We start from the raw sequence: 72089 nt of genomic DNA, 5'->3' as shown, positions 1-72089 counted from the left end.
GAGCTTCGGTGTTCTACCATCTTCACGGAGTGGAAGGGAGGTATAATTTTTCGATTCTTAATCTTTGGGAAATGAAACAGGCTTATCTTCACCCATGTTTCACGACATCTGCACTGTGGCGCAATGAACTTGCCGTTATATTAGTCGCCTTTCTTAAAAGCCTTGAAAGCGGCAGAAGTCGCATAAGCCGAAAGTCAATCACTGCTCCTTGGCTTCTTGGATGCCGAGGAGCGGTGACTGCGGGACGACATCACCAGCACCTAACCAGGGCCCGACACCACCAGTATCAGGCGGCTCACCTCGCTGTTCAACTTATAGATGCTGATGAGGCTGCTACAAAGCAGTCTGTTCTTGCCCGTGGCGCTTTCCGTGCCCCAGGGTATGTCCGCTCTGCTTGAAGTGGACAACACGCCAGCTCGTCCACCAGCCGATCCACCGTATGTGCCAAACTACCCACATCTAGGGCGAATGACGTCGTCGCCTTTCATCGACTACGTCATCAACCACGGGATCCAAGTCTGACTTGGATGACAAGTCTGACTAGGATGTTCACATCAGATGGGCAGCGCAAACAGGACATGCCACCACCAGCATCAGGATGCTCAGCCCGCTGTTAACCTTCCAGGTTAGTTACCTTGGTCTGTCCAACAAATTTTGTAGCAGTAATGTTCTCGCGGTAATGTCAAATGGTGTCGGGCTATTAACCTCTGTCTCGATGCTATCGCCTTGAAAGGGATGTGCCAAATCTTGTTTCTGGTGACGTAGAGCTTAACCCCGTCCCTCTTGGAACACATATGATCTCGAGCCTATACTAACTGCAAGCAAACCACTTGAAGAACAGAAAAATCCGTTCGTAGGGGATATCGTATCTGGAAAAGGCGATTAGCTTGCTGTTCCGAACATTTCTACATCAGATACACACAGGTATATACAAAGCGAAAAAAAAAAAGAACAGCCCACCTGACGGTCAAATGCGTCAGAACATTGTGCTGGAGAATGTGTTTTTCGATAAAAAAGTAAGAGTTGATATACTCGCCCACGTCACAGAATAAAACATTGTTATCCAAATTTCACCACTGGGGCTCGTATGACTAAAAAAAAAGAAAGAATGAAAGGTAAGCTAGGCAAGCTCACCCTAACATCATTAGGTACCAGCCGCGAATAAGCATATGAGCATTGTTACTTGGTTATTCACATCATTTCGTAATGACGGTGCCATTAAAGTGATTGTTATCAGCAGCCCAACCCAATGCTGAGTAAAAGGAGAACTTCTGAAAAAAAAGCATAAATGAAAACAGTCGCACACCTACGCAAGCGGACTTTCTACATCACTGCATTTTAGGAATTGATGAGGTAATGGGTTCTTTCGAAGGATGCTTCCAAAATAGCCTCAAGTCAGACGTCCTTACACATGCTCTATTATCCTAACTGAGAATAAAAAGAGAGAACCGCAATAGTCCGAACCTAGCACCGGTCTGTAGGGTGCCTGAACATGACGAAGACGATGACTTTAAGCCTCGTCGTAGTTCTTGCTGTGAGCGCTAGTCATTTCACGGTGGAAGGAAGCTCAAGCATTTTGGAGGCCTCGGCTGTTACCAGTAGCAACGAAGCTGATGAACGAGCTTGGTCACCGTATGACGGAAATTGTAAGTAAAGCATTTCTAGGCTAATAATACATTACCCGCGAAGTCATATATTGATATAAATGAGTCAGAAGATTCATAGCAGGGGAAGAAACATCACGCTTGCATGTAAAATTGTGTTCCAATAAGTACTAAAAATGCGTGATAGATTTAAAGAAGAAAAAAAAAGAACTACTAAGAAAAAAGTACCAGGAATAGCTTGCTAGTAAGGGCTGTGTCGGTGACTAATTAGCACGCGATTTAGGAAATAGCGAGGCTAATAATTACGGGATTTGGTTGGTGTCATTATTTCAAAATTGGCAAAATGAGGGCGTCATATCTCCGCTTGAGGAACGAAGCAAGTAAGCTATATGGAGATAATAGATACGTGAACGTTCTAATCATTTCGACGAAAACTATCGCCTTCGCTGTAACGCTGCAGTGCTTCGATGCACTGAATGCGATGTTCGCAGCATTTAGTAAAGGCGCAAGGGGCTCGGAAGAATGGATATGCAACGTTTTTATGTACTCTAGAGTTTCTGTCAATGTCTTGTGCCGTTCACGCCTTTATTGTCGGCGGCAGCCGCTATAGAACCACGACTTGTTTCACCGCAGAGGTCTCAGGCATTGCCGGGGTGCAAAAGGGGAGTAATGTCACTGCAGCGTGGGTTCACGACAACGTCGCCGCCAGTTACACGCCACTTGCCCCCGGCACGACAATCGTCTTTCTTTAGGAGTAAACAGTCCCGGGAAGTGATCCAACGTCATGCAACTTCCGTAGAACTCTGTGGTTATAACAAAACCCAGTAAAGGAAAATCAAGGCGGCTGACTCGCTCCAATGGCGACCATTTCCATAGTGGCAATTCAAAACACCTGTTTAGGTGGCAATGCGCTCGGGGAAGCGAAAAAGGCCCCATGTCAATACTTGAAGCCTCGTAATGACCAAGCACCAGGCCGGGAGCGCGTTTATACCCTTTTTTCACCGTAAGGTAAACGGAGGCAGCTCTATTGTGGCTCCTAAAGCCACGGCTAATGCTGTGTACCAAGGCCGCTTGTGGTTTGACAAGGGGAAATCATAGACCACGCGTAGAAATTTCTATAAGGCCCCATTTTCAGATGCGCACCCTTTAAAGTGGCTGAGCACCAGGCAGAGGTACACCTCGGCCCATTAGAAACGTTAAGCAGAAAACATCGCCGATGGTTCTCCACTAAAGCAAGGCTGTCTTAGTTTTGAAGAACAGTGCATTAAGATATAGCGCATGTATGTACAATGTCTTTATTTAGAGATTACAGCGTGCCCGTAATTTTGGGCCCTTGCTTTATTGCGCATAATATTGGTTTCTTGACTGTAAAGTAAGTCGCGTACTTAATCGCTTCCAGGTTGACAATTCCTCTGATAAACACGTGATCGATATGTTCACCGAATCTCGATGTACATATCGCGTCGTCTAATGTCTGCCTTACTCCAGCACCAGTATTCCAACGAAGTAGTCGCGCACACCTCGTTTCTCGTTGTACTGAGGCATGATTAGCCCGCATTGGCTGTAGACGTCACTCTTTGGTATTTCCCTGAAGTGTGGCATAGGACAAGCTGGTTCAACTTGGCGACCTCTTTGTTGCGCAGCTATCTGGATCTTCTGAGGGTGTGCCATTTAAAAATAAGTAAAAAAATTAAATAAAGTATTCTGCAGTATCTGCTATATATGCGTCTGATTTGACTTGTTTCTCCACCTAGTGGGATTCCGCGGAAGAAATATGGCAAATGTCAATCAAATAGTAATAAAAAATCCGAGCCGAGAAGTTGCTTTCAAACGTAGTTATCAAGACTTACAAAATAAAAGTTGCTTTGCGTATATTTTTCACTCGAATAGACCAATTCTGTGCCTGTTTATATTACCTCGTACTTCACAATTTTTGTTTCTCACGTCACCTTTAACCGGCATCACTTCACAGTTCAGCTAGGAGGCGCCTAAATGGAGAAAAAAAAAAGAATCGCGATAGAACTCATCTCTCGATGACCCTCGACGATAATGCGAGTAGCATACAAGCTATGCAGCGAGACATCGTACTTCTGAAGTCACGTTTATTTAACATCTACAGTGCTCATTGTGAGACTTCCGTTGACTGGGCCGGTTATACGCGACGTATCCGCTCTCGTCCCACTAAGCTATCGCATTCGCTTGCCAAGGTCGCCAATGAGCATAGCAGCATGATGAGGACTGTATGACGCTGACGTTCTGACGACGATGGGATTGACGAAGGAAATTGCGGCGATTGAACGACAAAGATAGCATGACGGCAATGTGATGACAATTCTTAAATCGTGATGGTATAGCGATGAAATCGTGACGACGACCACCTGAGGGCAACAGTAATGACGACAAAGGAATTACGTCACTGACGGTGGTTACCAAGGTGTACAGCATGACGACGGTGGCATGAAAATAATATGACCATGACGGCGTTATGAGGACATAACAACGGGAGAATGACTAGTGTATCGAGACGATGGCGGGACGATGGCTCTATCACGAAGCCTGTATGACGACGGCATGAGAAGAGTCGGATGACGAAGGTGGAGTCAGGATGATAGCACGGCAATGACGGTCTGACAATGACGGTATGGGAACAGATGCATTATAGCGAATGTCGGACGACGACGCAGTTATGTCGGTAGCGTGACAACAGTGGCATAATGACTGTCGAATGACGACAGCTTGATTGAAGATAGTACGACGACAAAGGATTGACGTCGACGGAATGACGAAGGAGTTATGACGACAGCTGTGGGATGATGATGGTGTGACGGCGACGGCGCGACGAGAGTCGGATGACGAAGCTGGAGCGATGACGATGTGGAACTCTGCCATAGAATGACCACGATGGCATCACCAAGGTGGTGTGACAACGAATGCACGACGACTGTATGCACGACGATCGCGGGATGGCACGAGGCGAGTCGGATGACAAAGCTGGATGGACGATGATCGCGTAGCTATTGGCCAGGAGCACGGCCACAAGCACATAACTAGTGACCGAAGCTATTAGACAGCTTAGGCCACTGGGTTGGCGTAGAAGGCGTGACGTCGACGGCATGGCGATTCAGATCACGAAGCCAGGAATGACAACTATGGAATGAACACGACCGCATCGCAACCATGAGCACATTCCCAGTGCACGAAGCTGTTGGACAACTTGGTCCATTTGGTCTATTGTGTCCGCGTAAGAGGCGTCCGTCCGACAGACATACAGACGGACAGATATATAGCTGGATGGATAGATAGATAGATAATGTCAAAACGCTTGAAGTAGGCAAAAACTGCTATTTGCATAATTTATTGTGGGTATCACACCTGAGCCTTTAGCCTAAGATCAGTGTTAGCATACCAAGCACTCCCCCTCCCCCTCCCGTTCGCGTGCTAGCGCGACCAGTGTGACCCGTCAGCGTCGTATTTACATTGAATTCGGCATCCGTGAGTATACAGGGGATCCCGCTTGCTGCTTATCTATAGGAGGCTTCAGCTCATCATCGTTGGCCCTTCCAAGAGACCTGTGAAGGTGGCGTCGAGACACATGCCCCCGATAAACACCAAGAAGCCCTGGTTTGCACCTGACATTTCCGAAGACAATTTCGTCCAGTAGCTAAATAATATGCAGTATTGAAGAAATAATTGGTGATAAATGATTTTTGTTACTCATGGTTTATAAAAAAGCAAGTATATGTGCAAAGCTCGGATATAATGAAGCATATTTAAAGGGTCGATCACACCGAAAAGATCGTACCGGATATTGTGGTTCATTTACTAAGTTATGGGGTAGATTTCAAACAGCGGCAAAACAGACCCATGGACTTCAGACGGCCATGAGAATTTCTTTATACTGCATCGCTGTTCTTGTATGATTTGCTCCGACCAACATGCACCTGCGAAAGTAATTTTGGATAATCTAAGTTTTAATGAGTCCAGGCCTGGTCTGCTAATTGTGAGTCTAAGTCCGAGTGTGCCCGCGTGAGTAGAATATTAGTGAGAAATGTTGTATTTGAAATATAATACGAATGTGATAGTTACGTACAATAAGTATGGCAGAGCACAGCTTCGTGATAGTGCTGCACCAGTTTTTTTCAAATACCTGCACAGCACCCCCTCTCTGATCTGTATTGGCTTAATAGGGAATTTGAGGATTACTCACGCACGTATGTTAATAAAACGCACGTAATCAACAGCAGCAAACTGCTACGTTCGTGTAAAGTCACAGCTATGTCATGCGAGAACTGTGTATCTGTTTTGTTATAATTATGTTTCTATCTTGCCCTGTCATTTAGCAAACGGTACTGCAGGTGCACTTGGCCACCTACTTCAAATGGCGAGTCGGTAGATGTGAATTATCAAACACGATTGCAATTCAGGTAGTCGTTTTTCGAAGCATTTCTTTAAGTTTTATCGCAACGTTTTATAGTACCAGAATTCAAAGGAACTGGGTGATTACATTATAGGTTTCCATATTTTCTTCTTTTCGCCTAGTTTGCGGACGACACGAAGTGTACAAGAGATGCGTCGGCACTGGTTGCCAGGAGGCTACGTGCTGGAGGCCATGGGTGGGTCCTTACTGTAACAAAGACTGCAACAGGGGCTGCTTCTGCAAGGAAGGATTCTACAGGAACTGGGAGAGCCAATGCGTTCCCATGAGGAAATGCAGCAAAACGAGGTACCTCGGGTGCCCGCAGGGCGAACACCCATGGAGACCATACCCGGGGCCCAATACCCGCCATGGAATTCGATCCGACCAAAATGAAATTAATTGTTGTTGCAGTACTAATGGAGAATGCTGTGCATGTTGTTGCTGCGGTTTTAAGTTCACTAAAATGGCTAATAAACAACTGTGCTAATTTCCTCTCAAGATCTGTCACATCAGAATTACTGTTGTTGGTTTTAGCCTGTATTTCAGAAAAGTATAAGTTCTACTAGTTTAGATGAAGGACACAAAATGCGGTCGTTTTGCCAGGGGTGAGGTACTCACATACGACAAAAAGTATACCATTACCGGAAATGAAATGAAAGAAGACACATGAACAGCCTATTCTACAATACCAAACTTATAAAGAATACACCGCAAAGTGGTCGATAGCAGATAACCACATCCAACTAAACATTGCCAGCATTAGTTCGTTCTCAAGTATTTCAGTGGCACAAGAAAAAAAAGAACGAGTACGGGCCCATGGCGGTGTGGGCATTTGTTAGTTATTACAGTTAGCACGAATTAAGTCGTAGGCTCGGTTTGAGCGGTGAATTAAATTTTATGCGTAAGTGTCAAATGACCCATTCAGCGAAACGCAGCTCCACTAACGTGAAACCAGGGAAGGTGCGAAGCATGCAGTGATGCACCACTAATGGGCTCATACTGCCTTAAGCAATGGCTCATATCCCCGTAAGCGCGACCTCCCCATTACGACGACAGAAGAGAAGTGAAATTCTACGCTGGAATGATGAGCGGCAACGCAGACAGCTTTGGAAGGTGACGACGAACGCCGGAGCAGTGGCGCGAGCGCGTGCTGAGCGCGAGCACGAACCGCTAGCTTCAACGCAGCCAGCTGTGGAAAGACGGCGATGACGACGAAGAACGCGGGAGCAGTGGCACGAGCGCGTGCCGAACGTGAGCACGAGCCTCTTGCTTACCGTTACTACGACGATGACGGCGACATAAGGTGCTTCTAACCTAATAAAAGTTGAGTGTTCGCGAATAACATCCACACGCATACATAAACGCGGGCAAACATCCGCACAAGCTTGCGCGGAAACATTCAATTCGTCTGATTAACACAACTGTATTGTCTCGCGTGTCTACACTGATGGCGAGCAGAATGGGCTTTCTGTCGCTTCGGTGTTAATGGAGTCCAGCTAGTCTAAAATTACCCGACATGTACAGGACGTTGCTTCCTGTATCCCTGTTTAAAGCAAGAATCGCGTGACTTTTTACTCATTGTTGGAGGCTGTCCTAGAACGTAGCCACAACTGTAAATATTTCAACAACGCACCGCACGAGAGCGCGGCGAGCATGCTGAAATATTTATTTTGCCACTTGTTTACTATTTTCCTATCCTTTGAAGGTGTAGTCTTTGGCTGAGTCTAGTGAAGTCACCCGATAGCTTCGGTAGACAGACAAGCATTTGAGAAAGCATGTAAGCAAGTAAAAAGTATACACATGTCAGTACTTACTGAACACTTCACCTCATTTAGAAGAGATTTACATGAGACCAGGACCTTTTACCGAAAACCGATGGGGCACGATGACGATCTGGAATAAGGCGATGGCGATAGCAGGTCGTATACACAAAAGAAAAAAGAAATTAACAGAAACCGCCTAAATCTATTATCCAAGTAATCAAATCTGACCACGCGGAATAATCTGTGAAAACTTGTTTTCGGAACCCATCTTGGTACCCCAGAAGCTATCGCGTTGATCAGCTGAGATCGAGATCGCGGGTGTGATTCCGTGCACGCCGGCTTGTGTAGCGTGCATTGTGTATTGTGCATTGGGTGCACGTAAACGAACCACATTTGGTTAAAATTATTCGTGAGCCCGATACAAATGGTAATTCTCCTTTAAATTTAACCACGAGTGGAGATATTGTATCGGCCACTGATGATAACAATAATGACGATCACGTTCATTGACATTTCCTTTGAAACTGTGCGGCATCTAATTGTCAACTGGCCGGCTTTGTTATTCAAGTATTATATACAGCTCTTGCATATATTATATGTATACAGGTTGCCTATTCCACATTTACATTCCCTCTGCATTAAATTATCTATGTCTATATTGTACCTTTACCTATGCCGGTAACAATGACAAGTTAATTCTTCCCTTTTGAATTTTTTTCACCAATAATACGAACGTCTCTTGCTAATCTCCGCTGATAAGTGATGCTCTCATCCGTATTAAATCCCTGTGCTTCTGGAAGGTGAACTTTGCCTACAGTTTTTGCTGGGTGAATATCTTCGCTTTCAATGACAACGTGCTGACCCGTCTCTGTTCTTTCGCTGCAGGAGACACATATGCCTCATTGTTTGCCCAATATTTGCCATGGTATGTTGCCGTCAGGCAGCCAGTCGGAGCTTCACGTACGAAGGCCTTGTATTTTAAGTAATCGAATAGATTTTCTTTCCTGATTTTATTATTGCCACATAATAAATATGCGTGGACTTTCGGTTTGCATCTTTTGCATCCATTGAGCTGTATCTATTTCACCCACTTTCTTTTTAACACGAAAGTGTTTTATGCCGAGGGGCCACAATAAGCTTCCTGTAACGGATGTGACCTCGGCGCGAACGCTTGAAATATGCTCTCTGGATGTATGGGTGGATGGATGCTATGGGCATCCCCCTTGAAAGGGGGTGGTGGGTTGCGCCACCAATGTCTTGTTCTTATTTTTCCTAATGCCCTAATAATTTTTGAGAAAACGCACAAATACAAAGAATTCCCAACATCTAACTATTCAAACTACTACTAGGAACTCTGTCGTTTGTGGTCTGCTTAGTTTTCTGCCATCGAACCTCCAATCGCATCTTACTAATGTCTATTGCGGGCATGTTTAATTTCCTTCAGCTATCTCTGAACCGAAGGGCTACAATGAGGCTTGAGGAGTCTAACTGACATCTTCACATTCTAATAAAACATGGTCTATCGTTTCCCTAGCTCTACCGCCGCAAACACTTTACCGCAGCAAGCTTCGAAAAGTAAGGAGCTTCAATTTGAGTTATGATAATTTGCTTCTTTCCTGATTTCGTTTTTTTCCTTTGAGGTAGTTAGTAATAGCAGGTATTTTTTTTCCACTGCCCCCACTTAAGAGTGATTTCGCACTTGTGTGGAAAAGAACTTCCTTCATCGAAGAGGTCGCGTTGTTCTATTTGGTAAGATCGCTGCGAAGTTTAACGTGGCTTTGCAACCAAACACGGAGCTGTCAAGATGTCCGCGTAGCTCGGGCTTCGCCGAACTTTAGCCGATTTTATTTTTTCATTTACGCAGTATTAACTCTCCATTTCATGTAGACAACGGGAAACGGCATGCAACGTTCAAGGAATATGTCGGCACCGATTCTAAAGAGGGCATCTGTTTGAAGGCTATGATCGGTTCTAAAAGCTACGAAACAGCAGGAGCGGGTGCTAGTCCGCGGAAGGTTACTACACGAACCCCAGGACCAAATGCTTCAGCTGAAAAATGCGCATTAAGCAGCTGCAGCCTTACGATCAAGGATACTATCCTCGTGAGGAAAGCCCGTGGCGGCCACAGATGTCGCCTTGCTATCCATGCTCGAGTGGCGTGCATTTTTGGCAGCACAAATAAAAAAAGTGTGTTTACGGGCGTGAGGCCATCGGGAGTTCAAGAGGAATAATCAGTAAAAATGAGGATGACTTTCGTTATTTGTGTGTTTGAGTGTACATTTTCAAAATATGGGCACCTCTAAGTGTCCCATGCACCTTTCCACTTCATGCCAAAAGGAATTCAAATGGTCCTTTTACCCTTGTGAAGATCGGACGCTGGGAGGGGTCTCCATTTGCTTGTGCACACCAAGGCGCAAGCTTTACGGAACACCCCGAGTTCCCCGAGATACCATTCTAGATGTGCAAGGACCATCCTTTTCCCCACCTTTACGATGCAGCTTGCTAGAGCGATAGAGTGGTACGCCGAAAAGTCCGACGGAGAATTTCCCGGCTTTATTAATGGTACCCGCCGACTTAACTTCCATTGCCGGGGAACTGTACCTCTTTGCCATGAGTTGTTAAAGCTGTTCACAAGCGCTCTTGTTGCCTTTTGTCTGAGGTGTCCCACGTCAGAATAGGTGACTCCGTCAGGGCGTGGAGAGGATGATCGTTTAGAAACTTCCAGGGCAGCTTCGAGTTCTTCCATGGTAAAGGACACGTTCATTTCCGGTACCCGAGCCGCTGGCAGGTCACCTACATCAACATTGGTGTTGACGGGCTCACCAGCAACTCTCGCACAGAATAGCTCTGCCGCACCAAGCTCTGTTTGGCCAAGATCGAGGGCCAAAGCTGCAAATGGGTGTCATTGTGGGGATGAACTAAGATCACGTACTGTCCTCCAGATATGCGAAAGCGGCTTCTGAGGGTCCAGTGACTCACAGAATGCCTTTCATCTCTCTCTCTCTTTAGTTTGTCTATGCGATGTTGAACTTTCTTCTGAATACGACGTGCGCCTCTCAGATCATAAATTCATTTCGTGAGTCTGTAGCGTCGTTATGCACACCGTCGAATCGCACGAAGTCTCAAGTTCAATGTCAAAATCTGTTCGGTTTGATGGCAGCGATGATGAACACTTGGCAGCTTTGAGTGCTTCTGCGATGGTGTCGTCGATGTCGCCGGCGAAATCTTCCCCACACGCTTCTTCCATAAGCGACATAAACATACTCCAGTCAGTGCTCTTCAAGACACCTGGTTCCACGTTTTCTAAAGTTATCGTCACAAATCCAGATTGTCTTCCATCGGGATACACCCCAGCTGCAAGGCCTTCATTCCCCTTGTGGTGCCAGAAGCAATCTCAGGTGCGCCTAAGTGTTCCAGGAGTAAAGAAGAAGGCAAATTACCAAAAATCGCTCTGAAATAGATGGCGCTGCTATTGTTGAATGACGCCTACGGGGAGCGAATACACATCTATACCGATGGTTCGGTCTCATGTGCCAGCTATTCAGGTGCCGTTGTCATTCCGACTACGAAAACCACAATCAATATCAAACTGTCACACGTGACAACATCAACGGCGGCAGAGCTTGCTGCCCTGCGTGCTGCTGTAAAATACCTCCTGCAAGAGACACCTCAAAAATGGGTCATCTTTCCGACTCCAAGGCAGCACTTCAGAGTCTGCATTTTGCACTTCATCACAGGACTCATGAGCAGCTGGTACATGAGATAAGAGAAGACCACCGTCAAGCTATCGCTTAAGGGCTTGAAACTATATTTCAATGGTTACCTGGACATACCAGCATTGCTGGTAATGACCTCGCCGACGAAGCAACCCGGTCTGATCATCTGGAAGGCAGACCAGTCCCAATCCCCTTATCTCGGACCGACGCTGCAGGAAAGCTTCATATCGTGGCTAAAGCTATGACACAAAAATATTGGTCTTCGCTCAACTTCCCGAAGTGTCATCTTCACAAAATTGACCCTTCCTTGAAACTACAAGTGCCATCAAACATTTCCCGCTCTGAGGCGACAGTATTGGGCCGCCTCTGGCTCGGGGTGGTATTTACAAAGGCCTAGTCGTTCCGCATTGGAAAGGGGGATACGTCCATGGTCAACCCTTGTGGAACCAGAGAAACGGTTGAACACGTCTCTTCTCTTTGTCCCCAGTACGACGTCAAGCGTAAAACTCTCCGGAGGGCATTGAACCGGCTCGACGATAGACCATTTTCTGAAATGAAGATCCTTGGACCAAGGCCGTATGCCGTCGATGGCACAGAAAGCCACAAAAGCGTTGTTACGATACCTCAAATCGACAGGTGTTGGCGACCGTCTGTAGACTTGGTGCGAAGCTTCAAATGTGCGCGAAACTGTGCTCTATCTCCTTTCTCTCTCTTTTCATCCCTAGACCCCCTTCCCCCAGTGCAGGGTCGCAAACCGGACGTGCGTCTGGTTAACCGTCCTGGCTTTCCTCTTTTATATTTCTCTCTCTCTCTTTCTTCGAGTTCCCCAGCTGACGTCTCCGCAAGTTTGATCGTTCCTTGAAGCTGCCAATTCCGTCGCGCTTTTCCCGCCGTAATGCAACGTTACTGTAACGCCTCTGGTTATGGGTAGCGTTTACGAATACCGACTGATTCCCTATTTAAATATCAGACGCACCCTTGTGTGACTCGCAAAAGCGGCAATCGAAGATGTATTATGTTTTGGTGATAGTTCAACAGTCGAAGGGTTCGTGGTGTGTTAGGCCGGCTAGACCATGCACCATTTTCGGAGGCAAAGGTTTACGGACGATGGTCCCACGCACCGCCGGCTTACAAGTCGACACGGGCAGCATTACTACAATTTATGAAATCAACCAGCCTCAGTGACAAGTTCAGGTGTGATGGTCAGCTACACTTATCTAGATGTAGAGCCTTGGAGTTACTGGCAACACTTTATGATGATAAAGATCAAACTCTATCATGGCGCATACTAAGGGATGCGGATAGGCCAAGAATCCGGCGGCAGTTGGAACTTATTCACCCTGCTAATGTTTCCCTCTTTTTCCTCTCTTTCGTTTCTCCCTTAATCGCCATTGCACTGCGCAGGATAGCAAACCGGAAGTACGTCTGGTTCACCTGCCCAGCTTGCCTTCCTGTCTTTCTGCTCATTTTCGCCTCACCATTATTTACTGAATACAAGTTGAACCACATGAAAGGAGCAAATTGTTCAATTTGATACACTTCTTCGTGCTAGAGAAGGAAGGAAGGAAGAAACTTTATTTAAGGCCAGCACTAAAGATGAGCGCTTGCTCCGCTGAGGCCCACTGATGACGCGCCGAGTCCGTGCGAAGCCAAGCACTTCAGGAAGGAGGGGGAGGGTAAGAGAAATAAGGAGAGCTAATGGCACTGTCACATGAGTACAGGATGTGTTCTGTATTTGCCGTTATCTCCGGACAGTTTGGGCAGTGAGCTGTGCTACGCCATCCGAAGTTGCAGAGCATGAGTGGGGTGAAGAAAGTGTTAGTCTGAACTTTGCGAAGGTTATGTGCTTGTTACGTGTTTAGTGAAGGGTCAGGGCGGGGTAAAATTGTGCGGTTGTCCTTGATGTTCTTGTAGTGTTCAGCTATTTGTTTTTTGTACATGGCGGCGTCTTCCACTGTCGTTCGATTTGGCCATTGAATCTAGGGCGCCCGGAGGTTAATTTCGCGTTAGAGAAGGTTTATAACATTGTTTTATTTTTGCTTGCATTATTTAGGTCTTTGATTATAATTTTATTCATTGAAAAGATCGCGCAGGAAAGTATCTGTATATTCTAGGACCTTTTTTAGAAAGGGAGTAAACTTTCATTAGTGAGCAAGCAATGTGTTTTTTTGCCTTGGTCGGCAGTGGCCTCATTCCAGGAAATCGTGAACCATGGTTTGGTCGCGGGCTCGGGTGACAAATGCTAGCTTGTAGTTTACTGCAAAAAGAAGTCCCAGTTGTCGAGCTGGGTTCATTACAGAGCAGTTTTTTTTCGACACCATTAGCAAACAGTTTGTTTAAGAAAAAGATATGAGTTTTATATTGCACTGGAAATTGTGGCGCTGCTGATGTTTATATGTTAAATTCTTGCTCTTGCGTGCGCTATGCATACGCTCCTGCTTTCACGCGAGCACCCGCCCTAAGCAGGAACGAGACGAAGAAGAAGAAGCACTGTTCTTGAGCCTTCCTAGGGGCGCCCACGAAAAGGACTCCGCTTTCGAAGAATACGACGAGGCCCCTGGCAAACTGAAAGCACGCACCCGTCATCGTCAAGAACAAGCGAAATTTCTCGACACCCTGCGAGTCCCGGAGCTACGGGAGTCGGACAAACTGGCCGTATTCTAGGGTCGCACTCAAGCCCCTGTCACCGTCGGATCTGGTCAGGTTGTACTCGGCGACCTCTGACTGCAGCGAACCTCTAAGACGTTCTGGAGCAGGACCGGCTAAGGAATGGCGGAAGACAACAAGGGTGCGCCTAAAAACGTTTCCGACTCGAAGAACGACCATGGCAGCATTCCAGCGAGATACTCGTCAAGCGGCCCACAAGGTCGACAGGCTTCGGAACGGGAAGGCGCCAGCAAGGACAAAACCGATAGTGGCCATGCTCCTGGTGACGCCAGAAAGCTGGGTAAGTGACATGTTAGGAAGCAGACAGCACTAAATAAGCTTCTAGAGCGGATTTCCCGTATGGCTTCTCAGTTTCTTTTTTCATGCAGCCGATTCCTCAAAAGAACGTTTGGTAAAACTACAACAGCGTAACTAAGTCATTAACGGCGTACATTTGTCGCGATTGCTACAAGAATGAGAGCAATCCAAGTGATATGCGCTTAGTTCTACTTAGAACTTCTCACCTCAAGTGACAAATCTACTGAGTCATGGCATTGGCATCTTGCACACCTTCAATGACAGAGCTACGCAATACGCTTACACTTTATAGCTGCTCCTTTTCATGCTTATTGCTTGTTTAGGGTGTGCCCTAAGGAAAGTTAACCAAATGTAACACAGTCGAACCCGTATATACATCGAATCTGAACAGATTCACAAGGCAGTTCGGTATATAGGTATATTGATATATAAAGTGAAAAGTTTATACAAACATTTTCAAGGGCATTTTACTGCTGTTTGTTATACACAATAATTCGTTATATGTGGTTACGATACATCCGGGTTCGACTACTTGAACTTGTCTCATGGGCATTAGTAGTGTGTGGTAAACGTTCTAGAGATTGAGGCTGTAGATGGCATCGGCTAAGTGAAAATCTCTGGGTTAATGTGAACTGGTGAAATGGTTCAGGCCCGATAAAATGGCGCATTATGAGATATCAATGTCGGGGGTGATTAGTATAGGACGCTAGAAGCCGCTAGAAGATAGCAAGTGCCATGTGAGTCTTTCACATTTTTCAATAAGGAGAAAACAGCATTACTTATCGCGGTAAAGATAAAAGAAGCAGAAATAGGGTTGTGGGGTGGAAAACATAGGCTCACAACGAAAGCCCGTGTGTCACCCGATCAAAGCAGTAGCAGCTGCAAAAATGGCAGTCATTCGATCAAGTAACGACTGTCCAAACACAACGGAAAAAGTGTCGCGCACTTTTAAGCTCAGTTGTCTTGTTCCGCGAGCTCACAAGATTACGTTCAGATGTGCGTGGCGAACCCAGAGTGAAAGAGGACGTCATCGATCCTTGAAATCGATGTTCTTAATAGTCGGAGAAACTGAATGCTGCGTTTGAGCATGGCCATTACACCCGAGTGCTGTGAATAAGGTAGCCTTATAAACGACATAAGTTGTAAAATGAAGAGTACCTGAATAATCAAGGCTCCGCAAAAAAAGTATGCTGCCCTGTCGGTTTATCGTTAACATAAACCTACACTTATCATTGAAAACGCAGGCTCTTCTGGTGCTGCGCCTGCCACAAACAAATCTGAGCAGCAGGAGACTGTCTCAACCAGTACACCTGGAGTTACGTCACCGTGGAGCAACACGCCGGCCAAGACACTCAGCAGCCCTTGCTACGAATTGGGGGCCAACTCTGAGCGAAGCCCCGAATCACCGAGCGGTATTTCTGAGGCTGAACGACGCGTACGTCCGACACATCATTGCATGGGTCAAAGCTTGACCAGTTCATACGGTGTTCTGTGTACTTTTTAAAAAGCCTTCTACAGTGAAACTGCGCATGTTGTAATACAATTTTAACTCAATCGCGTAAAAGTTCTGTAACAGCCGAGAAGGGTGAGGTTGCGCAAATTTTGTGCGAATCGGTACCCCGTTAACTGACCATAAATGTAATATTTCTCGTATACGCAATCGCATGTCTTGAACTGGCTGTCACCTTCGATGCCTTGCCACGTCATTGCTTTTATTGTACTACAATATTTTTTAACGTGTCATATATGCGACGGTCCTCCTCTAAACCTTTTGTGAATTTATGTGCCTATTTTAGGTAATACTCGGACCCACGGCCCGTCTGTATACACTCGAGTATTTGACCCAGATTAATATTTATTTTGACAAGACGGCCAGCAGGAAACCCGACAAATTGTTCCTGTGCAATTTAGTGACAATAAATTTTGCAATATTAGTACTCCTACTGCCAATGATAATATTGTTAAATATTGTTGCAGAAGATGAGATAGCAGTAGTGTATATTTCAATCTGTAGCTGACCTCTTTTCTAAATCTGCTGTTTTGTTTTTCCTTCCCTGCTGCCATTCTGGATTGTTCTGTGCATCCGCTTGCATTTGTGTTTCGTTATCGTCATCTCTTTCGGGTCTTATTAGGTGACCAGCTTTAAGCCTTAGCGGTTTTGTTCTTGGCCACAATAGTGACACTAAATCATAAGTCATGAGTGATTATCGGTAACGACATCACAGCTGGCCGAGCTGACAGTGCTCAGGGGCCGCAAGATGCCCCTGGACCAGAGCGAGCTTCCTCTCAGTCCCATGCTGCAGCGAGGGCCCCCGGCGTCCAAGGGACGGAGGGTGTCCATCGACATGCAACCCACCATCGGCCTTATCTCTCCTCGGAGCGCGCTGCGTTCGCCCGACACTGGATTGACGTCGCCGAGTCAAGAGGGACTAATCACCCGTGAGTGTTTTCGCTCGTAAAAAGGACAACACGCGAAGCATTTTTCACTCTCGCTGCTTGATGCCTCCCAGCATCTTAGGACACTCGCGCAGGAGACGTAGCATTCAAGCGCTGTGGTTGCAAAAAAAAAAAAAAATTACTCCATCTCCCGCTAAAGGGAACCATGTGTGGATGCGAAGCGGCGGGGAGATGGTTAGCTTGAACGGGAGATGGTTTCGCGGCAGCGGCCTGAGCGCTCATCGCGGCGCTGCACAGGAGAGAGAATGAGGCGCGCGCGCTCCGTCATTTTCATACAGCGGAACTACCGTGGCGCCCCCAGCGGGGTATGCAGTTGTCGCACCGCCTATGCAGTGGACATAACTATAGGCAGATGATGATGATGATGACAGCCGCTAATACGGGTTACTATATCATTGCAATGCCTTCTCGGTGCCTTCAATGCCTTCTTGGAACCGGGTGGCACGGCATCCGTCGTGCCTCCCGGTTCCACATCACCTGATGTCGTACACGTCTCTCGACTTAAGCCCTATTATGCCCTTCCCGGTCTGAAGCACCGGGACGGTGCTTTTTCCGCCGGGGGTTGTGTTACGGTGAGGAAAGCTGACAGTGTCGACGACGGAGAAGACGACGAAGTGCTGTTCGTGGCAACAGCCTCTCTGTATTCTCAGCTGCTGTTTATCTATCTCCGGTAAAAGAACTTGTAAATAGTTTATACCGGTGACAATATAGAAGGGGCGGCTCAGTGGGAATTCATCGGTAGATATGGAAAGTGAGTCGGAGAGACTGAAAGAAACCAGGCTTCGTCGTCGCAACGAAACCGAGAGGAGTCAGCGAGCCGAGGAGACGGAGGAAGAACGAGCCGCACGCCTCGAGAAGCGTCGTAAGTACGAAACGGCCAGGCGAGTGGATTCAGATGAGGATTCAGATGAGGAAACTGTTAAGAGCTAGGTTCCAGGAGATCGTGTCCGTGTAGTAGACCGACCGGCGTGTAGAACAATTGCGGCTACATGTGCGTGGTGGCTTGGCTGTGTGGTGGCTTGTGTGTCGTGGTTTCCTTCAAGTTGTGCCTTAGCAGAGGTGTCAAAACGGATGAGGGATGGCCCATTGTTATGCCCCTCGCCACCGCCGATGCCTCTTTCACAAGTGTCGTGATACTCGGTGGCAGCACGTCCCACCAATCGTTGTGAACCTTTGTCTCGTCACGTAGAGATCGCGCTGTTATCAGCAGTTGCCCTTTGGACTCGCTAAGAGACCGACGCTCGTTTAACCACATCTTCCAGGATCCTGACGCTGCCGTGCAGTGTGCCGCGGCTATGAACGCTGTAGCTCATACTAGTCTATGACGATGGGGCGGACTTGGCGCAGCAAACGTACTACTTGGCCATCGCGCCGGGCGAAAACCAGACGCTGGTGTCCTTGCTCTTTGACGAACATGCCGAATACGCTCAATATAGCTCTGATTTTTTTTCTCTTGTTGAGATGCGAAAGCGTCCAATTGTCCATTGAGCGAAAAAAGACGGCGTCTTTCGTCTGGACAAGTGATAAAAGTTGGCAGCAGCACTTAAGACTACTTATGTGTGGGAACTGCGAAATCATTATAGACCCTTTGGTGAAAAGTTTTTCCCCCGCGCGTTCCTTGTCCGTGCCAGCTCTCACCTGCATTCTCACTGCGCCTCGGTGGGGCCAAATCAAAACCGGCCTAGCCAACGCCTCCCAGATAGCAGGCCTGTGCACTCTATGACGTCATGCCACCGGGACGGAAATTTTCATTGCCAAGTCCATCGCGTCGAAAGCGGTGACGTCAAAATCCCCGTGGCCTACTCGGGAGCGTCCCTATTAGATTTTATCGCAGTCATGCAAGGTAGCATGTAGTCACGGATCAAAGGGCACCGGCCTTGTGCTATCTATGAGGCGCTGCCAAGCTCCTCAACGCGCTCGCTTGCCCGCGAGCAGGCCATATCTGGAAGGACCGCTCAGCGGCGTTCAATTGGACATTGATGATTTCGCATTCACAACGCATAAGAAGTGCTTAGGTTTACCTCGGATTTTTATTTTCACTGCAGACCTGGCACCTGGCAAGGCGATTTGCATAGACGCCCTCACCGCTCCACCGCGCGTCAGACCTTAAAGCGAATTGCCTTACAGAAACAATTGGCTGCCCGCTTACATTGACAGTAATTGCCGATTTGTTTTGTGCACAACTTCTGCTTTTATTTTTTCGGTGTGTTTGCAGCAACGACGGAGCCAGCGACGCCACTGCTGACGGCGGTGGCCAAGGAGGGTGAGCGCCAACCGTCGGCATCAAGTATCCGCTCATCTCTGTCGAGTGGACGCAAGGCGTCCACGGACTCGCAGAAGCGCGCTGTGGTCTACCCGCCCGTGCTGAAAGTGCGCGGATCCTCCACTTCCGCCGGCACTGAGGGCAGCACGGAACCAGGGCCCAGCGCGCCACCCGACCAAACACGTGGGCTATAACATTTTTGCTGTTTACCAACAGGAATCCTGAAAAATGCGTATCTTTGATCACAGCAACTGAGCAGGCAAGTAAAACCCTATCGAACGGCGCTGAATCGCACAAGAGTTTCCGTGCTTATCTGGAAGAGCATTTATGTGCAAGTAATCACAAATACAGAAATCTATCTCGCCGTATCGGGCAATACAAATTATGGGCATCTCTGCTTGAGACACGATAAGCATTCCTTTTTATTCGACAATTAAAACATAGGCTTTCGCTCACGTTGCTTTTACTTGGGAAAACGTCTTCTTTTTGGCATAATGCACGAATACGACATGATGATGCAAGTTTTTTTTTTTTTTGGGCCGCTGGCTCACTGCGCTCTTAAGGTGTTCAAAATTTGCCTTTAATAATTACGCAAACGGGTACCAAAATACCTTTAGTTTTACGTTCTGGAAGCATGGTAAATTTTGTGTGTGACAGAGAGTAATCGCTGTACTAGCCTGCATGTATTGCGGACCCCAGAATTGCCCCACTTTTCCATAAAATGAGAACCTTGTTGAATAAATTATTTCTATTTCTAAGCGCGAGAAAGTTACAATCAGAAGCTCGCTGCATGAGAACTGTTTGAACACATCACGAACATGCACTTACATAACAGTCACCAACGGGACATACTTATTTTTCTTTGGAAAATTTATTCACTAAGGCGCTGTGCTGTTGTCCATGCTGTTGCCACAGCATGGATAAAAGGCTCTACAGTGGCAATAATGTTACAGCCAAAGAACGAGAGAGAAAGGTTGCTTAGAAAAAAAACGGGCTTTTCTGCTTCTCGGCTGGAAGCAAGGCTGAGCGCATTCCAGTAAACGGCTGTTAATGCGAACGTGACCCCACATTTCTTTATTGTGAGAGCGGGGTTAAGCGTATGAGATTTACACGGCACAAATGTTATTAAGTTAGCCCGATAATGATCCTTCATGCAACTCGTGTAATAAAACGCCTTGTATATATGCATGCTATCTATACCACGAGTGCTGTACACAGCACCACTTGGAGAACAAGCTATGTTGTCGAGAATAGCTTCTTGTCACATGTGCATTAAACGTCAAAAACCATGGACAACCCCACCGTCAATGCACTATATGCCTAAGCAGGTCCATCAATGAGCGCAGGTTATTTGCCAAATATCTGCGGCGGAATATGACAAGCAATCGCTCAACGTGCGTATAAAACAGGGGACCTGGCAACAAGTTCTCTCACTCTGTTAATCAGAGAACATTAATTTCTGACTAGAATAATGCATACTTTTTGAGAAGTCGTAAGTGAACCGTGCGCGTAGCAATCGTTACGAAAGCCATACGTGAATTGCAATAACGGATCTCGGTTGGTTTGAGTAAAAGAATGAATAACCTTCTCTCTGCAGCCTGAAGAAAAGAAGAAAGAAGACAACGCTAACAATAACGGATAATAAACGGCATTTGTTTTATATCAAGCAGATTTATGTGTTTCGTTTCATAGTCAGAGGCTTTCTTTCATTGACGCTTGTCCTTGGTTTAGGCACTTTGGCGTGACGTCTCTGTTCTCCGCCATATGAAGTTGCGAAATGCTTGCTTGCGATGGCAAACCAAGTTTAGGAAGTTAGAAGAAAATGAGTACATGTTGTGGGAGAGAAGTGTGGCGGCCGTTGGGCCGACTGTGAGCTATTGTGAAATCAGTCGGTTTTAAGAGCACAGTTGGCCTACTAACTCATCCTACGTGGATCAATACAAGCAGTTGCCTAAAGCACCCAGCGTCCTCGAAACTTTAGTAAATAAAATCTGAAGAGTAAGTGCGCCGTTTTCGTCACGTTGTATGGCCAGCGACGTGTACACGGCGGCATGCCACTAGACCGAGATCAATGAACTCGGTGTCGCTTGCCTCGCAATGGACTTCAGTTTTGCGCCAATGTCCCCGCTTTTTGAGTTATCGCTCAGGATGAGTGGGTTTCAAGCAGAGACGTAAAACATAATCCTCTCGCGGGATGTAATGAGGGCTTTCCCTTTGAGCATAGAGATTTGTAGTGACAGGGCTGGCCACTAAAGATTAGGGTGCCAATTTGTTATGCGTTTCAATTTCGCCTTCCGCCATCAACCACTTTTCCAGCTCTACAACTAACAGAATAATGGTTTCCCTAGAGTTCCAATCTTGCATCCCGATTTCCCCATACGGCGGCATACCTAAAAATAATGAAGTGCACCTAAAGCCTGCGAGGCCAAATGAGACACGTTAAGTTTGTCAACGTATGCAACAGATAGCCCTTTCAAAAGTGTGTTCGCGGCCGAATTGATTTAAAGGTAACTTGCCTGTTAAATAGCTCGAGGAAGCGTGCGTTCGATGCAGCAAACGAAATGGAGATCAGAGTGTATTGTGCCCTCTGAGTGAGGTGATTTTTAAAGTGTCAACAAAGTGAGCGCAAAACGAAGGGCTAAAGCGGGAGCCGACAACGGCAAGGGCCAGGTGGCTGTCGTTGGCGGCGTCGAAGAAGCGTATGACGACTAGCCTGGCAGTGCATTCGCACGTAAGGTATCATTCAAACTTGAGCAAAACAGAATAAAAAGCATTCAACAGGCATTATACGACACTGTATAGTGCACTGCGGCACCTGAGATAAATATGCGCGTTGATAACGCGTTACACGATGTTTGAGAGTAACCAACAGATGTGTGCTATAAGCATGGTGTCTTGTCCCTACGGTCAAACTGTGTGCCGTCGCTGCAGAAACAATCTATAATATGTGAAACTGTGTGACAATTGACCGACCCCAACAAAAGTCGCCTTTTTGTGGCGACATGCTATTGCGTACTAGGGAATGCTGTCTTGCTGCTCGCAGAATCTCCTTTCTCTGACGGCACCATGTTCCGAAACACAATCGTATAACACCCGCTTGTACGAAAAAAAAAAAAAAAAGATTCCTTTGCTGTTTTTCCTACTCTGTCACCGCAGAAGAACGCGGACGCGGTCTCACCTGAAACCGCTAGCCAGTAGATATTGCAGGGATAAGTCGACTGTATGCCTGTTTCCTGAACTAAACGCGTTTCGCAACGTCATCGGGCATCGTTTATAGAGTGCTTCCTCCCCAGTCGCATACATTGGTTTGCTCGCGACACACCCAGAAGTCGGCTTACCGGGTGAGCAGCGCGGAAACCTTGTAGACATCCCGGATTTCATGGTGAGCCCTCAAATGGCCGACTTGTCCGCCTTCTACAACAACCTGATGAGTCGCGGTCGCCTGGATTCGCTCGGCCGACCGACGAGCGGTCGACGCGATTCTTCGCAGAGATATCGGCGCCCGTCGAACTCGCTTCCTGGAAAGAGTGCATCGCGGGGGAGCCTACAGGGCGTGAGTGGGCCGACCGTGCCTCTTCTTACTCCTTTATCGGCCTTTATCGGTGTATACGTCATGCGCAGCCCCTATAGGGGCTAAAGTCCCTATATAGAAAAACTACCGCCATCTACTCTTTCCTCCGTCGTCTCCTCCCCTAAAACGCTTTTTTTCTTTACTTTTTGCTTGTCAAAGCAAGCCGACGGTGGCGCCCCTAGAAAGTCCACGTTGAAGCTTTCAGGCCGGACGCGCGCCGCCGCCGCCGCCCGCGACTGCGGCTGCGCAGTGTGACTTTAATCATGGTTCCACAATTACTTAATTAGGGCAAAAACAACGAACACGTGAAACACGACAGGACAAGGCGCTACTCTCAACATGGCGGCTTGTCCTGTCGTCTTTCACGTGTCCGTTGTTTTTGAGCTAATCAAGTAATTATGGAATCGCACCAACTAGCCCGCCAACGCATTGTGTTGAAGTATCTTTCAACATGGCTCTGAGGCGGAAAAAAAATATAAAGAAGCGAAGGCACGCGCTATCATCGTCCAATCGGAGATACAGGAGAGAGAGAAGCGGCGTTGATCAAAGGATGGCGGTACTTTTCTTTTATAGGGATTTTAATAGGAGCGCCACTGACAGCCGCGTAGCGGCGGCCTTTGGAACCGCAGGGGGGCCTCGTGCCGGAGACGCCTGCTTTGCCTGCAAGCAAGGCTGTATAGTGTGCGCGTGCGATTTGCCGCTTGTGCGCGTCTCGGATAGTTACTTCTGCGGAGACAGTGTGCGCAAGGGAATGGCACTGTATAATGGTGGAAATGTGTCCAATGTCAAGGCTGCCTGGGACAACATTGTCTCCACACGCGCCAAGTGTTTGCCGCAGACGAGCATCAACAAGCTTGCCTACGAAGTGGAGCTTATCCTATGTATGCCGCTTTCAATATAACTCCCCGGTGGCTAATGGCTTCATTTGTTGACCCGTCAACCAACATTCCTTATGCACACACTTGCTTCGTTTACATCCCGTGTATTTTTGTAGTAGGTTGAGGGAGAGCCGTCGCGCCTGGGAATGGTTCGTAGAGGTGCGGCCAAGTGAAAAGTCAGCGCTGGTAAAGCTTGCAAACCAGCACGATGAGCTTGAGAAAAGTAGCACATATTGGACGCCTGCCATAATTAAGGGTTAATCGTTTCCATGCTTGCGTTTTACAACTGTCTTCAAGAAGAGCGTGGATTTTGCGTGTTCCGTCGTTAAACAGGCGGACCGTTTCGAGGATTTCACGGGAGCACGCGAGTGATATATCAGAAGATGCCATAGCTGAAAATTTGCCACCCTGGTTAGCCAAGAGCATATTGCTTTTATATTTTATGTTACATTTCATATCACCACCATTTTACGTCTATCATCCTTGCACCCAAATTCAGAAATAAAGCTCACGTTGTGTCGCCTGTTGTAGTGCCCCGGGTCTGAATACCTCTTGGAAGTGCTAGGCTTGGTACGTCATCTGTACACACTTGGAAACTTACTTGGAATGTAAGCAGGATCATTTAATTTCTCGCCATTCAGAAAATGTTGGCTGCAGTTCATGCTGCTTTTCCTAGGCTCCCAGGGGCTCCCATACTCTGTAACATACCAATTAGATTGCAGAAACATGCAAGAACGAAGCAATCGCTAAAAGAGTACATTGGCGCAATATTACTAGTCGGAAAGCAAATGCGAAGCAGGGTATTAAATATTCCTGGTAAACCGATTTACATGTTACATTGAAATCATTTTCAAAGCAGAGACAAAACTACAATTAATCAACATGAACAGATATTCACCCATTTAATGCAAAAGAAGAAAAAGAAAAGCACGTCGCCAGCACCACTAGCAAAAAAAAAAAAAAAAAAAGTCCATGAAGGTTTCAGAATCGACCGCAACGCATGACACAGCTGGCGTAAAGTGAATATGCATTAGTTGCATGCATCAAGGCTTCGAAGTCCAGGCGTTTCCCATTACCGCGAAGTCATCTCAAGAGGCATTCAAAACGAGGTTGAATGCCCTGCCAAAGCCTTTAATACTCCTCAGAGATGCGATATTCTACAGTCAACATGCAGATAGCGGAGGCGAGCGTACACCGAAGATTCTACACAAGTAGCATTTCAGTGATATAGGTAAAGCAACAGCCGATTCCGTGCAACGCGAAGGGTGATTGCATGACGCTTTTCTGAAGGCGCCGTCACCTGCTTTTTAAGACTGAGCCCTATGTTCAAAACATCTAAACGCAATGGGCTATTCACAGCTTCGCTCCGCATTCTCTGGCTTAGCGTTTCGTGTCATTTGTTTTTCAAAGGGGGGCATCGCGTCTTATCAATAACAACAACCTAATGTGTATTGCATCTGCCAGACAGTAGGCGAGGTGGCCAAGTTTAAACGTGAAGCGTTCACTGAAGGTGCAGCGACATAAGCCAAAGATAAAAACACAGTAACGCTCTAATGGCACGTACACACTAGCGGCAAAGCGCGCGCGGCGCGCCGGCGGCGGCAAAACGAATCTGCGGCAGGGCGGCCATAGAGTAATCCGTATGTTACTCTAAGGGGCGGCCACACCAACCGGCGGCGCGCCGCTGTGGCAGTCACGTGACAGCATAGACTGCCGCCCCCCTTCTGGAACTATCCGTCAGCTCCGGCAAACGTGGGCTCCGTCGGCCTGCAGATGATAGTGCGAAACGAGTTTCCGGCTACACCGGACGCGAGTACGAAACAAGCGGTTGGGCGGGTTCGCATGACACCAGTTTCCCGCGCGCACGTCACGTAAACGCGCCGCTCTGATTGGTCTCCGTCATCCGCGGCACGCGGCAAACCGCAAAAAATCGGTCCAGGAGGCGTGTCCAGGAGAGATCCCTGCCTCGGAAAGAAAAACCTGTTTCGCGGCTGCTTTCGCGGTGCGCGTCTTGCCGGCGGCGGCGCGCCACGCGCGTTTTGCCGCTAGTGTGTACGTGCCATAACAGTGCGGTAAACAAAGCGCGATTGCTTATCTTCTGCGTCGAGCCGCCGCGATCCACCGCCGCCGTCACTTTTGCATGAGAAGCAGCACAGCAAACTTATAGAAGTGTGCTTCTGGCGAGTTTTTGTACGTGATAGAGCAGCCAACTACGCAGCAGTTGTTTCTAGACATCGCTGAAGGCTGACAGAAGTGTTAAATCGCGATCAAGAACAGAAACATGACAGCACGCACATAGACGCTGACGGGAACAGTGCTTGCCCGAGCCCGCCTGCACTACCCAGCCTTGGCGACAGGCGGCGTTGTAGGCGCATTGCACATGGCGTATAGGCAGATCAGTTGCTGTGGCGTTGCACTTGTTCAGGCTTCGCTTCGAATAAGGCTATTGATAGCGCTTCAAATTGCACAAGTTTGATCTGGCTACTATCCGTCGGTAAATCTGGTGCAGGACAAAGATTGCCCACACCACGTAGCACAGCCAGACAGGAGCATACTGTATAAGCGTGGGCGCGCATTCAAGCCCTGTTGTGCACAAAGCAAATGCGTATACGCACGGCAGTTGCATGTAGCTGCGGTCTGCTACATAGAGTAGATACCACGGCCGCCGCGGGGTGTCGCAACGAGTTCCGCTGGCTAAGGTCACTGCGGCTCGCCGAGGACAACCGCGTTTGGCGTGTCGTAGGCGCCAAAATCGTAAATAGTGTGGTCAGCATGAACATCTAAAATCAAGTTTGAACTGCGCGCCACGGTGACGTCCAGTAGGCAGAGAGTTATGAGCTCAGCCAACTCACCCCGCTCCGCCGTAGCCTTTGCAGTGCAAGTCGTTGAAGGTGCGGAGGCGCCGCTAACGGGATGTTTGATTGCCAATAACACCGCTTCTGTAGAACGCTTTGAAGTAGTTCTTGCGGCAACGAATTTTCGGAACAGTATATTTTAACTTCAATTGCATTTCCCGAGTCTGAAAAAACGTTGTTCAGGGCCCCTTTAAAACCAACTTTGCCAATGGAGTCTCAGGAATTATGAAGGCGAGGACCACTTACTAACCTCAGCTAGTCATCTTTTTGTCGGGTTAAACATGCAAATTAACAGCTGCTTAGGCCTCGTGAAAATGTTTCCTTTCTTATTAGCATGCGATGTTGATATTGATGAACCGTTAATGTGAGCACTCGCCCAAATTCTATCCGCCATTGCATGCAACTCAAGTATGACGCAAATTGGTGTAGGTCTTTGGCAAAAATAGCTTAGCGTGCGATGCGTTTTCCTTGAATATGTTTTTGACAATGCTCACAATTTTATTCGTTTGAGGGTCATTTATGTCTTTCCGTGAAGTGCGGTGCGTACTTTCACGCAAGGGCATATGTACAAAACACAGACTTAAGAAGGATAAGCGAGGCGACACAAAGGATGTCGGGCTTCTCGTTCTTCGTGGGTACATGTTTGGTACTCCTTACTTTCCGTAGCCCGGATCTCCACCAACATGCTAAAAAACTAAATTATGTAGCTTTACCTGATAAAGAGACGACATGAGGCCCTCTGTAGTGAGGCACTCCGATTTATTTTCGACCATGTGTGGTTCTTTAAGGCACAGCTATACAGGGTGAAATGCAGAAACGCCCGTGCACCGTGCATGCATTGGGTGCACGTTATAGAACCCTAGGTGGTCAGAATTAAACCGGAGTCCCCCCCTACTGCGTGTCTCGTAATCAGATCGTGGTTTTGGCACCTAAATCCCCAGAATTTAATTTTCATTGTTAAACATTCATTCCCGCTGCACTCTTTCAGCAACAGGTTCCGCAGGACCAGCTCTCGGTAAGCGTCGGCAAGCGCACCATCTCCAAGAGTTGGCTAGCATGCGTGGTGTGCATCTTCGTGCTGGTGTTGGCGCCCCTGACGATGCTCCTCGCGAAGCACTTCATGGAGCCGCCGTTCGCCAGCGGCCGTGGCGTGTGCGACAGCGAGGACTGCGTCCGCCACGCTCGGCAAATCCTGCGCACTATGAACGCGTCGGCTGATCCCTGCCTGGGCTTCCACGCGTACGTCTGCGGCAGCGGCGCAGCGCCGGGCAATGGCGGAGAGGCGCAATCCGACGACAGCTCGAGGAAGACTGACGCGGGAATCGGCAGCCTTGACGAGATCGATCCGGCCTGGAGGTAAGTATAAAGCCGAGTCTCAACAATATTTTGTTTTTGTACTTGCACTCCGACGTGCAACGATTTCTGTGAGAATGCCTCGGTAAATGTCCGAAACGGCTTGCCTGTAAATTACCGCGTTGTACAGACGTGAGCTAAACTTTAAAAAAATTATGCTACCGCAGCTGCTCCACCCATACGGAATTGTTTAGATACGTTTTATTACTCGAACACAAACTCGTAAGCTTTGACGTTTGATTTTAGCCGGCATGCCCATGCTGTAGAGAGAAAAAAAAAAGCATTTATGTGGCAGTGCAAACTGCACACGAAGTCAACAGACACAGATATTGAAGTATCACGACCGCAGGTGTCAGACCAGCGGTATGACACATTTTCCACATTCGCCGCGATGGCCGTGGGCAGCGCTAGCTAACGCTCCAATGCATGCCCACACCTAATACACATACACCAATGCTCAAGAAAGTAGAGGAGGCGGGGCGCCCTCGGTAGCTCAGTGGTAGATCATGGCACACGTAATGCGGATAATGTAGGCTCGGCAAAGACTTGCGGCAAGTTATATTTCCGCCCATTTTATACTCCTTGTCGTCATTATTGCTACGCGTTTTTTAAAAAGGACGGGTAACTGCACTGGGTTTTCCCCGCGCCGTCGATGTCTGTGGCCTTCATGTGGTTTTAAGGGCCATATACATGCCAACGCTGGCCTTCATTCTTCCAATTTTCTCGCTAAATTGCTTCCGCCATGGCTTAATTTTAAGCCATGTTTCACAGGCTGAGATTATTCGGTGAGATGCATTCCGACTAGTGACGCCACGGCAGTGACGCCAGTGCTTCCACAGCTTTGTTTCGCGTGTTCCGATTGCTAGCGTCTTGGGACGTAAGCAATCACCGGACTTCTACCAACGAGCGAACGCTCTCTCTGTGACGTCGAAACGTACGTCACACCGTGCTTTGGCCAATAGCAGACTTCGAAGACTACGAAGACTTCCCAAGTCTCGTCTGATCTGTCTCGCTGTCGCAGCTACCACTTGGCACCAACCCATGCAGGCTCTGCGGGCGAATTCGCTGACAATTCGCAGCGTGTGAAACAATTTTCAGACTCCGCAGGGATACGTTCGTTTACTTCAAGCAATCGTGAGAAGAAGCGCGCTAAATTCTTGTACTATCTGTCGCGCATTTTAAACACGGTAGTATAGGTCGGCGGAGCTTTAACATTATTATTGCGAAAGCATTATATGGCTTATAACCCGGAAAATCTGGCGATGACGTGACCACACGATGGTCCGAGAAGCCTACAAACCCTCGACCTTTTGGTGGCAGACGAACCCACGAGCTTTGGTGTTAATTAAGGCGAAGTTAAGGCACAGTAAATTGAGATTGAGTTGAGGCACTCGAACCCACTACCTTTGGTGGGAGGCAAATCCCTCGACGTTTGGTGGGAGTCGAACCTATGGCGTTTGTGGTAATTAGGGCCAACTTAATTAACCCACAGTGAATTAAGGCACAGTTCATTAAGACACTCGAACCCACCACCTTTGGTGGTAGTCCAACCAACGACTTTGGTGTTAAGGCAAAGTAAATTAAGGCACTCGAACCCACGGCCTTTAATTAGTGGGAGTTGAGGCCTCTAACTTTGGTGTTAATTAAAGCGAAGTTAATTGTTACAGCTAATTAAGGTAGAGTTAATTACTGCACTCGAACCCATGACCATTGGTGGGAGGCTGAACCCTCGACCTTTGGTGGGAGCCGAACCCACGACCTTTGGTGTTAATTAAGGCAAAGTTAATTAAGGCACTCATTCCCACAACCTTTGGTGGGAGTCGAATCCTCGATATTTGGTGTTGAAGCCAAGTTAATTAAGGCAGAGTTCATTGAGATAGTTAATTAAGGCACTCGAACCCACGACCCTTGATGTTAATTAAAGGCGAAGTTAATTAATGCACAGTTAATTAAGAGACCCTTAAATAGGGCACTCGAACCCTCGACCTTTGGTGGCAGTCAAATCCACGACCTTGCGCTGTGCGCACCTTTTGACGAACACCGTTGGTCAGGTACACGTCACGGCGCTTCTGCTGACGTGGCCGCCCGAGTCACGGGACTCCGCCAATGACGCCACTGGACGTCTCCGTGCTTCTGGTGACGTGGCCGCAGTGCTTTCGCATTCATCCACGTAGGGATAACTAAGTGCCCCATGAAATTTTTTATCTAAGATTTAGCGTTCTCGGCGTAAACCGAAATAATATTTGGTTTAAACAGTCGCAAAATTTTTATTCCGGGATTCAGTTACAGCTAGATTTTTTGCTTGTGAACGCTGCATGTGATTTGTGGTTAATGCACCTCGTTCGGCGACACCTTAAGACACCATTGCTCTAACTACTGAAAAATTTGTACTGTAGACTTCAATAACTACGAAGATTGTTTATTCCAAATGCCTATCATCTCATATGCACTCTACTTACTGCTCCTAGTGTGCGGGGCGAGCGATCTCTACCACGCACTCTTTGCCTTTTGTCCCTGGCTCTTGTTGAAGTTTTACGTAATTTCAAGAAATGAAGAAATTCAAAGCCAAAAACGGTTAGTTCCAGCCAATCTATACCAGAGAGCTAAGAGCAGTGATCGGCGCATTGTTGCGAACATACATGCGTTTCAATACAAAGCAGCAGGGGAGGTCCAATTCTTGCGATCGTCCCACCCAAGCACTTATAGTTTTGATCATTACAGCGGAGCTGTTATACGCTAGGCGTGGCAGTTTGTGCGCGTAGGCAAGAACGATGGCTGCCACCCCAGAGCTCACGACCGGCCCATAAAAATGGTGATCAAAGCGTATCCCGGTTAGGCCCCAGCTGCGTTTAATCGCGAGAAGAATCAAGACGTATTGTGCTAAAAAAATATCGTAATAGAAAACAGTGTGCCCACGACGCGTCATCGGTCGTGTATAAACCTCACATACAGCTCCGCTGGTCATCCACCTTCGCAGAGTGGAATGGCTCTGAATTTTTTTGTGAGCAGTGTGCCTGCCGCTGCGACAAAAGAAAAGAAGCAGAAAGGAAAGGCTGGTGGTGGGTTCATTCTGCACTCTTATCCATAATTACTTGGCGTTCCAAGTAAGGTGTAAAACTAAAGGCATGTCAAAATCTCAACTGTTCGCATATTAAAAGCACGTACGGCTGGCGGACCAGTCTTGATTGCTACGAAGATCAAAGCGCTCCTTTTAAGTGCGAAGCATTTTAGGGGCCCGGCCTGTCAGCGTGTAATGTGAACTCATGTCGTCGTGGTCACGCGCAAAAACAGGATCAAAACAAGTGCGCAACTGATCGAAACCGGTGCAAAATAAACTAACATGATTCAGAATAATTTAAAAGATAGGAATAATCAGGCATTAAGCGCAATAATCAGCACAAACTCGTTAAAATCGTTTCCGGAACGCCAGTCTGGTACCAGCGCCGCGCAAGAGAGGGCGCCACCACCCCACAAGCGCTAGTTTCCTCCTCACTCCAGTGCTACACCAGCACCCGATGAGCGCGCGTCGTGTGGCAAGAGAGAAGGAACAGGGCTTTATAAGCAGTTGGCGCGCTACGGAACTTACTGTGTGCTATGGCCGCCAAGCTGCAGGCGCGCATCGAGCGACAACGCTGGCGCATCACTGCTTCGCACTTCCCCAGGTTTCACGTTAGTGGAGCTGCATTGGCGCAGAAACTGAACTACACAGGCGCAGGATCTTTCTGTTGGACAAACCGCGGCGAGCGTCTGCGCCGTTTTTTTGTACGATCAACGCGGCTATAGACGTTTGTCGTCTGATATTTTTTTAATTACTGTAGGCCTGGCGAAGTCCTAGAAGGAGGGTAAGGTACATGCAAAATAAAATACAGAGTATAAAAAAACCCAAAGTAAACTAAAAAACGCTTAACGTTGCACTCGGCCGCGCAACGCTTGAAACAGCTGAAACAGCTTGAAAAAGGTGGGCGATCGTAGCCCAGCATTTTCCGGAAGTGCGCGCAAACTTTTCATCTTATTACTGATGATGATGATAATTTCTTTTCGCGCGTTTCGGACCTACGGCCGTCACTGCGCGTTGCATAGCGCAGCTTGCAGCACCGACACCGCGTTCCAATGCAGAGGAGACCCGCTCCGTGAATGCGACTCTCTCGCTCTTATAGCGCGCAAAATACCTCTTCACCTCGCAGAGCACGGACGTACGAACGCGCCAGCTGTGGACGAAGACAACCACGCTCGAACGCAATCATATGGTTTGCATAAATGGATGCTCTGCAGGCGTGGCTGTTTAGCCTAGTGGTTACGATGCTCGCTTTGGGACCGGGGGTACGCGGGCTCGAATCCCGCTTCGGCAAGAAATTTTATTTTCTTTCTTGGCAGTTTCTTGCTACGCACCACAAATTACGGCTGGTTTAAACAGCTTCGCTGTTCAAAAATATTGCAACAAGCATTCTAAAAAATGCATGTAGAATGCCGCGTTGTACAGAGGATCCACAAATGTTATGTATTCAGCCCAGAATCAGATTTGACCAAGTAGAATACGTAATAGTCATAGTAGAAACGGCATAGGTTGTAATAAAATATCATAATATTATGGCAGAGAATATACGCGTACGCTAATCCAGAAGAAACTGTTCATTAACCTAGTAAACAGACCACATTTAAGTAGAAGTACTGTACAGGTGTCACCGAAACCATATCGAGAGGTTGCAAGTCCACATGCATTCAAGAATTCGTGGAACTTAGGAAATAACCTCGGTTTTTATTTCGCAGGTTAGCTCGGCTCTACGCCTATCAGGTGAACAACGTCCTCGGCAATCTTCCACAGCTGCTTGCCGTAAATAAGACTTCGGACACGACACTGAAGGCTTTTACAGCTCTCTCACTATGCCTGCAGAGAGAAGGCCAGCAGCACTCGAGGTCCTTCGCGAGCTTCATGAGAGATAGAAACCTTCCGTGGCCGCTAGATCCACCGCGATCTGTTGGACTTCTCGATGTGGTGGACGTTCTCCTGGACTTGAGCATCAACTGGAGGGCGTCGATTTGGATCGACGTGCGGCTATGGCACCTGAAAACGCAACCCTTTAGCGGCCCCGTGGTGGTATTCGACGAGCCTGGGCACGTGCCCATAATTCGAATGGAACAAATGAGCACGGCAAACGATATAGAGTACGCAAATGCGGTTGAAAGAACGGCGCAGTTCATCGTGGGGAGCAAGAAAAGCAGCGCCACCACTACTCGAGGTGCGTCATTAATTCACGCCGTCGAGATAGAGCAACTGAAACGTGACGAAACATACGTTCGCGAGGCTGTCTTGCCCATGGAAAGAAGAGAAGACACGTACGACACGCTTGTACCCCTGCACATGATGCGGTTGACGACGAATTTCACGATGGAGATGTGGGTCGATCTTTTTAGGAAGTACTTCAAGCCGGCAGGGATAAACGTTACGATCGACACGGCATTACTTATACTGAACAACCAACACTTCAAAGCACTTACTAAACTGATGGGCAACGTTCCAGCGCCAAGGTTGCTCAGTGTCTTGGGGTGGATGTTTGCGTACTCCTACTCCTGGATAGCCAACGCTGAATTTGAATTCTTCAGCAATCAAGGTGGACTAACCAGCGGTGGCCCATCAAAGCATGGTTTATTCGCACACGTTCTCTGTTTCGTCGCCGTTCACGAGTCGTTTGGCATATCGCTAGAGGCGGCCATGTTCCTTCACCAATTACCGAGCGACGAGCGCCTTAAGGTGACAAAGATAGTCAACGCGACCGCTCGCGGTCTCGTCGAAACAGTGCGCGCATCTCGGGGCGTCTCGAACACGACGAAGGCCGACGCAGAGGCGAAGATTTCTTCCGCCGTGACTCGAGAACTGTGGCCGCCCCTGCCTTTCCTGAACCCCGACCGCCTGGATGCCCTTTACTCGGGCTTCCCATCAGTGCGTGCCAGTGACTTCTACGCTTCGTGGCTGGAGTCGCGAATAGCCCTTAGGGCTTCGTTGTCCAATCGCTACCACGGGACCCTGATGACGGCCAAGTTGAGAGAGTACGAGGAAGAGATTCTCTACATCTACTCTATAAACATCATGCTCCTCGATCTTGCGTCCGTGTTTCCGCCGATGTACTTAAAGGACGGCAACTCCATCATGACGTTCGCGGGCTTGGGGTTCCAGTTGCTCCGACAGCTGGTGAAATCCGTGGACGAGCGGGGAAGGCAAGTGGACTACGCTACCGGAAAGAAGATCAGTTGGTGGGAGGAGAACCGTGCGTGCAAGATTAAGAAGGCGACGTCGGCAAAGGAGAGGCGAGAAATCAAAGACCTCTTCGCTCTTGAATTAGCTTTGGCGATCGCGGAGAAGGTCGCGGAGGCCGACGGTCTGCCTCTGAGGCTCAAATTTCTAGAGAATCTGTCGCCCGTGCAAACGTTCTACGTGAGTTACTGCAGCCACTTTTGCGGCGAACGCGGAGAGCAAGGGATGTGCGACTTGGCGATGAAGACTTCGGAATTTGTGGAAGCCTTTGCCTGTCTCTGGCGTGGTGCAGACCTCGGGTGCCTATTTGTATAGAACGGTTTCAAAACTTAGATGTATCCTGTGAACACTGCATGTCACTATGCATTTCATTTATTTATAGCTGTGCACCACGTTGCTCATTATGTGCAATTCATTTTGTGGGATGATTGTCGTGGTGACGTTTGAGAAAATTGCCACGTATTTGAGCCTGTTCGCTAGCGGCTTGGTACAAGACCTTGAAGCTGCTACTGTGGGCTCGTTTACTTGTTCTGGTAGCGAATATGTGGATGTGAAGTTCGACTATGAACTTTCATTATACTTAAGTTTCCTTTCCCTGATTTATCCTATTTTATATATCACTAATCTGCAGGGCTTTTCGCTATAAGCGGTATGGCGATCAATCTCTTTGCTGAAATTGGCTCCGCAACCACATGTAAGCTGGACACTACCTGCCCGATGGAGGAGAGCAACATTGCATGTGCATTTTATATTTTTATTCGCGCAAACAATCGGGACATTCTCTGCACGGTCTTCCTCGTTGCTCATTTAAAATGCACTCGCGCGAGAATTCTAGCAAAAGCATTCGGCCCAAGCGTTTTCAAAAGAAAACAGCTATCTGCAGCCTACCTGTCTTTGTTGTGCGAACATGAGGTCGAGAAGCTGACATTTTTTATGTTTTTGTCCACAAGTAATCTTACATTTCTCTGCAGCTGTGTTTCATGTGGCTATTTCAGTATATGCTGATGTAGCTGTTCTAAAAAAAAGCTGTTTGCGTAAGTGCTGATACAAAATTCATATTGAAAGTTGATATGTTGTTTAGCCCTACACGATTTTAAGGGTTTAATTCGTGTTTTCCGCGTGCAAATAACTTTAGATTTCCTCCACCGTTTTTCGGGTTGCTCTGACACATTACTCTGATGCTGCAGTCCTGAAGAAGCAGTTTGCCTCGGTGTGGTCGTGGTAAAACAAGTTAGCTGCCGCCTTTACATTACTATTTTTCAATATGTAGAAAACAGCTAGAAAGGCAATGTCAGTGCTATCTCTGAGCGGAAGGGGGAAAACTGGGCAACACTAACTTTAGCCTGCAAGCGATGACTTGTATATGAGCGAGCGTCACTGCCAGCAAAATTACAAGTTCCATACGGCAGAAATTGTATTGTACACACGCTAAAAACGTGATGTTTGATGGAACGCGTTTAGTGAAAATTCTCGACATCCTAGTTTCATTTTTACCTTGCGCGAGAATTTGCGCACAAGGCACATACAATGAGGGTATCTTGTACGAGCATTTCTAGCGTCACTACAACAACCATCAAAGCTCGCAATCACTTCGCATACCTCACACGAAAAAAAAAAAACGGCCCGCTCACAGAATAAAAGTCTATGACTAGGCGTGCTAATTAATCAAGTCTAGTGAGAATCATTGTTCCTTTGTTTCGAAAGTGCAAGTTAAACAAGCTACTCGCGCCTAGCCAATGATGTTGCAGGCTTCTTGAAAAGAGTACTAATTTCACCTTAATCTTTACCGCATTGCTCGTTACCGCCGTGTATCGGCACACCAAAGGAAATATGACGACGCGAAAGGCAAGGGCCATATGTGTGTATTATTGCATAGCCGGCTAAATATGGAAACTCTTGGAGAGCGAATAAAACAAAATAAAGCCTGTTAACGAAAGGAAGTAGAACTTCAAGGCAGCGTAGTGGTCGAAAGCACATGAAAATTATCTTAAGGGGGTAACAGCGCACTCAGACAGTGACAGAATGAAGAAATAGCAGGACACTAGCGGTTGTGTCCTCTTGTTTTTTCACTCTGTCACGGTCTGCGTACTCTGTTACCCCCTTAAGATGATTTACCAACTTGCCCACCAAGCCATCCTTGTGAAGATGAAAATTAGCTTTAAATAGGTGCACAAGAAGAGACTATTTAGACATGCGGTGCGGATTTCTTCTTTGCTTGATCGCTCAAAACCTCAAATTGCTCAGATTGGTTTGGCCAATAAATGAGAGGCTTGGACGAGGGAGAACAAATAAGAAGTTTAAAAGATAGAAAGCAAGAAAAAATGGCGTTGCAAGGGTAGACCCGCAAGTGGTGAACTTCTACTTATAAGCCGTACGGAAAACTATACGACGTACGGAAGGACTGCCGCGAAAAATTGGGTTACGAAAACGCGCAACAAGATACAGTGCTCACGTCTATTGTAAATGCTTTGCTCCGACATTTTTCCATCAAACCATCGTCAACGGGCCATCCCATTGTTCTTAGGCCGTAAGCGTAGACTTTCTGGAAACGCGTCCGAGGTGTTCAATCCATATTTCTGACACAAATTTTTGTATGTGAGCAATTTTGTTACAACATGGGTAGGCTCGCAATGAAGTGCGCAACGATGCCACCAGCTTCGCATGAATGCAACGAAGTGGCTGGGACCTTCGAACAGGCTATTTGTGATCACCGAACAATGCTTTCGTCCATGTTGCGGTTATTCTAATCTGTCGTTTTCAAGGATTTCATGCATTCCAATCCAACGAAAGAAGACAAAGAAATGTGAAGATACGTGCACCAAACAATGCATTACATATAGCGGAAAAAGTGTTGGATGTAGAACAGAGCGGGCAAATGGCAGACGGTCGCTCACTTGTTCAGTATTGTTAGAACGGGGGATATAAGTTCGCGAGGGGTCGACGAGTGCTGCCCAGATCACGCACAGTTGCATATATGGAGAAAATTACCCGCATTAGCTTACTGGCGCTTTGTGCCCTGCTCTTGCCTACAAATGCACTGCAGTCGGAAACAGAACTGGGGAGCTCGGCAAACGCTGCTTCGGGATCAAGAAGCTCGACACTACGTTGGCTGCCAGGCAAGGATACAAGTATAACAAGAAGACGTAAGCCAACGTATATATGTTTCATCTCAGTATAATCCTAACGAGAGCAACTCAGGACCTAACAAACGTACATGATAAACTTGTAATGCGCGCATAGGCTATGCACAAGAGTTGGGGGGAAATAAGCAGAGAAAATGTGTTTCAAGATTGTTGAACCAACTGTTGTTTTAGCTATAGCTTACAGTTACAACAGTAAAAGCTTTCGCAATCGTGTTTGTGGTCATTTTCGCGAGTGAAATGAACATTCTTGAGAAATATTTAGAAAATGTCAGATCAACTGCTAGATATATGGTATGACTGTACTTTCAGGTTGTACGTTACATGCAAAAACAAGAATAGTTCCAGCATGTGGTCTTATCAAGACTGCTTCGAACGCGCAGGCCCCGCCAATTGTTCATTGCGTAACATAGGCACTGTTTATTGTGGATGGCGTCTGGTATGCTTTCCATAGAAGTTGCTGAATTTAGGAAATATTCCAAGCTTATATAGCAGCGTCACTGACTCTAAGTAGCTTCACAATTTTCTGGCGTTGTTTTTGAAGTATTGCTTTATATAGGTACCGCAGACCAACAACTTTAAATGTATAACTGCGCTGCGGTTTTAGCACTAACCTTTTGGTAAACATTGTGGTCTACTTTAAGCATGTCCTACCCTGGAAGAATGTTGCTACTTTTGCCCCAGTCGAATATAGATAATGGTAATGTTGCGACGGTTCTTCTAAATGCTATATGGAAATGAAATTGGTCACGAAAGGCTATGCATTCTAAACATGAAACCAATTTAAAAAAAAGGGCACTTCATAAACCGCACAAATAATTTCTAGAGGTGAAACTTGTGTTCGCTACCTACTAGGAGGCCAGTTGTGGGTGCGCCGTTTGCTCTAGTAGTCCGTTGTTGTATAACGTAATTAATAAAACAGAGCGATGAATTTATTAAGTCGTTTCACTTCATATTCACGCCTGCAAATATGGTCATTCTCAGTGATGCCCTACTGATAGGCCAGTTTTCCTTATGGTCGACAACCTGTTGGTCGAAGCTCCTACATAAAGTTTCACTACATGTGCAAGTAGTGGACGAGTTCGATAAATTGGCGGTTCACTACTGTATATATTGCGCTTCAGTCTATATTAAGACTTAGAGACTTCAGTCTACATTGCACTGAGCTCTAACATGAAATTTCAGGTTGCCCGCTTGGTCAAGTCTTCAAGCAATGCGAGAGCAGCACCTGTGGCGAGTACAGGTGCCAGGACCTTTATCATTTTCGTGAGAGAGTATGCACGGCTGACTGCCAGTCAAAATGCTTCTGCAACTGGCCCTTCTTCAGAAACAACGATGGACGTTGCGTTCCCGTCTGGAAGTGCTATACGTACAAACACCCCGCTTGGTTTGAGAAGCTTCGGTCCAGCATCTCCGGCCAAGCGGCAGGAGGGCAGTCTGGTAACTGGGGTGCATCATCTGGAGCAAATTCCGGCAGTTCGAGCAGCGTGAATGGCCAATGGTCTGGTGGGTACGGCCAAGTGACCGGTCAGCCGACTGGTAGCTGGGTCTCGGCACCTGTCTTTCAACCTGGTGGCTGGGGAGGCATGAACGGCGCACAGGCAGGAAGCTGGAGCTATGGGAGTGGCCAATATCCTGGTGCCTGGGGCGTGGTGACTTCCCAGTACCCGGGTAGCTGGGGCGCCGGATATGGCAACTGGGGTCTCGGCAATGGCAACTGGTACACAGTGCGGCGCCAATGAGTGGCTATTATATTTCTGCCAGTGACAAGGATACCTCTGGATACGCGCTCCGAAGCTAACAGTTGTGGCGCTTCAAGAAATAAATCGTGTTATGGCTGCAACAAATATTTTTAAAAAAGTGTGCCTTTTTGTGTGTTCTACGTGTGCCAATCCAACTTTTTGAACCAGAATATGGCAAGATCCGGACTTAGTGGTAGACATTTTAAATGACGCTAGATCGTTATAGAACTCTAATACCTCCCAAAATAGGTATCCTCGCAGAACATGGCCGCTACTGAAAACAACTAATTATGACAGGCAGTAAGATTGAGGGAGTTATCGTTTTGAAATCGCAAGCGCGATGGCCTGAATAATACGATCATGATATAAAGCTTTAGGTACTGAATGTCATTCTACGGTACACTTAAGCACCATGGGACGTGTTCCATAACTGCATGGCCGCCACTAAGAAAAAGTTTGGCTCGAGGAGAATGTTTACTTAGCTCAGGTTAAGAATTTCTTGACGTCAGGCTAAGTTCTTTGCTATATAGTGTAAACGATCCGAGGATATGCACTGTGATATTCCTGCTTAATAACCTCGAGCATCCTTGCTATCCGAACGCTTAATTTAAAAGTCTCCGGTAAAGTAGCTAGCCACACAATCGGGCATCTAAGCAATGAAGGTTCGCGATCATGGTGTCAGGGAGGAAGCGTGCACACAACGTATCTGACAACACTGTTTACTCTACTCCCTCGGCTGCTCCGCTGCCCAGTGTTGATGGTGATGATACCTTTCCTGCCAGTGACGTCATACCTCGGCCTTGCGGTTGCTGTCTCCGCCACGCAGTCCTTACACGTCTACCCCCTGTAAATGTGAAGTCGTCGCGCGCATGTACAGTCGAGGTTTATAATACGCTGTCAGCTGGTCAGCGTGGGCTATCCCCTGATGGTGCCTTGCCGTGGGATCTGTCCGATGGAAGTTATTAGCACCAACATTCTGCGTAGTCCTCTAAAACCTGAACGTCTTGGTGCGAGCTTCGATAAGATGCCTGTTAATGGTCGAGGGTAGTGCAACATTAATACGCACTTTACCTTCATCGGGTCTACAATGCCCGGGTGAAATGACATGTCCAAGGAACTTGAGTGAAGGGCGACAGAGTTGGATCCTGTCTGAGTTAATGGTGAGGTCTGCAGCTCTGATCTGCTCCAGTAGACATCGAATAGGTCCCACGTGGTTGTGCAGAGCAAAATTGTATACACTACCCCCCCCCCCCCCCAAAAAAAAAAAAAATTCAGGACCACCCCCCCCCCCTCCCCTTTTGCAAATAGGCACTCATCCTGGAAAAAAAATTACGCTGAACCCATGCACTGTGGTAATCGCTTTAAGAAATATTTACTCTTTGCGGAGGTGGACGCTACGTGGCCTTAATTTTGGGGCCCAATTCTGATGTTCAGAGCGTAGACGACAGTGCTACACTGCAACCTGTAGGGAGCGGAGAATCCTTGAGGTCGCGGTAAATGTTTGCGCGTGAATGAGATGCGAGATTCATGTTTGGTCTTTCTGCTTTTCCATTTTTAGGTGAATGTACTCGTATGCACAACACGTACATTACGAGCACTACCCCTGTGCTTAGTCTTAAAATTAACAATGTGGCACATTGCTCTCGTTATCGTTAAGCTCCGAACTACTAGACTGGAGAATGAGGACAAATTACAGATGGTATCCTGGAGAACCGGCTTCATAGCAAGCACTGCTAATGCTTGCGTGCGAGGTCGAGAGAAAAAGAATGTTCCCAGCTTTGTCATCAGCTGCAATGAAGATACTGTTTCGGCCCGTAGGAATTGCTGCCGTTGAAAGAAGCTTTTCCACCATGAACAGGCTCTTAACATCAGATAGATGTCACAAGACGCCGGCCCATGTCGACGCGCTGATGAACATTTCTGTCGAAGCTCCGAGTATCCCTAATATTATGGACGCAAGAGACGAAGAAAAGGATGAATATTTGCAGTTTGTGGACCAAGCCTACATGAAAACACAAATATTAACGTCAAATTTTAAGACAATGTGCCATTAAAATTGACATTAACGATTAAAATTAATTTCATATCTTATTCTCAAATAAGAAAATCCTATTAAAGTATTCTTCACTTTTATACTCACTGTCGCCCGATTCATGGCCAATTACCTGTAGTGCGTTGTGCTACATATATATGCGCCAAACGAAACCAAACCTGTATGATGTGAACCAAGAAAACATGTCGAGTATTGTAGATACGTGCGGGGTGACACGTTGCAATTGTGTAGTGCCAGCTTTTTTTAATTATTATTTTGTGAATGTGGCAGCCACGCTTCGCTTAGCAGTTTCTTTGGATAAAGTATGTACGGGATTGTAGCGGACATGATGCGCATTATACTTTCTAAATGCGAATCATTTCTGGGCGATCATATACCTCTATGAGAGGTATCGATCTCTTAACAGCAGCCACAGTTGTGCCTACTGACTATTGTCACCTGCCAGACTTGTAGCCATAACTGTGGCTGCTGTTAAGGAATCGATGCTATTCCTAAATAAACGCATCACTGTTTTGATGATCCAAATATAATCTCGCTATCAGGGAGGGAGCAGTCTACCTGACTGGTGCAGTATTTTTTTTTATTTGGGGTGTTGCTACGCTGCACTCCGCAATACCCCAACGACCACCGCTTTCACCGCGGCACCGGCGCACAAACGTCAGCAGCATCCCCTTGAATCCGCTTGCGCAAGAGCGGACGCTCACGTCGTCGGCAGCCGGAGGATAATCGTCTGCTACAGCTGATACAGCGGCCGCTCTCAGCGCGCGCCGCCGGACCAGCGTCGCGTAAACAAACGTCATGTCTCGGAAGCCAACGTTGCGCTGGGCGCCGCTCTATCAACTGTAGCAGATGATTAGTGGTCCGGCCGCCGACGAAGCGAGCGTTTGTGCCCCAGTGCCATGGCGGAAGCCGTGGTGCCAGGCGCCGCGGCCACTTCCGCCGCTATGTTGGCCGAAGCTGTAGTGCCGGGCTGCCGGGCTCCGCGGCCACTTCCGCCGCTATGCTGGCGGAAGTGGCCTGCGGCGAGAGCCAATAGGCGTGCGGCTCTGCGCTCCCGTTCTGCGTGGGATGTTTTTCGTATACGCCCCCGGGCGCACCGGCGCAGCCAACGTAACCGGCGGCTTCTGATGCGTCCCGACGTGCCCGGCGCCGAAATGGCTCCTGACCCATTCGCGCGTCAGAGGCGACGGCACCGTCAACCCACAATGCATCGCGCGCAAGGAAAGAAAGGCACCCACTCTAAAACTCCTCAAACTTCGTAAAGCGAAACGCTTTGAAAAATGCCGCCTTCTCCTCGCGCTCCCTGTACGAGGTCGACGCCGCGTCACTATTGGCCTAATGGCATCACGTGGGCCGTCATGCCGCCTGGCGCCGGCTTAATTTGTTTGCAGTCGCGCTCCATCGCCATTTTCGCCCGAGAAGCATCTACCGACAGGCGAGGAGCACATGTTGGCTCCGTTGCTCTTCCGCGTTGTTTTGGTTTGCGAACGCCTTGAACTAAGTTTTGCGGTAAGTGCAACGTCGCTTCACGGCATTTTCCATCACCATGACCTGCTGCGCCTTCGGATGCCAAAATAGTTTAAGCAAAGGCAAGAAGCTTAATCGTTTTGTGTGCCAATAGGCTTGAATTCGCGGCAACGCGAAGCTGCGTGTGAAATCGTAATTACGAAACTTTTACAATTCAGCTCTCCTTTTCACATTTGAGGCTCGAGTGTGACAATTCATCTTAGGAATGCAACTCTGCCTTTTGTGGCTAATAACTAGCCTTCTTTAGAGCGAATAGCTTTGTTTGCCTCTTTTGTTCGGGGTCGTCGTTGGTGGCCGCCCGGTGGACTTCCGATACAAAGGCACCGGTGAAAAGCGTGCGTGCTCTCCCGAAACCAGTTACGGGGTGCGTTCAAGTCGTCGCCGAACGACAGCATCATATGTCTTTGAGACGTACGTGCTAATTCGCGTGAGGTTTAAAGTGTGTGTAGGTTACAATGCGGCGATGGAGCATTCGCAGAGAAAACGTGCGGTCGCCCGCTCGTTCACTGGCTGTGTTTAATAGTCGTCGTTCGTTTAGTCGTTCGCTTGCTTGTTCGTCCAACTAGCAGTTCGTACGGCTACTATGTCTCTGAGACGCAGTTGCTGTAGGACACTATGGCTGGTACGTCCGTTCCCTCTGCCAGCCTTTGAGCGCCATAGCTTATACGCTCCGCGAATTCAACTGGCAAGGATGGCACGGATTACTTAGGTTACTGAGGGTTTGCTGGAGGCCAGGATGTCGGAACCTTGAAAAATGAAACGCGGAAATGCTTAGGCCAGTGTCCCGTAGGCGAAAGGGCGTTCGGCAAAATTCAAGAGGACTACATAGTGGGGTGATGGTGGTCTTGGATGACCTCCGCAGCGACTCTGGAGCTGGTGATAGGCAAGAACGATATCGATCTTAGAAAACATTGTCAAGCCGTGCAGTGCAACCGCGAAGTATTGAATGTTCGGGAGTGGGTTGTGAGGGGCAACTCCTGTTATTGAGTTCCCTCTAGTCACCACATGCGTGCCCGTCCCTGTTCTTCTTAGACACACTATGTAGTGGTAATGCTCAATTACTGGTGGAACGGCGCACCGTGCCAAGTTCCAGAGTGTTAAAAATAAGCGTGAACGATCTTGAAATTCGCGGAGACAAGCGGCGGGGACGAAAAAGGACCCGAGGGCGGAGGTGATGACGTCATGACAGATATCTCAGGTTGTACCGGTTGCGTCCAATTCGGCAGCCACGTCAAGCTGGGAAACTCGCGGAGCAGCTCAGCAAATTGAGCTTCCACTTTGGCAGAATTCGGCATGACCGGTGATTTGGTGGCCCAGGGAACGCAGAGAACGTTCAGCTTTGTAACGAAGTCGATGAGATAGCAGCTTTTTACGTCGACAAGGAGGCCGTGGTTGTGCAGGACGTCTGCTCCAATAATGGCACGCTGGATGTCCGCAAACATGAAACTCCAGTGCCTGGTCGCAGGCCAAGCTTTAGCGTGACGGAGCATGAGGAGAACACTGAAATATTGGTGCCGCTGACAGCTTGCAAAAACGACACCCGCAACGCCTTGCGGTCAGAGCGTGAAGCAGGAATTTTGCTTACATCGGCTCTTGCGGCTCCTGTCCTGTGACTGTGTCCGTTGCGTAGAACCGGCGACTTGTAGATTTTGCCAGACCACTCGTCGCTGCTAGAGGTCAGCCGGCCTGTTCACCTGGCACGCGCAGGGGCGGAGCCAATGACGAGCCTCGTTCCCAAAACAGCGATGACAGAAGCGAACGCCAGACGTTGGTGAGGTTGCACGGATCATGTCTGGGCATGGGGTACTGCGGGAACTACGGCTGCTTTAATGACAAGATGGTATCCGAAGGCGTTCCGCTGCACCTACAATGCGCATCGAGGCGGTCACACAGGGAGTCGAGAGCTCATGATTGCGCTGGCGAAGAGCAGGCAATGATACGCTGCGAGGCAGTAGCCCACACAGGATCTCTGCCAGGGGGGGTGATTTTTTTTTTATTTGGAGGGGGGGGGGGAGCAAGCACTTTGCATAATATTCAATTTTTTTTCACTTAGCCAGAGGAATCCAACAGCAAATAAAAGGCCGAATAATTATAATAATTTAATGAAACCAAGGATGATGACGATGTTTATTTGTTCAGCGTTTTACTCAAAGTAATTTAAGAGTGAATGAATAAATACAAAATAGTGATTAAGTGTTTTTGTTACTCAGGAAAATTCGACAAGTCACCTCCTGAATTGTAATGACAACGGGAACAGAGCACGTTGAAGTGGTGGTGCTGGACGCGTGGGCGGGGGGTAGTAACTCGGCCTCAGGGGGGGGGGGGGGTTACAACACCCGAACACCCCACCCCCCCCCCCCCCCCCCCCCCCTCCGTCGGTGCGCCACTGCTGCGAGCTAGGTGTGTTGCGTCGCTACTTCTATGACTTTGTAGACCAACGCGGTGAGTCTGGTCAAATTCATAGTGGAAGCTGTCACGAACACATGTTATACCGGAGCCGTTGCAGGAGCGATTCGCGCAAGGCTTTCATCGTCAATGGGTCTCGTGTTGTCTCCGAGAATTGTGTCATGCGGTGAAGAAGTTGACTAAGATGGCGGTCCCCGAGTTCTTCAGCTGGCAAAGGCTGCTGGGTGTGAGTACGCTGGGAGGATGCTATGCGATGCAAGAGGGTTGCCTTGAGGTTGTTATAGGTCGTGGCAAACAGTGGGGTGCTCAACAAATCCGCTACTTCGTCGATGACAGTGGATCAGACCACTTCAGCAGCTTATAGTGAGACGTTCACTCATGAGAACGGATAACAGCGACTTGAAAATGGGATTCAGCTTTAAGAAACCACGAAGAGGGATGCTGGTCCCAGTACTGAGGGAGGCGGACGGCGACGGTGGAAGAGGAGTGCCCATCGATTGCTCAGGCGGTTCTGGCCTGGAAAACTTATAGAGTTGGGTCCATGGACGAGTTCGAAACACGTCCAGCTTACCAAACAGTTGCGAAATACCCCAGTGTTTACCCGTAGGTCCCGACAGGCCTTTAAAGAGAGCAGACAGGAGACGTCAGCGCTCAGACTAATTTAACGCTCAAGCGTAGATGCCCCGTCTGCCAAATCGGCGACATTATGTTTGTCGCAGCGAGGGAGGCGAGCGCTGAGAAATGCGCCTGGAGGTGGAGAGAGAGAGAGAGAGCGAGAAGGTAAAGGAAAGACAGGGAGGTTAACCAGAGATTATCTCCGGTTGGCTACCCTGTACCGGGGGAGGGGTAGAATCGCCGCGTTTGCGCACTTTCCATTCGTGCTTCGACACCGCTCGATTTGCATGTCCGCGGCGTCTCCTCTTTGCATGTGTAGCAATGTGTGCTTTCCCTAGTGACATACCAGGCATTGCACCGTCGAGATTAATGTAGCGACCACGTTCGCGTCCTTTCCGTTTGTGTTTCGAAGCCGCGGTGCTCGATGTTCCTGTAAGCCCAGTCCATAGGCTTGCGCGTAACAAGCATTAACAAAGTGAAAGGTTACTTTTCACTAATAATCGTGTTCCAGTGCTTTTACTTACGTTCATTCTTGTTTGCATACGCGTGTAATGAGTACTGTAATTATTATTTTATCCAGCATGTCTCTAGTAACGCCCCCTGGGCCTGAAGGTATTTAAATAAATAAATAAATGAATGAATTGTGTCGGCTGTCAGACATGTAACTCCATGGTGAACGTCTCGTCAGGAGACATAGGAGTCTGCTCTTGCCTTACCGTCAGTCTCCTCTTGACCCCCGATCAATACAATAAATGTGTTCGTACCTTTGTTCAAAATTCTGTGTCACCTCTGTGTCGTGTCCAAAATAGTTTTGAATGGTTCATGATATTTTTTCTCTTAATGCCAGCTAGAATATCAGCTATCCCTGTTTTCTCTCTGATCCACATCGCTCTCTCCTTGTCTCATAATGTTTTTTTTTTTCGTTCCATTGCTGCCATTGGTCCTTAACATTTTCTTGAGCTTCTTTGTTTACCTCCAAGTTTCTGCCCCCAAAGACTTGCATCTTTTATTATATCTGTCAATTCTTCTGCTGACCTTCTTCTAGAGACTTTCTTCTCCCTTCGCCAATTCTTTGCAGAGTGGCATCAAAGGCGAATGTACGCCGGCTAATCACTCTGATTTTCAATAAAGACTTATCCTCTCCCAATTTGTTGTGATTACATGTCTGCAGTTTGTGGGTTCGCGCTGCAGTCACTCTCTATACATTGTTATTAGCATAGGCCTATGCTCTCAGCGGGTTCACCGACTCTTGTCTGTTCGTCTGCACAAATTGCTTACGGTCGCAAATATTCTGCTACAAGACATTGCAGGCGTCGCAAGCACAATAGCCTATTCACAATTGCGTAAATGGCGAACCTCTCTATAATGTTGCAGAATGGTGATGGTGTTGCTAATTTAAAGCGAAGCTTTCAAAGCATCACTCCCACACATGAAGGAATAAAAGCTTATGAAGGGCCCCCGCCAGCCTTGATTGGTTGGAGATAGTGTGGCGGAAGTCATCTGCTATTTTTCACAAAGAAGCGCTGGGACGGGTGTTCCAATTATCCTCGTTGATATAGCAACTGAGCTCGTCGATCTCTCACTGCTACTCTTGGCTTCCGAAAAGTTAAACGCAGTAGTTCGACTCATTTCCTTCTCGAAGCACATTCTGTCTGCGAGACAGGCTGTGCTCGGAGTGTGGAGTATTAGTTTGAAAGTAGTGTTTTAGGTCTATGAGGGTGAGTGCCAGCAGGCAACAGAGGCTCTCGCGGAAATATAGATGCGGATCCTTGGGTAATCGCGGCGCGAGTTTTCATCGTCGTACTTCCGTGTGCCACGGATAAATACAGGGTCGCGTGTTTTTCAATAAATTTGTTACAGGAGTTTCGTAGGTTTTGTTCTGACGCGCGTCATGAGCGCACACTCCCGGTGGATCGTCGCAGTGCAAGTTCAAAGCTCGCGCCATCGATTGCAGAAGCAAAGGTAGATAACACACAAGCATGGCTGCGCTTCTGGGTTCGAAAACCTCAGGTCAGGGCCTCTCCTATTTTGTTTCTTTCTCCCTTGCTCGCGCACTTCAGTGTGCGTTTTTCCGACGGCGCAGGTGTACAGTCACGTCATATTGTATTGTATCGTCTTCTATATTTGCCAATTCGGACCACGCATCCTGCACTTTTATTGCGATAGCAATTATAAGGAGACTCCAGGTGCATTTCTGCCGTCGCCGTCGTCGTGAAGTTCCGTATATAGTCCAACGACGATAAAATCGTTGCCGCGCGCGGAATGCTGTATGTGCGAGTGAAAGCGTGCGAAGGTGAGCCTGCGATCGCGGCTCAATCTCGCGCACGTGAGGGAGGGAAGCGGGAAGTAAGCGCGCCGTCTTCCGTAGCGTTCCCCTCGCCACCCTCCAGTTGCAGGGTAGCGAGGAGGGGGGGGGGCTTTCTGCTCCGGGCGGCCTTGAAAATACAGCACGCGAAGGACTGGGTCTCCTACGCAGATGGCTTTCAAGATACAGCGGCTCGCGCGGGCATGCGCGGGCGCCTGGGCCGCAGGAGTAGAACGCCCCCCCCCCCCCCCCCCTTCCCTATACTCCCCCCTAGGCATTGCGGCCCAGGCGGGCCCACAGGTCAATTTGTTTGCTGCCGCGCTTCTTCCAACTCCCAGCTTTCCACAGCGTGTTCTGAAGGTCATCGCGTGAGCTGTGGTGTTCAATGCTTGCATGCGCCCGGGACCATTGGGCGCACTTCTACTCTGCCACCAACCGCGCTCGTCGCTCGTCCGCGCCGTCTCTTCTCTCCACACGGCTCTGACCTTTATGCGCCGTGCATTCGCCGCTCAGTTTCCGTTGACGCGATAGACCGCACGTACCTTCGCCCGCTGCGGCGTATGCTTGCTGCCAGCGTTTTGACAGTCGTTGTCTGCAGTCATTCAGTGTGATCTATTCGTGTTTGTTTGTGCGCGCTCACACCACGCTTGTTCATTCAGTTAGTAATAGTCGGGCCACATTTTCCAACGCACGCTACACATGCAATGCTGCCCGGGTCGGCAGTGCAGCGCTACAGGTGTGTCCCTTCGCATGCGCTGCCCACGGGAAGCGCTTCTCAACAACACCACCGTTTCACACGCGCCTTCTCGTGGTCGAGTCTCTCTTCATGTCGGTCTACTTACGCCGCAGCACACCTGCTTACTTAATCAGCTCATGTTTACTACAATTCATATTGCTACCAAAGCCGCTCACGCGTGTTTCTGAGGTCATCGCGTGAGCTGTGTTCATGCTTGCATGCGCGCGCGGGACACCATGCTTGTTCATTGAGTTCGTGTTTCTGTGTTCACAAGTTTACACGGCCGATGAAACTTCTATCCTTACTTCGTATAGCCGTCCACTAGTTTGCTGTCGCAATCGATGCTTCGCCTTTCGGGAGAAACTGCTCCTATTTTCTGCACTCTCAACTTAGCTACACGTGTTCTCAGTTCACTGACGAAATTTATGATGCATGCACATAGTAGCAAGCGATATAAACGTGCGACAATTATCTGCACGGCGTCTTGCGGCAGTAGCAATTAGAGCAGTTGTGCTTCATAAATAACTGGAAAATCTACTGTGAACTGCTAGCCAAATAGAAAAGGGCAAGTGACGTCATCCGAGGTATATACAAGAGACTGCAGTAGCGCCTTTCTCGCAGTTGTGAATGGCGCCTCCTCAGAAGATGGACACAGCTGCGTAACAAGAAAATAACCGACTCGAAATCATGGTCACTTCGTAATATGCAAAGACAGATACATGCACACTGTATATAGCATGTGTTGTGCTTCAGTGCACATTCTCCAAAATAAAGATGGCTTCCTTGTCGTAGACAGACATCAGGAATGTGTTCTGGCAGATTTTTTGCCGTGACCTCGCCACTATTGCTTAGGTTGCAATAAACCGGCCGCTTATCACGCAAGTGCGACCTTATCGGAGGTTATGTGAGACAAATATAATAGCAAATTTAGTATATTAAATATATGCCAATGTAACCTTTTTTTCATCGATCATGCGAGAGTTTCCATACACTGGCTGGGCTTAGCTAAGCACCTGTTAGAATCGCCCAAGCAACATCAACATACGGAGACAATCTTTTCTGTATATCGTGCAAATCGTTGTATGGCAATTTTTCAGCACAAGAATGACCTGGAGGTTACTGTGATGCTTTGGTGCATGCACGTCGCAGGTCACGAGAAGTGTACACACTTTCGAAGTTGTCGACGTCTCCTTGAAGTATGTTCTTCTAGTTTGCCCCAACATAGGTTCAGAATAGTCTGTCAATGCAGTATTTTCTTCAACCCATATAGGTAGACTACTGATTTGACCGGGATCCGATACTGACACCATCGCATAGAGAGTTATTTATTTTATATTTTTGAGGAATCATTATGCTGTCTTCCAGAAAACTGCGTTGGCATACTTATCCCATCTATCAGTCACTACTACATTGCTTTTAGTTCCCTTCTGACCTTTCCAAGACTGCAAATGAGACCTAATCGCCTCAGCTACCTGTCTGATTGATTACAAGATATACTGTCATACTATGTGCGGCCTGAAAATGTCGTTAAAAATAATAAATTGGCTACTTCTAGTTTCGAGTTTCCTGACACTTTCATATCCAATACAACATAGGCCTCAGAAATTGCGCTTGATATACGATGGTTTTCATCAGAAAGCCCCAGGTGCGAACAGCAACCATGGTCGAGAGACAAGATGCCATTCTATCTGCGTTTGTTGTCTGCAAGATGCAGCCCTAATACTCGCGAAAAGCTGCTCTTCTTTTGCGCACGAAGAACTAGCTCCTTGCGCCTACGTAAGTAGTGTTTCTATACCTTGCTGTGCCATGACGCAGTGCCGACTGGACCTATTGTTTCTTGGGAAACGTTTCACCTTTCGGAGCAGCACATTGGAAAACGCGCGAACGCAACGCGAAAGGTGGAAATGGTGGCAGGTCTGTGCCTCTAAAGGATGACCTGCAGCCAGCAGTATAATGCGAATGCGTTATAGAAAAAACAGCTGCGTGCGAGAAATTGCAGAAATAAAAAAAGACTTCATGGAAGCTGCTTCACTTTTTGACAATGTCTTTTTGCTGCGCATATAGGGTCCGCCGTGGAAGGCGACCTGGCTACAGGCAGCCCAACACGGCAATCTCGAGATGAGTAAAATAGCGGTTATCAGTGTTCTGTTGCTAATTTTCGTTTGTGCGCTTGTGCTGAACGTGAGAGCGGAAGACCCTCCAGCGAACTTGCCAGTGAGTGGCGGTGGTGAACCACGTGCTCCTCTGAGAAGCCAGGTGCAAGGCGCGTCGCAAGGTGCGTGATTATTCTTCAGTCATTCTGCTGAAGCTCCTTCTTCTGTCAACCTTGTTACTTTCCCCTATGGTATTAAGGTTGCCGAAAAGATTTTTTTTCTGTGTTAGCACTTCGGCTATCTCGGTTCTCCGTGCCTCCCCCCTCCCCTTCTCTCCCCCCCCCCCTCCGCCTTAGATATCTCTATTGCGGATGACAGCCACCGGCACCGTGGGGCTATTTATAATATCTAGCCCCATCGGCGACCGTCTCGGTCTTTCATGTGGTTAGCACGAGAGAATATTGGGGAAATAATTAGGCCTTCAAGCCTCAGCCACGTGAAAAGAAATGGAGTGGCGCATACTGCGCAGCTGCAACTCTGCCCACATTTCCTAAATAAGTCGAGACTTTGGAAATAAATAGACATCCCACTAGCATGACAAAAAATGGAGGACGCTTAACCTTCGCCTTTGAAAGGGCAACGCGATAGCGTTATCGGGCCCCGTTCGCATCGCATTTTATTGCGATAGCAATTATATGGACACTCAAAAGCAGACGTCGCCGTGAGGTTCCGTATGACGTCAATGGAGATTAAATCGTCGAACGCTGTATGTGCGAGTGCGCGCTTTCACGGGGAATGAACGCACAGCACAAATAAGGGCTTCCGTCAATGGAGATTAAATCGTGCCGAACGCTGTATGTGCGAGTCGAGAGGCGCGCGCTTTGAATGAACGCACAGCGGAGAACAAAAATGCAGAAGTAGGCGACAATCACCATATATGTAGAGCACCTTCTTCCGACGCGCGAGAGGCCCGACGTTTAGCTGGAGTGCGCATTTATATCAGAGGCTTCACCAACGCCGCACGCGTTTTGAGCGAACGCGGGCAAAACGCCGACGGCGTCGACAACAGCATGTCAAGTTTATACAGCTGATAAAGCTAATATCATTACTCCGTATAGTGCTATCGCAAATGCTTCGAGGTGAAAGACATTTTTCTTTATTATAGGCTTCACTGCGACACACAACGTGGGAAAGCCAGCGCACAAAGATCGCTTAAACCGGAAAGTCGGCTTCACCTTTTACATTGCTTATTATATAAGGATACCTGTCACCTGCGAAACAGTCACAATCGATGGATTCCGAAAGTCCGTAGCGCATCGAAAGACTTCCAAGCTTGGACACACGGATGACCTCTTAGACTGCGCGTTTCTAACGCGTTTGTGCTAGTTACGGCCCGTGTAAGACGCTGCGCCTCTCCGCGTATTCATCTCCTTTGAACTTGACTTGCCACCGCCTTGGGCAGCGCGTTCGAAACGCGTTGAAGGCGGTAGCAAGTCAATCAGTGGACATAAATATAGGATGAGCTGATGATGATGATGAACCTTGCTGGGAATACATTTTTCCAGGGGCAATATAAGCCATCTGATACCAAAATGTGAGGGCCCTAGGACGTTTTTTAATTTGGGTATTTGTTTTCTGTTGCCATGAGGCGCGCGCATGTCCAAAACGCATTAGGAGGCTAAGTCCAGTTTGACCTGCCGTAGGGAGCTTACATGCAAAGCGTTGCAACATCATCATCATCAGCCATCTGGATGGTGTTTTCGCAAGTAATTTACCCGGCCGCGCCGCTGTTGGTATATGGTAGAAATGCTGGAAAAGGGGTTTGTGTTTGAGTTTCTTCGTTGTAGAGTTATGTTTTCTCGTACATTCAAATTACGATCCGACGCCATCGTGTGTGTAGGTTGTGGTTAAGTCGTACTTTACGATTTTTCTGACGGATTTTTACTTTGAGAAATTCCATGAGTTCACCAACGCCGCTGCGATTTCCTTCGACACGGGGCCCTTAAGACTAACGCGTTAAAACACCTCGACGAATGAAAGACAACCTTAACACATACCCATAGTGAAATAGATCAAATTACTCGAACATACGGAAAGTTATTCCTACACTGTCATACTCGGGTAATCAATGAGTACCGTCTAGCTGTCAGCACGAAATTTCGGTCCTGATGAGTGCGCAGAAGAGAAAACATTCGCACAATAGCGTTATCCCAGTGAACAGCTACATAAGAATTTTGTTATTAGATATGCCTTCAAACGAAAAATGTTAGGCCTAACGTTAAGAGACAAGAAGAGAGCAGTGTGGATAAAAGAGCAAACGGGGATAGCCGATATTCTAATTGACATTAAGAGAAAAAAATGGAGCTGGGCAGGATATGTAATGCGTAGGATGGATAATAGGTGGACCATTAGAGTTACAGAATGGTTACCAAGAGAAGGGAAGCGCAGTCGAGCACGGCAGAAAACTAGGTGGGGTGATAAAGTTGAAAAATTTGCAGGCGCAAGTTGGAATCGGCTAGCGCAAGACAGGGGTAATTGGAGATCGCAGGGAGAGGCCTTCGATCTGCAGTGGACATAAATATAGGCTGAAGATGATGATGCCTTCAATATACCACATATACATGGTCTTATTGCGTGTGCACTGGCGATAAGAATCTCAATTTTCATCGAAGCTAAGCTAGACACTTACCCTCTGCAAGCACTGATGGGTATGTACGGACAAGCGTGTCAAAGGTGATGTGTAGAGAGGAAACTTGTATAACCTACATAATTCATGCGTAACCACATAACGCCAACAGACAATGAAGCCAAGGAAAGCATCGGGGAAATTAAGTGTGGTTGAAATTAGAATTATAATTTCGGCTCCGCTCTTAAAAAGGCGAACATCTCCTTGTGGCCATTTCGTTCTATGTGCGTGTGCTTCGCCGTGGTGCCTGTTTCGCGCCCAACATGTTTAATATTAAAGACCGCCTAACTAGCGCAACGCAGTTTTTTTATGGACACTGTATTGCTAGTGATTACAGCGGCATCTTTCAAAAAACTGGAGTAGACGCAGCACGCCAGACAATATTGAGCTGTGATCTTTTATGATTTCCTTCTGAAAGACCTCAGTAATTATGACTACCATGTAAATAGTAATGCGGGGTATTTAAAAACTGAACTTGCAGGTGTTCTTTGTTGAAATCGAGTAACCCACTGAGTAAAAGTTCTATGAAATATTTTTCATTTCAGGCAAATATATGTCATTGAAAGTGCACGAAATCAGATAAGCGGAACAATCGCCAAGTGTCCAGCGTTCTTCCTTGGTTACGCGGCTCTTTATTGACGATAACGAATGTGTTTGTTTATTATGCAGATTGCGGGCGACACGAGAAGTTCAAGTTCTGCCGAAGCAGCAATTGCGGCGAGAAGACCTGCGCAACCCGGTTCAATCTGTTCCGACAGTGTAAAACAGATTGCGTGTCCAGATGTTTCTGCCGTCGAGGATATTATCGGGATGACAGAGGAAGCTGCGTTCGCTTCTGGAAATGCAGTAGTTTGATCAAATATATTACGGAGAAGTTCCAGAAGGGGAAAAAGAGCCGCGCCGAGTAGTGCTTGCAACTTTATAGACATACTTCTGTCTCACTGATAATTTTGTTCGCATTTCTGTCGATCACTAAGCGTGACGACGTCCTGGTACAGAAATAAATGTGCGTATAACATGGTGCTTTTTTGTGTCAGTTCATGTTGTGTACCTTCTATATTATTAGTTTTTCTGTTTATTTCACAAACTAATTTGTCTCGTATCGTGAATTACCTGATGATTACAATTTATAATCTTTTGAAGAATGATTGAACGAATTGAAGATAGCATAGAGACGGTAGACACAAAGTCCATCTACTCTGATAATATCTTCGGGTAATATTGTAAACGGGAGAACATATAAAAGCAAACATTTATGCCAAGAAGAACACTATGAGCAATAATGAACCAAAAGAAAATCAATCTCACATAATATGCATTGTAACGCAGCGGTTATATTTGTGAACTCGAAATACAATGCAATGATGCTATCAGAAATTAAGAACACGAGAAATGTGAAATTAGTTATAGACATAATACTGCTTTAGCTATAAAAATTAAATATCTAGAAAGATAAATATTTTAGGCAATATGGGAAAAATTCGACGGGTCTGCACGACGATAAAATTTAATTTTATTCAGTCGAAAAGCAGAAATATGTGCAAACCTACTGCAGTTTTGTAATGGTAAAACCTTAGACATCATGAATACGTGTAATAGATTTATAATCAGTAACCCATAGAAACCGACCCCTGTGGACGAGTATTTATGGTGCTCTGTTGCTGAGCATGACATTGCGAGCGAGATCCGTGGCCGTGGCGGCCGAGTTACCTGGTGACGATGAAAGGCCAAAACGCTCGATCCCTTATATTAAGGTGCTCTTTGACCTTATAACTGGCCAGATAGAAAAAAAAGGTTGACCATGATTTTTGACCTTTATTTCTGCTGTATGATGCACCAATACATATTGATTCAAATATATATATATCTTAAAAACAGTTCCTAAAGAACTAGCCGGGATGCTGTAGGTAAACATTATTGTTCAGCTGCCAGCTAATCGTAAATGTAAGGTCAAAGACTGGTGTCTTCACCGTGATCATCAAAGCCAGCAGCACACCGTCCTTTATAGTCATACCGATGACGAAAAGAAACCGTGATGTTGTTTGTGCTCTGTGGACGCAGGAACGTCCTGGGAACGTCCTGGGATTTATAACACTTTTTGCCAAAATGAAATTAACTATAAAAAGTGACTATACACATCTCTGTGCGCACAGAAAAAATAGCACAGAAACTCGCAGTTACACGACAAGCTAAAAAATTGGCAAAAACCGACTTTTGAGCCTGTTCTTCAAAATGCTGCAGTACTATTGTAGAGCATACATACAAGGATACTCAATCCAGAGGGTATAGGTAGAGCATCGTACCAGGAAATAAAACATATTGGCGGAAGTTAGCACCATGTCTGTGCATTTCGTATGCCTTCTTGCGTCCTCGTTTGTATGCGCTACAATAGTACTCCAAGATTCCATAGCAACAAGCCCGCATTCCAGCACTAGTTGTCTCCTGTGCAAGAAATTCGTCTCTTTTTTGTTTTTTTATTTGTGCTCGGAGTTGCCGCAAACAATAGCATTTTTTATTTCTATCAGCATTGTTGTGCAAGTAAAGTATAAAATAGCGGCCAATTTTGCACTCGGTAGTGCAAAGCTTAGACACAGCGAAGTTTCGATCTCCTCAAGTCTTACTGGCTGCTACTGCTAGGTTGGTTGCTGCTAGGTCTTAACTTGGTTTAACTTAACTACGCATGTAGGGAACGTATTCTCGAGCGATCATTTTCGGAGGTACCTTCCCTTTCGCGACATTTTGCGTGACTAGCGCTGGACGCATCGGCGCCTACGAGCGACAGCATTCCTGGCATGCCACAAACGCAGGCAGGCAGGCAGGCAGGCAGGCAGAAGCCGTGTCTGTGTCGAGCGAAGCGAGCGAGCACCTGCGCAGGCGGTTACTAGGCAACGCGAGGTGACGTCATCATTACTGCTTCGGCGCATGCGCGGTTAGGCAACGCGGGCGGCGTCGGCAGCAGCTCTGCGCGTTGCCTCGTTGGTGCTACTACAATTTGTTTCTCTATCTCTCCTCTCATTTTCTCTTTCCCTCTCCCGAGCATTGCGCGCGCCATGCCCAAACTCTCCTTCTCTCTTAACGTCCTACGTCAAGGCAACATGTGCACGGCACGGAGAGGAAGCGAGGCACACGCCGCTCCGCGAGGTGGTTGCTAGGGAACGCAGTGACGTCATAGCTCGGCGAGGTTTTGCGACAGCAGGCGCCACTTTTTACGGTCAGCTAGAATATTTTCGCTGTTAAAAATACAAAAACATGGAAAATGTGAATGATCTTTCTGGACACCTTGAAAGGCGGAACGTTCTGCATTTCTGTAAGCTGAATTTACCTTGTTGTCTGAGCTTAGATTTTTTTTTTCATGCATGAAATAAGACAAGGTACATAAAGATAAGCTAGGTTCCGATGTGCAGAATGATATCGCAATGGCATAAAGGCATTTCGTAGAAACTGCGAAATAGTCGGCAGACCTGTGACGGTCCGTATTTGAACACTCCCAACTACCAAGCTTCAGCACATGGGGTTCGCTAGCGCGTCAGGCTTGAGATGAAAACGTGGTGCGCAGAACGTCAATCAGTGTAAATGAACGCGATATTTCCCAGCCATGCTCTGACGCCGATTGATATACAAGACATTCAATATTCTTAGTAAACAGTAGTTCACAATTTATTCCTATTGTCATGTTTATGAATTTAGCTGACATAATGGCTCAAATAAGCACTGCGATACCCAGCCATCAAGTTTAAATCACTGTAATTCATCAATAAAAACAATTTCACAATTCTCTAAACTGCATCTAATAATACGTGTAAAACGCACAAAATTGATGTAATATACACACCCAAAAAATATACCAACAACACGTAACTACACCTTTCCAAAACGCTTGTAAACATTGTAACAAATGTACGTAAACTAACAAATTCACATTCCCACTTGTCTGCTTTAGGTGGTCAAACGGATATTTGTTTTGGAGCAACGTTACGCGATTGTAAACTTTGCGCTTTCATTTTTATCTTACGTATTTGGGGCAAACTTAAACGAAAAATGAACATCCAGGCTATGAACAAAAATTGATGCTATAGTCACTACAAATTATATTTTTCTGTAATGCAAGAAATGTTATTTAAATTGGTCCACCGGTTAATTCCTAAAAAAATTTCTGCGTTTTACATGTACATTAATACGCGGCATCGGAGTTGGCTCCAAGCTAAAGCATCTTAAGGCGGTTCTTTACAATGCCGAAAAGATTCTCGAGAGCAGATGGCCGGAAGAACGATGCGACGCATTGCAGCACGTATACATATGGTCATGGAAACGCGCGCTACTGCGCGGCGATGAAATATCTTTGCAACGCATTTGAAAAACAAAAGGACATGGCTGCTGCACTTGCCGTATTGTGGCGAAATGTACGAATGAATTCAGCTATTGTTCACGTGCAAACTTCGTGGCAGTGTGTGTTCGTGACCCCAGGAAACGCAACACGTGTTGCGACAAGTTACAGCTGTGGCACTCAGGTCTACGTCAGGACACGAAAAAAAGCAACCCAGGTGGAGTTTCCAGCAATAAGGTGGGCGAATATTGTATATGAAAAAGTTGATCGAGAGCATCTAGCTTCTCTTAGTAATCTACAAAGCCGCAAATATACAGATCGTAAAGCTGGATTCACGCTGGAGGCCCGCGGGAATGTCAATATGATAGGAGCTGCAACTGTTAAACTTGTAATCTTTTATTTTCTGTGCACCTTTCCTTTGGTCATTGAGAGGACCGAGAAAGAGCACAGCTGTCCTTAGCTGCAAACCGCGGTACATGGCGCTGTAGCCGGGGAATCCCTTCCGACAAAGCAGTACGTAAATGCATTTTTGATGCCAAAGCATCAAATGGCCCATTGAGCGAAAGAAGCCGGCGTCTGGAGCAGCGAAATGACGCCGAAATTCCCATTGGCTGTGAAGCATCTGTCATGTGTGCGCCTCCAAGAAGCAGAGCGGGCGAAACGGAACACCTGCTGCCTTGGTAGCGCTCCAGCTGTTGAGTGAGGGGAGAGGGCGTCGCCGCGACGCCACGTCACCTGGGAGCCTCGATGGAGTAGATACGGTGACGCGACGCCACCGGGCGAGACAGGTTGTCATCGGCGAGGCAGTTGCGTGACGCGCGCGTGCGGGCGCAGCCGTCTCGCGGTCCGCATGTCTGTCCCACCCCCCACTAGGCTTAGGTGCTGCGCGCCTGCCGGCCTTGACGATGGCTGCTGCCTCCTCAGTCTCTCGTCGCGCAGGCCGTTGGTAGCATCCGGCGTCCTTGATATCTCAGCAGTACCGTCCAAATACCCTTCTGCTAACGTAGAAACTGTACGACTAAAATAACCCGCACCAAGTTCATCGCAAAACTCGATAACGTACCAAGCAGCAAAGCTCGAAAACATTGCTAGCATCGCAAAACCTGACGGACCACTGTGTCGTTCAATTGGACAGTAAGGTTATTGCATTCATAACTCATACGAAGTGCTTAGGTGTCCTGGGATTTTTTTTTACTGCTGGGACATTTACAGGGAGCATTTATAACTATTCAGGGTGATCATTTTTAGGTTTTATGGATTTATAAAAAAATTGTCTGTGGCAGATAGCATAATTCTTGTCCTTGAGCAGGATTATTCGAAGAGGCGGACATTACCAGCCGGAGAAATCGAGACACAGACACACGCACACACACACACACACACACAAACACGCGCACACGCACACGCACACGCGCACGCACACACACACACACACACACACACACACACACACACACACACACACACACACACACACACACACACACACACACGCACACGCACACGCACACACGCACACACACACACACACACACACACACACACACACACACACACACACACACCACATATTTAACATAAAAGTGGACGTGGAGCAGAGGTAGCACACCGGGCTTCTAATCGGAAAGTCGTAGGTTTGAACTAAATAAGTCCACTACATTTTCAGGAGTTGAATAGCGCCTGATACCAACAAAAAATTACCAAGAGCCACTGGAGTGCAACCAGATGCAGCCAGGTCCAGGTGCAACCATATTAGGAAGGCCGACTAAGCGTCATCAAAGCCACTGCCTCACCAGAGCAGGAATTGGCCTCCCTGATGCAGTATTCGGCCACTACCTCCCTCATGACCCCGGCAAGAAAGCGGTAATTGGAGATCGCCTTGTTCCTGCACCCACCATAACTATAGGCTGATGATATATATATATATATATATATATATATATATATATATATTTATAGATGTATACACTTATGTCTGCGATACACATGATGTATATGTTTTGCTGCGTGTTTCTGTCTGTTTCTTTTTCCAAGTGTTTCTGCGAAAGCTCAGTATTTTCAAGAATTGTCTGTTGCAGATAGCCAAATTGTAGTCCATGAGTTGATCTACTCGAAGAGGAAGGCATTACTTACACAACAAACCGAATTGCCTAACTACACATTAAAAATATGCATTAATTAAGCTTTTTATCTAATTGCCCTACGTAACGTATCACAATTCACAGATTGCAGCTCATGAGACTGCAAGGTTTAACCACTTGAAAAGAATTTTGCGAATAACATCATTTTCGCGCTATGGACCGTCAAACTTGCTGCAAACATGCACTTTCGTTCCACTTACTTTTTAAATGCGAAAGCATTTCTATGCTTACCCGATGAGAAAACTGTCCGTCCCTCGCCTAAGACAATCGCTTTCAAGATATAGAGCCCGCAGCCGCCAGCGACTTTACCTTCGTGCCACCTGGCGCATCAATGCAAACGAAGCGGCGATAACACAGCACGCGGAGTTATCCGCAGTCGGCACTCTTTGTCCGCTTCGCAGATCGCTTTCAAGATACGGTTCACGCGGCCGTGCCAGAGTATGTTTGATCGGTTGGTGCCGCCACCGGAGTCCTTTGATCATGGTTCATAATGGTTTGACACGGATGGAAAAAGACCTAAAGAGCGATAACGGCTTTATGATGATCGGACTGTCATGACGCCGCCACCTGCAGTCCTTTGCTTGCGTTGTCAATTCACCTTGCGCCTCCGTCCGCACCAGTTTGTGTCGCCGCAGCATTATCGTCTGTAGTGGCCGGATCAAGTGTCATAACACTGATAATGACACCGGGCTGCGTGGAGATGAGCAAGTGGCGCAATGCTTGCGCATACTTAGACAACTCCTGGAGGAGTTTGTGCTTGACTTTTGTTTAACAAAACGTTTTATGCATTGAAGTAGAAAAGTAAGTAGATCGCCGGAGCATTTCTCCTAAAAGTTCCGCAATGAATATCTCGAAGCAGGTGTCATCTTGATAATTCGTTCCGATTCAATGTACCATGCGAAGTACCAGGCTACATTTTTTAACTTGCAATATGTACTTTAAAGTAAACATTCAAAAACTTTCTGGGTTTTCATGTTAATTAGTCAATTAAGTGCTTCCATTTCTCGTCCAAATACTGTCCGCCTGTTTGGGCAATCCAGCTTTTGGATTATAACTACGTTATCAACCACACAATCGTTTAAATATAACCGAATATCTTTACTCAAAACCCAGTAAATATACCGAGACGCAGTACGACCGATGAGAAAGCAGTTGACTAGCGTGAATAAAAGTGCTTTAGCGAAATAGTCAACGCGACGGCGTCGTCGCCTCTGTTGTAGATGTAGAGCCTTGATGTGAGTCATCTACGCTCGCGATACATCAGCGTCGCTTTCATGCCTTGACACGTGGCGGCGACATGTACGTGGGAATTTATAAGTCAACGTTCTTGCCAAGCTCTGACATCGGTCCATTCATGCTCCTTCAACGATAACGGTGAGGCGTATGCAGTCACGTTTCTCATGAGCGTTTACTAAGGTCGTCAAAGTAGCGCTCTTTGACTCTGAAGTTTCTGTTTTGTCGCTACTTGGCAGGATTTACTTATGCTGGGCAAATTGCTAGTGACCGTATTTTTTATATCTCGAACTGGTTGAGTACTGTGTAGGCCCGTTATATCAAAGGAGCCTTTAATAAAAGGCTCCCTTGATATAACCGGCCTACACAGTACACACATATTGCATTGAGGCAACATAAGATTACGAAATGTCGCCGAGGAGATTGAATAAAAGGCCCTGACGCCTGACAAGAATCAGCCCTATTGCAATCCCCAATCTCTTTCACACAACACTCAAATATTTGTTACAGTGGACGGTTCATAATAATGTATAGCAATATACCTGGTAGCCATAATTAACATAATCCCATTAGCATATGGCTAATAAATGATTTGGCAGTCCAGAATAGCCAATAGAAAAACAGAGGCATTGTTTTCGCAATTTTACACACAAAACCGAGGCAAAAACAAAGCAAGAAAATACATTCAATCGGAAAAACAGGCAAGGTTCTGCAATAGAAAAAGTCAGTACTATGCGGGAAACGATGGGTACCATGCCTCACGTAGAGCACTGCACGGGCCGATTTTTGCGGCCCGGGCCCGGCCCGGGCCCGTTTTTACATTGGGCGGCCCGCCCGAGCCCGATCAAAACTTTTATGGCGAGACCCGGGCCCGGCCCGGGCCCGGAAATAATCTACGTTACCCGCCCGGCCCGGCCCACCACCCCTTTACCTTAAGCCCGAGCCCGGCCCGAGCCCGGCTCGAAACCGGCCCGAACCCGGCCAGAGACCAAAAAATACATGTTTTTCAGAGTTGAGAAGCCCGAGAATAACTCGCAGAAAGCCCGAGCCCGGCCCGGGCCCGGGTCAAAAAGCACACGCCGTGCCCGAGCCCAGCCCGAGCCCGTGAAAAAACTGCTCTACCCGGCCCGGCCCGGCCCACGGGGCGGGCCGGGCCCGGGCTGTCGGGTAAGCCCGAGCCCGTGCAGTGCTCTAGCCTCACGTCATAGATTAGGATTATTATCTCCCTCTTTTAGTGAAAACAATTATGAGCCCAATATCTATTGCTAGAGCATTTAAATGAATATTTCAGCCGAATTTCCGCCGTCGTAATCAGCGTCAGCGTTGCCGCTGGGTTCTGTAAAAGTCCAAGCGTTTAGCATCGTATCAATATAGCGATAAAACGTATTGCCAACGTTGAAGCGGGTACGTATGAGGCGCGTACTGCAGAGAGACTCCTCTTTCGCGCTTCCCTAAGAACACTCGGCGCCATCTAGCGCCGCCACTGTGACGTCACCGCATGGCCTCCGAAATGAGTGGCGAACCAATGCGTGCGAACACTGAGACACGTATCATGCGGCAGCCGGATTCCTCTCTCCCGCTTCCTTCTAAACACGCTGCGCCATCTTCTGGCGCTGCCTAGAAGTCCGTGCCTTGCCTCCGAGATCAGAAGCGTGGCGCTGGTGCGTGCTCCCTGGCATACCGCATTGTTCCCTCACATACCGTACACACAGTGACACCTACAGAGTGACCCCAGTTGGTGAGAGGTATTTTGAAGAGCGGCACATACTCAGCGCATTCAGGGCGCAGCTCCCAAAAGCGTTTGGAATGTAAGAAGTTCATTGAAAAGTGGCACGTACCCAGTGAATTTGTGGCACAGCCTCCTAAACCGTCGGATTGCTGTTAATGAGAAAACCGTGTTAGGTGGGTTAGATTCCGCCCAGCATCGGTGAAGTTTAAAGAATCTTTTTTACTGTAGAGTGGCGAACACCTACTGGAACATACCCAGTGCTCCACGTCAGTGTGAAAGGGTGAATTCGGTGCATACCCAGTACCGCATTTACAGTGGAACAATATCGGCATGGAAGAGGTACGATGCACACATCGCCACATACTCAGTGGTTCCAGTAGGTGCGACGGTTGGTTCCCGAAGCATCAGCCCCAAAGCTCTAACGGTTCAACCATAGACTACAGAGTGGCCCAATTTGGCTGGGAATGGTTCGATACAAACGAATATGGATATGTAGCCCTTGGGAAGTCCGTGAAGCACCCGAAGAGTGCCAGCGCAATAACAAAGACGTATGCTAACAAACTTATTAAAAAGAGGCGGAAATTGACAGTCATACGCAGAGAAGTGCAGATAGAACGAGCGTCAAGAAGACCGGTGCTAGCAAGATTTACTACAGCTTTCTTCATCAAGTTGGCCGGCATCAGTTCTTGCTTCACCCTCTCAGTGATTGCTGGAAGCGACTGCATGTGACGCTGCACAAAGCTCAAGGGCCTGGCATCAGCGAAAGCCAACATTGTGTATAGGGTCAAGCTGCCTGATGTAAATGGCTTATGCAAACGGAGTGTCAAACTTATTGAAGAAGGCTCAGTGATATGCACAGGTCCTCACTCGTACTGTCGTACCTTAGCTCATACCGGCATGGTGGTCCACCAGGGGTGGCCAGCATGGCACAAATGCACAATAAATTTAACGGATGCCACGCTACGATCTATTGGCCATTTGCACTTCAAAATGCTACGTCGGCCCACAAGACAATTTCTTCACCGTTAAAAGTAATCATAAGTTCATCGTAAGGATCGTAACAGCGCAAACAAGACACGGACAAAAGGAAGGAAAATCGACAACACGGCGCTGCATAAATCATAAATACCAGTGTTAGTGCCGATGCGAGTTCTACTACCACAGTTTAACACGATTACGCAGGCATCATATCGCCGAACGAACCCGGGCCTCGTATGTAGTAGAGGCTGTTCTAGTTATTGGTATTGCTGTTGGCTTGGCGCAGAGGGCAAAAACGGCGTGTGTGTGTCTACAAGTACGAGATGCAACGCGAAACGTTCAACGCGTATAACTATCTCGCGAACGCGTGATCATTCGCAATACCATTTCTGGACGTTCGTGACGCTGACTGGCTATCGTGACAACCGTTCAGCCTCACAGCGAAGACATCTTTAATGAAAGTCAGTAACATCACGTTTCCATTTGTCATAAGTCAACGTTAACGCCTCCGGTGAACACCAACGACGCCATCTTATCGTGGCCCTTGTCGTAGTCAGGATTCACTGCCCCAAGAGCTTGCGGAACAAGGAACAAAGCGAGAAACGATACTCTCACACTGTACCACCCGCCACCCCCATGCGTCGCTTTGCCGGTTAATTCTCATTAATGTTCGTTCCGATCAAAGGCAAGCATACAGTGGTGTTCTTTATCACACTTGACATTGTAACGCACCGTTTTTTTCCCGCGTGACGCTACTTTCTGACCCGCACATTATCAAAGCCCAATGCACATTTCGATCACATTTTGTGATTTCATGCTCTCACGTATTCCAAATGAGCTCCAGACTCCGTGACATGGTATGGTTTGGTTTCCATTTAGTTATAATGCTGGGGGGGAGGGGGGGGGGGTCGCATACCCGCTGTAGGTGATTTACCATGAGTCGAGTGGCATTAGAAAAGATGTTTCGGTATTACTCACAAATCACATAAATGTTTGGTAAAAATGAAAGGAATACAAAATAACATATTTTACGAAGAGAGAGACGACATAATTCACTAAGAAACATGCAATGAGAGCTTCACTTCAATTAAGAGACTACTTGCATCAGTGGTCCATGTGCGAACTGGTAGTGTTGGCGATGTAGTTTTTCGTGACTTAGATTTGACAACTTCTGACATAAAAGCTCTTAGGGTGTGTCTTAGTTCTTCTCGTTTTCGAAAGTAGTTTAATTATATGTGTAGTTTGTGCATGAAGCGCTGGCTTCTCTAGGTTGCGTTCCGCACCTGATTGCAGCATGTGCGCTTTTGACTAGCATTTTACAGAGGCCAGGAGATTTTAAATTATTGCGCCTTTGATTTGTGTTACTAGAATTTTTTTGGGACAACAATCCTGCAGTGAAGTCTAACGGCTTGCCGTTGCTTTAGCAGATCGCGCATAGTAAAGCGAAGACTCCCAACATGTTGGCCAGCCCTGTTCGCAAGATGCGTTATGATGCCGTCGGGCGAGCAGTGAGTTTCTGAAGGAATAAACAATTTACATAAAAATAGGTGACAAAACGTCTTCTAAGCCTATATTCTTCATCAGCCATCCGCTGCCAGAGGAAAAGTGTTCTTGTACTGGAAGGTCTTTCCAATCGATAAGCACATCCGAAGACATGACTCGTTGTATCAAATCCACGTCCACAATCCGTAACAGCCATTGTTCCCAGTTGTCAATGTAAGAAATGAAAGAAAAGTGCAGCTCAACGAAAGCTACGATTTTCCTCGGTATTATGTAAGATTTTAAAACTGTGAGGGTCGTGACACACGTGCATATGCTTTGGTTCTGAAGTTGTGCAAGGACTTGAAAACTTGCATGTGACAACAGACAGGTCTATCACGTGCTAAATTGTAACCAAAGGTTTGGATTGCTTCTTTGCGCAATACTGGGAGACAATAAAATCGTTCTATACGAAGAAACGTCGCCAGGGCGTTTCAGAAGATTATATCAAAAACTTAAATCGTAATGTAACGGGTGCAGTCCTGCCCAGTACAATCACGACTATCGAGAGGCACGAAAGAGCCAAGCCTGCTCAGAAACCCATTGTGTAAAGAAGAAATTAGGAACAAAAAGTGATAAAAGACATTGCTTTTGGACATTGTCTGGGACAACTACCTACGCACATATCATGCACTCTTTTCTTGTACAAGGCTTCCAGTGGAAAAAAAGGGCGAAGAAGGGTGGTAAAGTATCACAGGATGGAAAGAAAGTCGAGTTCGGGCACGTTGCTGTTCCTCTTCATCGGTGGATTTCTACTGCTGGTGAAAGCTGAGAGCAATGAGACCGGATTATCGGAGGCCGGCCCTACTAACCGGCGGATATCCATTCCGACTATTATAGCACAAAGGCGTACGTTAAGTCATTCTGTTCATTTTATGCATGCTTTGTTCGAAATTGTTTTGATTCACAGAATGTCAACCTGCTTAGAAGCAACCATCACGCTTTGCGCCTTGTTCCGAGCATGGTTTAACGGGCGACAGGTATGTACCGATATATTCGCGCAGTACAAAGTCAAGATGCTCTTAATGAAATATTTCATAATAAAATTGACGAGTTCGAAAATTTTTATTGGAACAAAAATCTGCATGATTGCATGACAACTCCACCACCTGTTCTTCTTTCTGCTCTGTTTTTATGGCCCCTCTAAATGTAGGCCCAGGTGCTCTTGAAAAATAGGTTCGTTTATTGGGGATGAAAAACGGGACGCTAGAGACACGCCATAGTCATTGCTCTATACATGGCGCTGAAAGGCTGACACATTAGTAACGCAACGCATATATGTCAATATTTGCGTGAAATTTGTTTGCACAATTATTACATAGGAGATTGTCTTATTCACACAGTTTAAAAAAATATGCCTTTGTGACATACGGAAACTTGCTTTCTTAAAATACATTGCGACTGCTAAACACACAATAAAACATCAGCATATCTGTTACAAATAGTTAGTCTGTTAGAATTGAATTATTTCAGCAACCTTGAAACAAACATCTCGTGAAGCATTCAGTGGAATACTTTGGCATGGAAATGAGTCGGATAATGGAGCATTCTGTAAGAAATAACGAGCATATGAATCAATGCGGTCTGCTGGTCAGGAATAAGTGAACGTTCGACAAACGTCGGAGGTGTAGCTCACGGGTGGTTCGTATAACCACAGAAAATGTCTGTGTTCAGCGCACTTTGCATTTGTTTGTGTAAGTTGAATCTTCGGCTCCACATGTTCAAAGAGAGCGCCGCCAACTTTGCGATGTTTGATCGGTCAAATCGTGCAGTATTCTTAGAGCAAGAACTCTACGCCTTGGCGCAGGGGCGGGAACCTGGTACACAAAACAATCATCCGTTCTTCGATTCAAGTTTCCTCATGTGGTATACCACACAGCGTGCGCATATTGCAAATTTGTACCGGAAATCTACACATACGTTTGTAAGACAACTAAATTGACGTCAAGAAGAAAAAAAACACGTTGGCAAATGCCTTAGCCGTGCAGACGCACACATCGGGACATACCACTGATTGGGACATTGAGACATTAATACATGTTGGCCACAGGACAACATGTATTAGCACAGCTTCCTCTAGAATAACTAATCATTCAAACTACTGACAACACCCTTAACCGGATAGACGACAATCGTCTTCACATCTATGCGAAGTTATTCTGTGAAATATTCAAGCACACATTAACGATTTCTGCGATGACCGGTTTCATTTTTGTTTTGTGAACAATGTTCGCATACGGGCATCGAAACGTTACTTTCGTCGTTTTAGTGGTCGGTGACCAGATTTCTATTTACTGTACTTAACAGTATATATATTCATGAATGAGTCGAGTGAACCGCAATATGGAGCTGCCTAATACCGAGAAAGTGGACAAACTTTTAAAAAATTGGCAAGGAGTGAAAGTGTACAAGAAACGGAAACCTAAAAAAATACCAATTCTGCGATAGTTTCTATTTTATTTATATTTTCCTGTAGCAATAAACATTTCTCGTGTACATAATATTTGATAATCAACAACACCTGTAATGCTACGAAAAGAATCTCGTGATATGCCGCCTTTGTCTGTGCGCTTATTCCTCTATTAAAAATAATTTACAGAGACGGGCGACAGCTCTGAAATCTCATATATCATGCCAAAACCAAGCATCACAGGAAACAAACCTGCTACTCGCTCGTATTTTATTGGCGAACTCTCCCTGACTTTGCTGACCGTGGCTTTTGCTGCTACTGTGTTGCTGAAGAACTACACAGGACAGCATTCATATAACGAATGGGGTGATGCAACTCCATCTGTACCAAGCCGTCTCTCTTCACTACATAGTTACGCAGTGAAAAAACAAACAATAACTAAATATTCCCAGTGCAATAAAATATGTGCCTTCGATCCCTTTATTTATACATTAAAGAGTGTTTTACAGCCTTCTCTTCATGGGCTTCGCGTGTCTTGTCGATTGATTTCTTGGTCCCAGCCGAGTAAGCTTGACCGACCCTGGATGTAGTGCAATGGTAAATTCACAGGACGCCCGTGATGAGGTATAAGTGGGCATATTTCGGAGCCAGTTCAATGCAAGGTCACGTGCATCACGCGGTTTATGGTGTCTTGCTGATTGCAGGACAGGTACGTAATCCTATGCTGTTAAAGGCGTTGAAGAAGATGAACAACTTCATAGGATATAATTACCCACTTTATTAAAGCGTCGCTTCAGTTAGTTTCCCTTATGTGTGTTGGATAAACATGTTTTTCCCCAGTTAAATTTTCTGTGTGCTCTTTCCCATGCAGATTGCAAGTGGAACGAAAAGTGGAAATGGTGCCAAAGCCCTAACTGCGCTGAGTGGAGATGCGAGTACGTCTTCAGTGGTTTTCCTAAGAAGTGCCGCTTCGGCTGCGTGAGCAAGTGTTTCTGCCGGCCAGGTTTCTTCAGAGATTATGAGGACAAGTGTGTGGGTTACTTCAGATGCCTGTACCACCGGAAACGCTACCAGAACAATCGCCAAGAGTAACGCTTCAGACGAGATGCAAACACTAATTGGGTTCTGGTTCTTGCGAGTAAAACTACCATTTCTACATAAAAAAGGCTCGGTACAAAAAAATCAAAATAAACAGAAACACAATATTGCTGTTCCACGAAAGCTTAAATTATTTGTCGTCATCTTGGGGCCACTTTAAAGGGACATACATCGTGAAACGAGAGAAGCTATCAGTATGTTCATACGTGTACGGAGACTAACGCACTAATTTATTTGCCGACTAACGCACTAATAGTATGTCGTGGTTAGAGTACGCATTCGAACATCCGCGCTGACAATGTGCTTTTGAGAAGACATCCCCAGGAATTCTACGACCACGTGCTAGAAGACGAAGTAGGCGGCGACATCCTCGCAATTCGGCGTAAAAGAGTGAGTGAGTGAGTGAAATAACTTTTATTACAGGTCCGGCGAGGACGCGAACTCGTCGCGCACCCGGCTAGTCCCACGTCGGGACCGGCAGGTCTAGCCCACCAGCCCGGTCGCGGGCACACCGGACAGCCAGGATTTGCTTGTCTAGAGCGGGGCTACGCAGAAGCGAGTCCCACTCATCCTTGCTGAACTTGGGGTATCTCGACCCGCACTCCCAGAGCATGTGTGCTAGAGTGGAGGTATGCCCACAGGATGGGCAGGCGTCGTCGCGATATACGTCAGGGTAAACTTCGTGCAGAACGGCCAGACACGGATATGTGCCGGTCTGTAAAAGTCTAAGCGAAACAGCTTGCGCCCTATTCAATTTGGGGTGAGGGGGTGGAAAGACTCTTCTGGACATGTAGAAAAATTTTGTCAGCTCGTTGTGAGTAGCGGGAGCATCCCTGTGGCCGTAGGGGGGAGGGGTGTCGGCTCTCCTTACAGAGGAAGCGCGGTCGGTGAGGTCGCGCGCAGCCTCGTGAGCAGACTCATTGAGGTTCCCAATCAGTGCCTAAAATTTGTGTACTTATCTAACGAGGTTTTTAATGCGAGTGGCATTCATTGCCTACTGCGGCCGTTTCGAGCTAGCTATCTATCTATCTATCTATCATTCATTGCTACTGCGGCCGTTTCGAGGCTATCTATCTATCTATCTATCTATCTATCTATCTATCTATCTATCTATCTATCTATCTATCTATCTATCTGTTTCTCGGTCTGTCTGTCTATCTATCTATCTATCTATCTATCTATCTATCTATCTATCTATCTATCTATCTATCTATCTATCTATCTATTCCTATATCTATTACGCCGACTCAGTGCCCCAAACTGCCTACCATCTTGGGCCACTAGGTACGTGCTCGCAGTCGTGATGCCGTCGTTGTCGTTACAGTGACATCATTCCATCTTTGTCATGAATCCGACTAGGGACATGCCGTCATTCATTCATTGTCTAAGCGGCGTCACGATGCCGTCGTGGTAGTTTCATTGTCATCACTACAGCTTGTCATCATAGAGGCTTCGTGACACAATCGTCTTCACGCCATTGTTATCACGCCGTTGTCGACATTGCGTCTTCTGTATGCATTCTTTGTCGTACTGTCGCCGCGATTGCGTCGCGCTGGTTCCATCATCATCACTATAACTTCGTTATCCGACTCTCGTCATGCTGTCGCCATCACGCCAACGTTGTCGCAGAATTATCGTCATACCAGCGTATTTATGCCGTCATCGTCCCACGATTGTTTTACTACCGTCTTTACTTCAGTAACGTGATCCCACTGTCGTCAAGCCATCAGCATGCCTTAGTTATTCGATCTACCTCAATTCATCGTCAGTATATCGTAATTATGATGCCCTCATTCCATCGTGATCATGCCGCCGGGGCCATGCCGTCTTCATCAGTGCGTCGTAATCAGACAGTGGCTATAATGCATCCGTTGTCGCACCGACGTCGCCATCCCGTCTTGTTTGTACAATCGTCGTCACTGCAGCTTCGTCTTCCGACTCTCGCAATGTCGTCGTCACACCATCGTTCTCTGACAGGATGCGTGATATAGTCATCCTCGCGCCATTGTTGCCATCTCATTGTCCCTATATCGCTGTTATGCCTTAGTTTTCCTTATGTCGTCTTCATACAGTCGTCATCATGCACTGGTTGTCACGCCATTGTAGTTGTGCCATACTCGTCATTGCGGGTTCAACATCCGGTTGTCGTCATACCGTCGTCGTCACGTCAGCGTCGTCACACACTCATCGTGATCCCATTGGCTTAATGTCGTCGGCTTATCTCTGTCGCGCTAAACCATTGTCATCGCTTAAGAATCGTCATCTCATTTGCGTCATGCCGTCTTCATCGTAACACCTTTGTCGATCCTATCGACGTCATCGCGTTCTCGTCTTTCCCTCATATCACTGCGTCGGGGGGGGGGGGGGGGATAGTCGTCGTAATGCCGCCATGCTCATGAGCGACATTGGCAAGTGTGAGACATGCCAAAGTGGGACAATACCGCAGCATGTCGCATATAACCGAAGCAATAGAAGTCTCAAAGTGATGACTACTGCTGTTAAACAAACGTCACTTTAGAGAGAGAGAGAGAGAGTGAGTGACGTCACTTGAAAGAGCGAGAGAAATAAATGTCTACTGGTGAAACAGTGTCCCGAGCGAGGCCTGGTATCACCCTGAGATGGGAAGGTTCCTTAGTCCAGGAACCCTCTGGCTTCGACTGCCCTCTTGGCCCTGGCGACGAGTTGTCATTGGTCTTCTAGGTGCCCGAGGGCGAGCTTGAGAAATATACTTTATTTCGGTATGTAACTACATCGCTCTAACGCTAACCGCTTTAAGATCAACGGTCATCGTGTGGTAAGTTCTGCCGGAGTTTTTCTTATATGGTTACCTAAAAAACAGAGGTGTATGCGGACACCTTCAACAACTAATTTGGGGTACCGGGCTTGTGAATGTACAAGTCTGGGACACTATAATCTACTGGTCACCAATAAGCTGCATGGATGCCGTTTTTTCCTCCGTGAGCCACAACCAAGAGCAAGTGCCGTTCCAGCAGAATTCGAGTGCAAAAAAAAAACAAAAAAAACGAGGGCAATCAATACGCATCGATAAGACTGCACCCGTCCTGTCAATGTATGTTCTAAGTCCTTGTCCTTTTGTGTGTGGTTTTCGCATGGCTCTTTAATCAATTTAATATCATATCTGACTACATTATATACTAACTAGCTCAAGCAAACATAATTTTATTTCAAGTACGCATCACCCGCCGAAGTCAGAAAGTCGACATTTGTGGGAGGAAAGGAAAC

At 47.2% G+C, this 72089-nt stretch overlaps 2 protein-coding genes and 1 long non-coding RNA gene across 6 annotated transcripts; all 3 read left to right on the top strand.

Moving 5' to 3' along the window:
• The first annotated feature begins 37025 nt into the window (after window positions 1–37025).
• LOC119452278 (uncharacterized) lies at window positions 37026–39082 on the top strand. The gene is made up of 2 exons (XM_037714522.2): window positions 37026–37234; window positions 38417–39082. The coding sequence occupies exons 1-2, from the start codon at window positions 37066–37068 to the stop codon at window positions 38971–38973; spliced, it is 726 nt and encodes a 241-aa protein (XP_037570450.1). The 5' UTR covers window positions 37026–37065; the 3' UTR covers window positions 38974–39082.
• Window positions 39083–50520: 11438 nt separating this feature from the next.
• On the top strand, window positions 50521–54417 carry LOC119452277 (uncharacterized). Its single transcript, XR_005191842.2, has 2 exons — window positions 50521–50890; window positions 54064–54417. It is a non-coding gene; the product is annotated as an uncharacterized LOC119452277 (long non-coding RNA).
• A 2175-nt stretch (window positions 54418–56592) lies between these two features.
• On the top strand, window positions 56593–68976 carry LOC119452275 (uncharacterized). Of its 4 annotated transcripts, none has more exons than XR_007466933.1 (3): window positions 56593–56701; window positions 59385–59581; window positions 68620–68976. XR_007466933.1 is itself a non-coding variant. In XM_037714521.2 (2 exons), exons 1-2 carry the CDS (start codon window positions 66037–66039, stop codon window positions 68838–68840), a joined length of 372 nt encoding a protein of 123 aa, XP_037570449.1. In that variant the 5' UTR covers window positions 65956–66036; the 3' UTR covers window positions 68841–68976. The 4 variants fall into 4 exon arrangements, 1 of the variants encoding a protein (XP_037570449.1); XR_007466931.1 differs by lacking the exon at window positions 56593–56701 and adding an exon at window positions 57783–57955; XR_007466932.1 differs by lacking the exon at window positions 56593–56701 and adding an exon at window positions 57972–58231.
• The last annotated feature ends 3113 nt before the right edge of the window (window positions 68977–72089 follow it).

This window comes from Dermacentor silvarum, chromosome 5 (genome assembly GCF_013339745.2).
Source record: "Dermacentor silvarum isolate Dsil-2018 chromosome 5, BIME_Dsil_1.4, whole genome shotgun sequence".
Classification (NCBI taxonomy): Eukaryota; Metazoa; Arthropoda; class Arachnida; order Ixodida; family Ixodidae; genus Dermacentor; species Dermacentor silvarum.
Note: the sequence above shows the minus strand (reverse complement) of the source record. Positions and strands in the feature narration are given on the sequence as shown.

Bases quoted from the DNA above. Each gene is read 5' to 3' on its own strand.
- LOC119452278 (XM_037714522.2), top strand. From the start codon at position 37,066: ATGGAGAAAATTACCCGCATTAGCTTACTGGCGCTTTGTGCCCTGCTC. The intron at 37,235-38,416 runs GTAAGCCAACGT...ATGAAATTTCAG, and splicing joins TACAAGTATAACAAGAAGAC to GTTGCCCGCTTGGTCAAGTC.
- LOC119452275 (XM_037714521.2), top strand. From the start codon at position 66,037: ATGGAAAGAAAGTCGAGTTCGGGCACGTTGCTGTTCCTCTTCATCGGT. The intron at 66,188-68,619 runs GTACGTTAAGTC...TTTCCCATGCAG, and splicing joins GACTATTATAGCACAAAGGC to ATTGCAAGTGGAACGAAAAG.